This window comes from Chaetodon auriga, chromosome 13, assembly GCF_051107435.1.
Source record: "Chaetodon auriga isolate fChaAug3 chromosome 13, fChaAug3.hap1, whole genome shotgun sequence".
NCBI lineage: Eukaryota > Metazoa > Chordata > Actinopteri > Chaetodontiformes > Chaetodontidae > Chaetodon > Chaetodon auriga.
The window spans coordinates 19,319,598-19,391,077 of NC_135086.1; the positions used below are offsets into that span (position 1 = coordinate 19,319,598).

The 71,480-nt window shown below is 42.7% G+C and overlaps 4 protein-coding genes across 8 annotated transcripts in view; 3 read left to right on the forward strand and 1 right to left on the reverse strand.

The window, feature by feature from the left end:
• neurod1 (neuronal differentiation 1) overlaps positions 1–1,089 on the reverse strand; it is a 5,213-nt gene extending 4,124 nt beyond the window's left edge. The window contains exon 1 of the mRNA XM_076747082.1: positions 975–1,089. The gene's annotated coding sequence lies outside the window, so the exon portion shown is untranslated. The remainder of the gene's footprint in view (positions 1–974) is intronic.
• A 4,988-nt stretch (positions 1,090–6,077) lies between these two features.
• On the forward strand, positions 6,078–44,722 carry itprid2 (ITPR interacting domain containing 2). 2 transcript variants are annotated; one of them, XM_076747161.1, is made up of 23 exons: positions 6,078–6,167; positions 12,317–12,448; positions 12,981–13,145; positions 13,977–14,019; positions 16,085–16,137; positions 16,425–16,478; positions 21,768–21,807; positions 21,919–22,014; positions 24,133–24,280; positions 25,405–25,465; positions 31,554–31,661; positions 32,840–33,200; positions 33,727–33,946; positions 34,305–34,356; positions 35,967–36,049; positions 37,362–39,087; positions 39,163–39,269; positions 39,446–39,505; positions 39,799–39,923; positions 40,024–40,138; positions 40,307–40,372; positions 40,484–40,846; positions 41,216–44,722. In XM_076747161.1, exons 2-23 carry the CDS (start codon positions 12,406–12,408, stop codon positions 41,321–41,323), a joined length of 4,197 nt encoding a protein of 1,398 aa, XP_076603276.1. In that variant the 5' UTR covers positions 6,078–6,167; positions 12,317–12,405; the 3' UTR covers positions 41,324–44,722. The 2 variants fall into 2 exon arrangements, with proteins under 2 accessions (XP_076603276.1, XP_076603275.1); XM_076747160.1 differs by having other exon boundaries at positions 37,362–39,269.
• Positions 44,723–45,421: 699 nt separating this feature from the next.
• Positions 45,422–57,815, forward strand: cwc22 (CWC22 spliceosome associated protein). 2 transcript variants are annotated; one of them, XM_076747424.1, is made up of 20 exons: positions 45,422–45,486; positions 46,630–46,686; positions 46,795–47,021; positions 47,742–48,121; positions 48,835–49,089; positions 49,443–49,571; positions 49,740–49,908; positions 50,046–50,099; positions 50,217–50,352; positions 50,475–50,681; positions 50,785–50,847; positions 50,936–51,031; positions 51,261–51,342; positions 51,750–51,810; positions 54,218–54,295; positions 54,441–54,593; positions 54,766–54,893; positions 55,292–55,393; positions 56,144–56,340; positions 57,041–57,815. In XM_076747424.1, the coding sequence occupies exons 2-20, from the start codon at positions 46,632–46,634 to the stop codon at positions 57,559–57,561; spliced, it is 3,093 nt and encodes a 1,030-aa protein (XP_076603539.1). In that variant the 5' UTR covers positions 45,422–45,486; positions 46,630–46,631; the 3' UTR covers positions 57,562–57,815. The 2 variants fall into 2 exon arrangements, with proteins under 2 accessions (XP_076603539.1, XP_076603540.1); XM_076747425.1 differs by having other exon boundaries at positions 45,448–45,517.
• A 6,578-nt stretch (positions 57,816–64,393) lies between these two features.
• The window catches only part of znf385b (zinc finger protein 385B), a 52,960-nt gene continuing 45,873 nt past the window's right edge, over positions 64,394–71,480 (forward strand). For 2 of the 3 annotated variants that reach the window (XM_076746645.1, XM_076746644.1), the window contains exon 1: positions 64,462–64,601. The gene's annotated coding sequence lies outside the window, so the exon portion shown is untranslated. Of the gene's footprint in view, positions 64,602–71,480 lie in introns of all 3 variants that reach the window. The other variant, XM_076746643.1, reaches the window with a different exon arrangement.

The following is a 71,480-nucleotide window of genomic DNA, read 5'->3' on the forward strand; positions in this document are numbered from 1 at the left end:
AGTTTTGTCTGTATGAAGCTGCAACTACAATAACATCCCGCAAAGTCACGGCCATTTTAGTTTTAGTTTTAGATTTAACTGTTAGAAAATACCAACTTTTCAGTTTGTCCGCAGAGAAACGGAATCAGCTCTTCACTCAGTAATTGATGAACGGCTCAAATATCCACATTAAATCACTGAAAAATATAAATATCTTTTTGTGTTTAAATACGTCCGGTAGCAAAATCCCGTGTTTTTATTGGAAAAACAAAACAAAACAAAACAAAAAAAAAAAAAAAACAAAAAAAAAAGAGGGAGAGAAATGATTTACCCGCAGAGAAAATATTAAAAACTGAAGCTGAGGATTTAAAAACGTGTCAAAACGCAAAGATAAATTCAGCGTTGATCAAAAGTGGTGGGCTGGAAATAGATGCTTTTGAATAATAATGATAACCTAATAATAACAATAATAATAATTAACCCAATCAAATAGTCCCGCTGACCGGCCCCGTTCAGGCCACAGACAGACAGACAGACAGACAGACAGACAGACAGGTGAGCGGAGTTACGGGACGAACTACATGAATGTGATATTTAAAATCCAGAGAAGAAGAAAGATGATCGGCAGGAAAAAAAATTTGCTGTGAAACGGCAAACAGGTAACAACCAATAGAATTATAGAATTAAAAGATTGCAAATTATATATATAAAAAACGGAATAATTAGACTATCATGAATTAAACAACTCAATAACTAATCAGAATTCAACAAATAAGGAATCTTATGTTATTATTGACGCATGCTGATTTATCCTATTTTTGTAATTATTCCGTGAGGCTGTTAAGATAAACTGTTAATGATTCTCTGTTATTTCAGCATTAATAGATTATTAATTTGCTATAAATTAACAATCAGAAAAGAAATCACATTTACCACCCTGGAGGTTATCACAGACATCTGAGGAACCAGCCAGATATGAATCTGTAAAAACTTACCTATTGTAACAAGCCGATGTCCGTCAGATCGCACGCATCCCGCGCGCCCTATGTGCGTGTCCGTGCGCGGCTGTGCGTGAACTGCTCAGAGCTGTCTGAGGTGTGTGTGTGTGAGATGATGCTGCTTTTATATACAGCGCACACACACACAAGGGGTTCTGGGCAATTAGCATATGAGGCCACGCCTTCCCGGCACGCGCCATATGGTGCGCACGTCATTAAAACGGCCCCGGGGATCACGTGACAAATCGTCCATTTGTATCAGCGGAAGAGTCTCTCTCTCTCTCTCTCTCTCTCTCTCTCTCTCTCTCTCTCTCTCTTTGTGAGGAAAGTTGACCATCTGTCGCCACATACACGCACGCATGCGCACACACAATCATCATACTCATCATGGAAGGTGTGTGTTGCAGCTATGTGATATTTATCTGATATTTGAAAAAGTTTATCGTTATTGTTGTTGAAGAAGGAGAAGAAGAAGACCACCTCCAGATGTGTTCTGGCCGATCTTGTAGCATTCTGTGTGCATTAATGTGATCCAGATCAGATATCAGGATACAGATTACACACTAACATCAGGAGGAGATGGGGTTCAAACGGTCATCTGTGCGAAGTGGTTGGTGCTAGTTGAGGCCTGTGATTCACCTCAGAGCCAGTGTGGTGAGGAAGCCATTCTCCCTCTTGATATATCACGCTATTAGGGGCTGGACGGCAGGACATTTCTAAGAGCACAATCCTGATAAGATGGAGGTTCTGATACCTGCTCCAGAAGAGGCAGCGCTGGGCCAACTGTGCTCAAACCTGCGTGATTTCAGGATGAAATCTGATCAGTCCTTGTTGTTTGACACCCATGTTGATCATGATCGTGACCAGATCTTTGTGATTTTGTCATTTTATTTTACTTAAGAAATACTCATAACTACTTCTCCCATACTCATCAGCCTGCTCTCTTAGGTCAGATAAGCTGAAATTACTGTCTCTCCCGCACACCTGCCTCAAGACCTGTGGTGATCGAGCATTTGAGGCTGTTGCATCTAAACTATTCAAGGCCTGCACGCTTACCGTCTGCTGATTCTGTGGAGGGCATCTGGGTAACCTGCATGCACCAAGTCTGCATTTTATGTGTTCACTGTGTATTAATGAGTGTATATGTGTGTGTATGTGTCCTTTATTGGTGTATTGTTTCTTCATCATGCCTGAGGGTCATGTGGTCAGCTCGCCTTGGATGATTATTTTTTTTAGAATATCAGTCCTTGTTAAGCACTTTGTAACTTATGTCTATGAAAAGTATGTCCATTCATTTTACTCACTCACTTATATTTTTCCTCTCACCTTAATATGCACTCAGCCTTATTACTAACCTCAGCCGGTTATCTCACCTGTGCCCATCCATGACCTATCCTCAGCACTATCCACAACCACACCAGGAAACACTATACAAAGTGGGCACAGATTTGGCTGACAGACTGAAACATTTTGATAATTATTGGATGGATTGTCATGAAATCTTTTGAAAATGTTCAGGTTTCTCAAAGGAAGAATTCTTCCGACTTTGGTGGCCCCCTGACTTTTACTGTAGAGCCACCAGCAACATTTTTGGTTTTTAGGGAAATATATTAGCAACTACTCTACGGATTGCCATGACATTTGGTTCACACACTCACGTTCCTGTTACCATCACTCGTGATAACTTCGTTGATCATCTGACTTTTAATTTAACATCATTGTCAGGCCAAAATTCTAGCGTGTCCATGACGTTGGTTAGTGACCAAATACAGGAAAAACAAAATCAAATCAGCCACAGTTGTGCTTTGTGTTCAGTGCTAATGAGCAAACATTAGCATGCTAGCACACTAAAGATGCTGAACATGGTGTTCATTAGCCTGATAAACATCACCATGTGAGCAATGTCATTGTGATCATTTCAGCATGCTGATATTAGCATGTAGCTCAACCAGCACTGTGTTTGGCCTCACAGAGTAACTGGAATGGTTGCAGACTCTCAAAGGTTTGTTTATGCCCACGTGAGATACCACGGCAAAGCAGGCACCAGTTTACTCCACGAGGAGTGCTTAATGATGGCTCGGTGAACAGCTTTGGAAGCAGCATCCACCCACACCTTTCTGATGTCAGATGGCGGGGAGGAGGGGGGCGTGTGGCCATTTTGGACTCCAAGTCTTCAAGTGTGGCCAGACAGAAAAAACTATAAACCTTTTATAGCATGGTCTGACAACACGTTGAATGAATTAGCTCTTTTCCAGCTTAACGTCTTATTTAGTCGTTAGCATGTAGCCTGTTAGCCACATGTTTAGAAAATCAGTAGACTCTGGTTTGGTGGTTGATAGTTTATGTCAGCGGTCCACATCCACCGTCTCAGACTGGCTGCATCAGCTCTGACCAATAGGAAATAAGGAGTGGACTTTGGACCAGGTTTTTCTCCAGGGAAGAGGTTGCTATGGAGATGTTGGACCAGTTGCTAGAAGGTTACCGGGCAACTTCAGAGGACCTGTGTGTCTGTCCATCAGCGTGAACCCGCTGACAGCTAATGTTTAACACCGTCTTTACTGACTCTCTGCTGTTCAGTTAAGGATTTCTGAATATAAAACTTGTATCAAGTCAGATTTATCTCTGAGGTTCAAGTACTTGGATACAAGTAGTATCCAGAAATGATATCATTTTATAGACATTTACCAAGAGAAAGACAGAAGGATGAGGAAGAAACTGAAAATGCAGAATTTGAGCAGTGAAGTGAAAAGAAATCAGAGGAGAAAAAAAATGTTCTTTTGTTATTTAAAGCAAAGTGAACAAACAGTGCAGCAAATCACTGTTGAATAAGAACTGTTATTCTATACTGCAGGTGTGTGTGTGTGTGCGTGTGTGTGTGTGTGTGTGTGTGTGTGTGTGTGTGTGTGTGTGGTTGTGCATTGCGTTTTCATTGGTAGCCTCCTTCTTTGTATGAATAGGGTGATCTGATCTTCTCCACTCACTCACACACGCACGCACGCACGCACACACACACACACACACACACACACACACACACACACACACACACACACACACACGGACACATTAATAGAACCAAAATAGTTGGGACGCTGTGTAAAACTGAAATAAAAGAATGTGATAACTTTCTAATCCTTTTTGACATAAACTCAATTAAAAACAGTCCAAAAACAATCTATTTAATGTTTGACCTCTTCAGCTTCACTGAATTTTGTAAATATCTGCTTATTCTGAATTTGACGCAGCCGCACGTTTCAAACAAGTTGGGACAGGAGCAACTAAAGGAAATTACTACATGAACTCAGGAACACTTTGGAAAACCGTTGTTTCCTAATTGCGATTAATGTTTGATCATTTAGATTAAAGTAAATTCATTCAATTAGTAAATTTTTACAAATTTCTTGGTCACACTTTAATCCCCTATCCATCATTTATAAGCAATATATCAACATTTGATAAATCTAGTATAATTCTAATGATATTGTGAGCGTCATTCATTATCTATCTATACACCAGCATCCACTTTCGTCTGTGTACATCTTATATAGTGTGTTTTCTACCATGTTTATATGCTGCTTCTACATGCTGTTGTCACTGTCAAAAGAAAAATAATAATTAATGAATATAACAGACGAATTGTTTTAATCAAGATTAAGACGTGATAATAGTGAAAACAGGACAGCGTAATACAAATCTGCAGAGCCATTATAAGTGACACTAAGAGGATGACGACAGGTTTCAGAGATATTTTGATAAACATTGTCAGTGTTTTGTTAAAATAAGTTGAGAAGTGAGTCCAGTTCTGACATTAAATATGAAGTGATATGTGGAATAATTCGGAACACCAATACTAAAGCAGAGTCAGTCCATCATATTTAATTGATCACCTCTCTGGAATTACCTGAAATAAAGATAAAGAAAGAATTTTTTTTTTCCTACACAGGTGATTCTGTTTTCCTGTTAACTAGCATGACTAATTAGAGCAAACGTTTTAAAAGCGTCAACAAATGAATCATCCAAGTTAAAAAGAACTTAGACCTTTCTACAGTTTGATCAATGTGTTTGGCAAATCCTGTATCACCTGCAATTCAACGGATTATCAGCAGATCCAACAGCAGCAGTGAATCGATCATCAATTTAATGGTGTTTGGTTTCCATCTAGTGGTTATATGTATGCACTGCAGGCAAGAGCAGCGGTCCACCACTTTCTTTCTTTCTTTCTTTCTTTCTTTCTTTCTTTCTTTCTTTCTTTTCTTTCTTTCTTTCTTTCTTTCTTTCTTTCGTACAGCGTTGCATGTTTCATTGCACAATAATGCTTTATCTAAGAGTATATGTGTCTGTTGAGTTGCATTGAGGTGGTTTTTCGTTCCTTTCTTTTTTTTTGCAGCCTGTTTTTATACGGTATTGGTCACAAGCCTCCAATAAATGGTCCTAAGAATGGTCTTAAATTTGACCTTGTAAGTCAAAAAAAGTCTTGGTAAAAAGTACGAACAGCAAAAGTACTTGTTGCAAAAATTCCACCTGTGACTAATACATTTTTAGGACAGCTTTAGCACAGCCCTTGAGTGAATGTACTTTACTTTTGTGTTACTTTTCACCACTAAAATTGTTAACATGTCTGTAGTGGGAATGTCTTATGTAAGCTGTCTTATTGCGTTAAATGATATTTGAATCATATTGAATGCTGGATACAGGTAATCTTGATTTATGCTTCTACTCAACCGCATTTCATCGAGAAATATTGAACTTTTTAGTCCACCACATCTATCTGACAGTGTTAGATATTCTACAGGTTAAGATCAGTGCTTTAGTTTTAAACCAAACAATACTCTTTAAAGTACCTAAAATTGGTTACACATTGACAGATGACAATCATGAGTAATAATATCCACTAACAGTGTATGATTCACACTCTGAAGCATGATGAGTGCTTTGATTTGAACGTCATTCCGGCCTGTGCTGCATGTACTGAAGCGGCCCAGCAGGGGTCGCTGTTTCTCCGCTGCAGCCTGCTGCGGACACGCCTCCCCCCGCCTGCTCCTCCTTCTCCTTCTCCTCCTCCTCGTCCTCCTCCGCCTCCATGCTGCTGGTTTCAGGAAGCGGAAGCAGGAATGTTGGAGTGTTTTCAGAAAAGTTTGGCCAAGTTTGACAGTTTAGTAGCAGAGACACGAGCAGCGGAGCGACATGACGGTGAGTTTGAGAAGCGCTCGTTTGTACTGCTGATTGTACTGCTCAGTACCCCGCTGAAGGCGGTGGTACCGCAGTACTGCTGCTGGTAGAAGTTCTGAGGACACGCAGAGTTTTTACTACGACTGCTGTCAGCGCTGTCCTCCGTGTGAGACAGCAGGAACAGGACAAACTAGTTAGTCTCGTGTAGAAAAGAAAAGGAAAGTTTAGTGACACTCTCCAAAAAAAATAATGGTGGACGGTTTTTAACAAGAATCAGGAAGAGTGACTGAATGATGTTCATCCAGTAGATATTTAAAGTGACAGATTCAGTGTGTGTGTGTGTGTGTGTGTGTGTGTGTGTGTGTGTGTGTGTGTGTGTGTTGACAAACACGCTTTGGCTCTTGACAGAAATATTTGGGAGGAAACAGCAGCTGCGGTAGAAACAGTGAAGCTGGTGACTCAGTTACTGCACTGAAGTACACTTTGCAGTACTGGTCTGCTGCGTTATACTTCAGCTCCACTGCAGCTCGCAGATGAGACCGGCCAGCAGCGTATGAAGTGGTTAAAACGAGAACTGCTTCCATGTTAATGCATCAGTGATCACAGGCTCACAGCAGTCGCAGTGGTTATTCTGCATAATGACTCCTTCAAGTACATTTTGTTCTTTTGAACGCAGCGCTTCTGCTCGCGATGGAGTATAATGTGGTTTTAGAGTCTGGATATGATCTGGATGTTTTCTCGGTTGTGCAGTTCAGGCTCGCTTCACCCTGCTCGTAACACTGTGTACCGCTGGTGGCTGTAGGAAGGGCTGCGGCTGATATCCATTACTCTGCAGATCATTTCCAGATGATTGTCACCGTACAGTGATCGTTTAAGCAGCATTTTAATGTCGTAGAAGCTTAAAATGAATTCTAGCTGCTGCACATCATGTTGGCAACTTTCATGCATCATATTTTTTATGTTTTTAATGTAAAAGCTGAATCCACAAAGTGACCACTAAGTGCAGCTTTTAGCTAAATGCAGAGAACCACAGGCTTTTTCTTGCTGTGAATAGTCAATGAATGTGTTACTTGTGGTATTTTATTAATATTTTGGAGTAGCTTTTGGTCCTCTAATACAACTGGGGCTGCAGCTAATGGTTATTTTCATGATTTTCTTGAGTCAATGAAATGCCAGAAAGTAACGAAAAATGTGTTTTATAATTTCTCCAAGTTAATAATTGGCCAAACTCAAATATGTGACATACAAACCTTGACATTTGAGGAAGCTGGAAACTTTTGCTTGAGGAGTGACAGAAACAACTAATAGAGCTTCCTGTGAATTGACCCATCGATTAGTCATTTAAACGTGTCAGCTCTTGGACTGACGCCGCTGGGGTTGTTCTCCTTTTTTTAGCAGCAAGACCTCAACTTCTTCTTTGCTCTCTTTGATAACATTTTTATGAATGAAACTTAACCCCCAGACCAAACAGGACAGGCAGCCTTAAGGCAACTCAGAGGCATAGATCGTGAATCTGATTTGAAGCACTCGTACGAGCAGGCGTCAAATGGAAACACATAACTACATAAGTGCAAAGACCTCCACATTAGTTTCAGTGTGTCATGTTCGTTTGCTGCAGCAGGGATGCAAACAGGCTCCGTCACACTGCTGGTTAACTGTTTGCGGCGATGGCTGTCACTGACATGAAGGTTCAGGTGTGTGCCGTGTGCAGGAAACAGACTGTAAATGTGATTTTCACTCACACGGTCGTGACATCAGGGTCTGGTTTCTGTCAGAGTCGGCGAGTTATCTCAGAGACAGGCTGTATATTCGTACGGCCAGTCAGTAGGTCACCTTCACTCAGAGACGTTCAGTTTATGATGATGAAGAGCAGAGAAAAGCACAGTTTTTATACTTTGTTGCAAGGTTGCATAACAGAGATTTATACTTGCTTAAATGTGGTAGTATTCACAGGAACACAGGAAGGAAAATGATCAATAATCTCTTGGCTTTTGCTGCACAAACACAAACACTTTTACAAGGGAGAAGTCACCATTAAAGAGATCATAATAAATCTATACGTGTCATGTTAGACTGTGTATTATTATTATTCTCTCTTAAATTTAGACTTTTAGACCTCCAGAGTTTTGATGGACAGAAGCAGGAAGATGCTCACACCTCGGTGCCGTTCAAAGTTTCCTTGACATCGGGATGATTGGCCCAACGGTTTCTGATGAGCTGTCGAAAATAGGATTTGGAGAAATTTGAGAAAAAGTCGCCAAATTTGACATTGTTAGTGCAGAAGAGTAGTGGGTGGGATTTGCGAACCCACCTGCCTGTTTTGATGACTTTAGGAAGAAGAATTGCCAGAAACTCACCTGACTGTCTGTATGAAATCATCACTTCAGCCGTCAGTTTAACGTTGGATTGATTCTTCTGATCGTCTGCCTCCTTCTAGTAACAAGTTTCACTTCATTATTTAGTGGTGGGCCTCATACGTAAACCCATTTACTCCGCTGTCTTGAAGATCCCAGTTCTCCATTTCTGACTCTTGAGGAGAAACTTCATTTACTTTTGACTTCAGTTTTTCTTGTTATCTGTGCAGAGCTAAATATCTCGTAGAGGTGTCTGCGTGTCTCTAGAGGAAGCTCAGATGGTCGTATACTGACAATAATAACAAGGTCTCATCAGAAAAGCCTTATATGAACTTTGACTGAGTGAAATGCAGTCTGTGATTTGCTAAATGATCATTTGAATGATCAAATCAAAGAAGTAAACAAAGCAAAGAATCTGGCTAGACATCACACACCGACTGTCAGTGCTTGACAGGTGGAGACTCTGTGCCACAGACACATGTCACTCAGTACTAAAGAACACAAGGTTCGAGACCCAGTCCTTTTTTTCCACTGTGAGAGCATGTCACCATTCAATCCAAACTAAACAGAGCCGCTTTGCAAAGAGCGGCGCTGCTCTTTATAGGCGGCTTCAAGGCCACAGGAGCTGAGTGTTTGATGCTCAGAGACAGGAAGAGAGAAAGGTGGTGGTGAGGGACGCCTCCAGAGGACTGTGATGAGGGTGAAGGCCCGGCTCGTCAGTCGCGCTGATGGCTGTGAGGGTGCGCTCTGCGCATCGTACGTGTTGTTGTTCCCTGACATTCCTGTTTGTTTTGCATTTACAAGAGAGATCTAAAAATACACCCATCCCTTCCTCAACCCCCGTCTCTCTCTCAGTCCTTCTCTCGGACAGGAAGCCGTTCTGTTATTCATTCTAAACACTTGTTTCCTGTTTCACACGTTCTCATTTAGATTTGCCTCCGTGTTCCTCTTTTTTTTCCCCCTCCATCCCTCTCTCCGGTCAGTGGCTCCAGTCATGGATTTTTCTATATTTACCTCCATGCTTTGGTTTTTCTCCTTCTGTTGACTCATTGTCACTTATAGCTTTGCTGATCTCATTTTCATATTGTAATCTTGGGTTTTAGTTTACTGAGCTGTTGTTGGCAACCCTGTAACCAAATGACCTATTATTACATTTGTGTTGTGGCTGTCCATCAAACCAGGTTACCCAAGAGGCCCTGCAACAAAGTCCCAACTTCTCTAGTGCAACATAAGTAAAAGTAAATGATTAATCGACACAGTTGATAATGAAAATGATCATTAGTTGCATCTAAAGTTCTCCATTAACGAGCACATTTCCTGCACTCAGTCTCCTTCTTGAATAAAAGTACAGATGTATTCAACTGGTGGTTTGTACATTTTTAAGAGGGAGCGGCGGCCCCTACCTCCACACCAGCAACCAACACACACACCTCCCAGGCTGGGTCTGCAGCTGTACGGAGGGATCGTGGTGATCACAGCAGTATCATAGGAATACAACAGGCAGCAGTGCGTCTCCATGTTCCTCTCACTCTTCTGCGGCTACTCGTTGACCCTTTGATCATGACAGTGATATTACAGAGTATATAGGCGACAATATGGTATAGAACTGAGCATTTATTGTATGTAGTTGAGAGAATATTACATATCCAAGACAAGACTGACAGAAGGGACTGACGCCCAATTCTAAATCCGTCTGCCTCTTCAGCACCACGGACAGCACCATGGGTTTATCAATACGCAGCACAGCTAGGCTACTGGTGTTTCAGAGCCGTGGTCGGGGTCTTTTCTTCTAACTTGCACGACCCTCGGACAGGTAAGGATCAGTGAGTCGGCAGACTTGAGTACCGTTTTCATCTAGACAACTGCCCCACCCTCTCTGCTATGAGGGCGTGGAGAGGGAGGATGGCGGGTTAACAAGGGGGGTGGCGTCCACCCTCATGCTGGATGTATTATCAGTATTTTGAGTCTTGTATTATTCTATGTAGTAAGCACGTTGATTATTGTTGCTGTTGCCTAAATGTGTAAGAAGCAGTTAAATGTTCCAGTTGGTCCAGATTGAGCAAATTGAATCATTTATGTTACTGTTAGGCGGTTTTACCGATGGCATTGCCTCATTATTTTACATGTTTTGTCAGAAAAAATCGTAATCAAAGTTGTAATCTGCAATCCTTTTATAACTCCAGATGTGGAATAAATTGGTGTGGAGTAAAAAGCAGTTAGAGATATCTTGAACAAGGTTTTTTGTCCTCGATCCAACACCTTTAATATTGAGTATCTGCTCATACTGAGACTGTTGTGATACTCTGAAAAGCTACAACCTGAAAATGAGATGAGATAGAACTTAATTCATCTCAAAATAAGTGTTTGTGCCAAGTATGCTCTCATTAAATAGGTAAAAATAAACATATACATCAGCAGTAGAGGATATGACATGTTAGCCGTGTGTCTGACACACTGACATAACTAAACCTGGCACGCCTCGTTTATCAGGAGCTACTTAATCCAAATACTGAAGCTGGTGGTTCTGAACTATTAGATTGGCGTGACAAGATCAGTTTATTGTTTTAAGAGAGAAGGCGTATCACCCTGCTGACACACAAACCCGACAACAGCCAGGTTTACTTTTTAGGTTACTCACTGGTGGAAGCAGTCAGCACCATCTTAAAATGAGAAGCTGCTATCTGAGTGTTTGTACGGCTTTGCGAATGACAGAGAGAGATTTGGTCAGACATTTTTTAGGAGCTTATTGAATCTGTAGCCAATCCAGGTGTCTGAGGGCAGGTACAGTGAACTGCAGTACTGTGGAGCTGCGTGCTGTGGTAAAGAGGAGCCGTGCTGCAACACCGGCAGGTTGAGGTGAACATAGCAGAGTACAGTAAAGGTTCATTTTAGCCAATAATGCCGTATTAAATTGAGCCCAGGTGACTCTATGATGTCGCACAGAGTCAAAACAGTCAAGTAAAGGACTGCAGGAAATACACATAGTCACTTTACAGAGTTTTCACAGCGTCCATGTCTCCTCACTGTTTGTTTCTGGGTTTGATTTGAACAGAGCTGAATTTTGTGTTTGGCTGCTGTGCATGAATGTGTATGTGTGTTTGTTTCCTGTGTGAATGTAATCTCAGCTGGACTCAGTGTGGGTAGCCTGGTCATCAATAATAAAGGCCACCTCACCACAACACATCTTTGGTCTGTTTCGTCCCTCCAGGATGGAACCACAGGAGCTTTGGAGCTCATTTAAAGAAACGGTTGATCAGAAGCTTGTCAGCAGTGAAAACAAGTCACTCTTTGCTGTTTTCTGTTTGCCTTTGCTGTGAACTTGCCTTGCTATCTTCAATCACCATCTTGTCCTCGCCAGACTGCCCTCATGCACCTGCACTTATTCTGTTGATATTTCGTTGTCCCTGAGTAATTTAAGTAGTGTTTGTGCAGGTTTTTATGATTATGTATTGTATACCTCTGCTTTGCATGATTCAAGTATGGCCTAATAATGCTGCACGACGTACATACTACTCGCATTGTATTGCTTTGCATGTCGTGTTGTGCTCTTTTACCCTGAGGTACCATCGAGGAGGTGTCGTCATTTGCGGCGGTGTTAACATGTAAAACAGTGCTTACAAACAAAACAGCTAATAATAAAAACAACAATGAACGACAGCTAAAAGTTTCAACTACTACTACCTAAAGAAATAAATACAATTAAATGTAAAGTAGAATGAAATAAGAAGATACAAAATTAATAAAAAGCTCAAATAAATGTTTATTAATGTAGACTGCCCCCCCCCCCCCTCACTCCCTCCCCCACCCTCTCTCTAGGTGTGTTACCTGTTGCTGATGTTGCTGTAGAGTTGTCGGTCTTCTCCGTCTGACTGACTGACCCCAAACAGACACACAGACAGGCAGATATGGAGAGTGGAGCTCTGGGAATGGACGCCCGCACTCCTCCAGGTGGGTCGTCTTACTTAAACAGTTGAAATGGTTCGCTAAAAATGATGAATAATCTGCAAACTCAGGCTTGATGAAACTGATCAAAAATGAACAGTTCAGTTGTTTGAAGAAACAGTTACATATGTTTGTGGTGTTGCGTGACATCTGCTTTAAAATCAGTTGAAATGAATACATGTGGAACATGACGGGTGGTGTAGGTGAAGGGGTGCTCGAGGTCATCTGATCAGGGCGTGGGCGCACATCAAAACATGCTGTGAACCACTGCTTTTGATGGCTTGCTGTTAGAGATGCTGGGCCGTCAGTCCTGTCTTTATTTTCTCTTATCAAGCTGGTGGTTGTAAAGAACAGTGAGGTGGCCTAGATATACAAGGTGAAGACTGATGTGTGTGATCACTCTACTCGACCCACCCGCTGTGTGTGTTTTGTATTCATTCAGTTGTAGTTTCTGTTTGTCAGGCTCAATACCTGCCAAACCTGATCGATGACTTCATAGGCGTCAGGCCGTCAGATTTTTTGCTTGATTGATCCTCAGGTCACGGAGTGCAGTCAGACTGCAACGTAGCCTGTCTGCGGCGTCGGGCTTGGGCCCAGAGCAGAGACTCCATCTGGCAAGAACCAGAAGCGGTCCACTGTGACCCCCAGGGGCCCCAGCAGAACCAGAGGGACAAGGAAGGACAGAGACCCTCAGAAGAATCAGGTTGGACTGAGCTCATCTCTCACCAAAGCAACGCTGTGTCTGGGGATACTTTAACAATCTGATATGTTAACTGTATTTTTTTAAATACAGGATTAAAACATGAAACTTCACATTAACATATCTCGAAGATTGGCATTGTATGGCCTCAGAAACCCAGCTCTAATGCTGACAAGTGTCAAGCTTCAGTTCCTATAATGTCCACTAGAAGTTGTTCTAAGAAAACTCTGACTGTATTGAAGTGAATGGGAAAAACCACAACTTCTCTCCAGCAGTACTTTTGTTCTGTTCAAGATATTATCAGTTGTACTTTATGTTGTTATGTTATGACATTAGCATATAGCTCAAAGTACAACTGTGCGTCAGTCTGTCCTCACAGAGTCACGAGCATGGCTGTTGAGTCTCAGTATTGTTTAAATGTGCACAGTCCTCTCACGTCATATTTGCTTCCTTCAATTAGAAACAATGTTTGGATTCTTGGACTTTGCTGTTCCAGCTGAGAGGATTTGCTGCCTTCCTGTTTTAAGACAAAACAAAAAATTTGCAGACGTCACCTCGGGCTCTGGGAAATTTTGATGGGCATTTTCCACTGAACGGCTAAATTGAGAAATAATTAACAGATTGAATGATAATGGAAAATATCTGCATATGGTGAAAATGTCGCTCCTTTAGATGTTAACATTGGTGGAATTGGAACCTGCTGTCACCATTAGCTGAGATGTTATATCCTGATGTCCAGCACCACATTAATGCTTTTATAGCGTGTCGTAACTACTGTTCCACACGACATCTGCTGGCTTATTGCTTCAATGTGCTCATCTGTCTCTCTGTCAGGGCAAGTTCCGAACAAGATAACCAGCTGGCTGATTGAATGCAGGTACAGTATCCATTCACCACCTGACCACCAGACACCACACCAGTGTTTTTTAATGTCCTGTTTTTCTGTGTTTGCTTCATGTCATATGTGCAGTGCAGGCTTTCAATCTGCACTTGATAATACCTTAAGATAAAGCTAACCGAATGCTGGCTGTGATGGATTATTTCACAGCAGCCAGTTACAAGTTGCTGCAAGTTGATTTTCTGAGCAATGAACTGAAACCACTGACTGCCAAGAAGGAGAAACACCAATCACAAATTTGATGGATGAGTAGAAAATGGTCAGCAGCAAACTACAGTAAACAGACTTAGTAGTCTTTTAAATCCCCCCGACTGGTTTAGTGACAGACTGGCTAACTGTTTTTCTTGTTTACTGATATGTCTGGAGGTCTGTGTATTTAGCAGCTGTGTTATCAGCTGACGATGTAGAACGGACACACAGCCAACGCCTAGACGTACAACACACAGAACTTGCACACACAAAGGGAGCAGAGCAACGCCCAGAGATAGGGTACGTTGACCTGATCAGGCGAGAGACGAAAAGAAGGATGCAGGAAGAAGGTGACAGAGGACGGAAAGAAAGGCAGAAAAAATAAAGGAGAGTAAACAGAGGAGGGGTTCCTTCTGCAGAGTCAACACTGTTATCACACATACACAGTATTAGCTGCCGCTACTCACAGCCCTCTGACTCTATGGCGCTGTCACGTGTCCTCTGTAACGTAACATCACTGTAGTAACATGACCAACAGAATCAGGATCACTGGTTACTATAACAACAGCCACAAGGCAGGGGCCTGAGGCCAACATGGCTGCCGGTGGAAAGTGGGAGGAACAGCAAACACTGCTGCTGCACACTGTTATACAACGGTGTGTGTGTGTGTGTGTGTGTGTGTGTGTGTGTGTGTGTGTGTGTGTGTGTTTGTTGAATGGTGGCATAAAGTTTGTCCCATTGATAAGAGCCACAGGTTGTGTAACAGCTCAATGTTTCAAGCGTCCGGCTGCAGACATCAGCTCAGACCCGCTGCCTTACTGCTGCTGTCAACTAGTCTGATCTGTCAGCTAGTTAGCTTGGGACAACTGGTCTGGTCAGTAGAACAGCTAGGATATCAATAAGTAGCCTGGACTGACCAGAAGTTAGCTTGGGATAGTTAGTCTTCATCTGACAGGCACTTTGCGTGGTGGACAGTTAGTTTCGGGATAGTTAGCCCGCGTTACTTCGCCTTCACTTGACATGCAGTTAAGTGCTGGGATGGTTGGCCCTCAGTTGACAGGCAGATACTTTTAATGTTGAGATAGTTAGCCATAGTCTGACAGGCAGTTAGCCTGGGACAGTTATCCTTTACCTGACCGGCACCTAACATTGGGATAGTTAGCCTCAGCCTGACAGGCAGTTAGATTGAAGCAGTTGAGTCTGACAGGTAATTAGTATGGGATAATTAACTTAAGCCAGACAAGGACTCAGCCTGGTATCTTTGGCCATATCCTGTTCAGTAGATAACCTGGGGTACTTTGCCTTAGTCAGATAGGCAGTTGGCCTAGTATAGGTAGCCTCAGCCTGACAGGTTTTGATAGTCCGTGTAGCCTGGTCAGTACTTAGCGTGGGCTAATGAGCGTTGCACGACCAGGATTTAGCCTGACTTGGTGTTGTCTTTGGATAGTTATATGCATATATGTATGGCTTAGTTTGCTGGTATTGTTTGCTTTTATCATCCAAGGGGTTCGCATGAGGTTGTTACCCCCACGTTGAGCAGGAATCGGGCTGGAATTAGCCTGGCCTACAGTAGATGGTGTTGCCTGGTTTGCTTTTAACAAGCCTAGTCTGGTAAGGACTGTACCTTTAAGATAGCTGGATGTAGCAGTAACAGTAGATAAGCATTAAAAGCTAAACTCACCAGCATTGAATATTTTTGATCTAAGACCAGATGTGGCTACCGGAAGACGCAGAAGACACATCCTGCCAACTGTGTATCCTTGACTTCTTCTGTGTGGTGCATCTGGTGTGTGCTACAGGCGTCATATGGTATGGGCTGGTATATAACTCTCTCTCTGTCTCTATGTCTTAATAGGACTCCCCTTGGAGCTTCTCTGGATGATCAGAGTGTTTCTCCCAACAACAGAGGTAATGGACATTTTCAGCGTGTGTCGATTGTATATTACATTGCGAGGATCCCAACCTGTTTGGACGCTGACACCACCTTCATTCTGTTGTCTTTGACTAAATACTTCAAGCCAGTCAACACACCTTGTTTTTTAATTTGGTTTTGGTTATTGTGAGCTGTTATGTGTCGGAATCAGCAGAGAAACTTCTCTTACCCTCTATAACTATGGATAAGTTGCTGAAAGGGTTTCACAACTTTGAATGTACTGTGTGTGTGTGTGTGTGTGTGTGTGTGTGTGTGAGAACAGGAGCGCTGAGGAACGGCTGCAGCTTTGAAGATGACCTTTCACTGGGAGCAGAAGGTCAGTACAGAGAAAAACTCACAATACAAACATGATTGCAGTTTTCTGCTCATTGTTAACAGTTTCCCCTCATGGTCCGCTAATTCTGTATTTTAACTGATGCCACCAACTAAAGGAACACTTTGACATTTTGGTAAATCCTCATGTTCTCCATCTTGCTCAGTCAGATGAGAAGGGGGATATTGTTAGGGCACTGATGATTATTGTATTTGTAAAGCACTTTTAAAGACATGGCTTTGCAGCCCATGGCTTTGAGGTTGAAGTGGGGTTGGTGGAGAAGGTGAGGATATTCGAGCGAAGTGGGAGGAGGAGCGTAAATGATATAAAATATGTTGTGAACATATTGAAGTTCTAACTTTCGCTCAGGTTTTAGTGATGTAATTGATATGTGATACAAATGAGACCTTGCTGTCAAACATGACATCAAGGTTTCGGACGAGAGAGGAATGAGATGCTGTGTTGTCAGTGGAAAGATTTAAGTTGCTTGCTTTATTTATATCTGAGATAATCACAGTAATTTTTGAAAAGCTGAGTTTTAAGAAGTTGTGCAGCCTGGGTCAGGGAGGGTTAGTCATATTGGGTTTGGTATATAAATTTGTGTGTCATCTGCATAGCAGTGAAATCCTCGCCCATATTTTCTAATGATGTATCCTAGATGCAGCATGTAAAGAGAGGATAAAAGTCATCCCTTAAACAGGACCTTGTGAGCAGGCACTCAGTAGGTCAAGTTCTGAAGCTTGACTGAAAGGGCTGTAACAGTTGGTGAGTGGAGAGGTGGTTACTGAGCTGCTTGGAGATTGTGTGTTCCAAGAATTTGTTCCAGCAAGGGCAGGTTGGAGTTGACAAGGTATTCAGAATCCACTCCCATATTTTGGAGGGGTGGGAGTGATGACAGCAGTTTTCAGTTCGGAAGGAGCAATACCAGTTAACAGGTTGTTGTTGTTGAGAGTGCTAATGCGTGGGCAGACCGCAAATAGGCATCAGGTTATGTGCCTCATGGTTTAGACATGTTATTAACAGTGATTGTGAACTTGAAATTGGAGTCCAGAAATCCCTGAGTCTTATGTTGTCAGCTGAATCATCAACTGCTTACCTAACTGTAATGGAAATAGAAAAGTGTGACTGAAATGGAGGGCAGACAGGCGCGACACATGCTCTTTGTCTGCAGCCTCATGTCTGCTTGCGTCCTCAAAGCTTTCAGCTCCAGTGCTGAATACTTGTAAAGTCAGCCACACTTTCTCTCTTTATTCCAGCGTCATTGTCACCTGCACTGTCTGCACTCACTCAAGAGAGGAGCTCTGTAGTGCTCTAGGATTATTACATAATACTACGCAAATGACCCATACATCTCCATAAGTAAATGATATATTAATACATATGTTAAGGCACAGATGAGCAAAAGCCTGTTAAATGCATAAACAAGTGCTAACAGTATCCAGCGGGTAAATAGACTTTATCACTGCCTACGTTGACAGAGGGAGTTTTATCAGACAAGAGCACTGAGTACACATGTTGAGTGACATAAAGTTCATAGTCATAACCCATTAATGTGGTCTAACAATTTGCGTCATGTTTTCAAGAAGAGTGACTTATGACAGCTCTGGTAAGGATTTTATTACTGAACTATGACCAGGAGTGAATCCTGAACACTTACTTTCTTGGAATGTGTGCAGTTTGGAGGTTTTTACATCACAGAAGATCATAAAAGACACTAAAACTCAAGTCTTAAAGGTGAAACATGAGACTTCGGATGTAGGCTGTTGACGGAGTTAAGTCTTGAACGGCAGCTCTGTGTGTGTGATGGACAGTAGTGTGACTGTCTAGAGCCCATGAATAATTTTGTACTTGTCATAATTTCAGGTAAGGTGTATTGATGAATAAGAATCAGTAATGATGTTGAATATTTTTGAAAATTAAAAAAATGTTGTTATTTAACAACCAGTGTCACCTAATATACATAACAACGTTTAAGCGTGTGTTTCATGTGTATGCATGGTCTCAGCTGTGGGGTTGGGGGTTGGGGGCGAGTGTGATGCCAGCCTACCTGGACTGGCTTGCAGATTTTACTTCATGCAAAAATTGTAGCTCAAGTAATTTATAAACTGTAATTAGTTGTTCAGCGCTATGTGTTTTGTACAAAAATCCCTTTAATATAATGAGAATGCAGCTCGATCACATGGTTGTAATTGAAGGAGACATGTCTAACAAGCATAACAGTGTAGAATCAACAGAGCATACGTGCAATGTGTAACAGTAATACATTGCTCCATCTTCATTCCTTAGTCCTGTTTTTTCATGGGGAAAAAGCCAACAGTCACACAGGTGTGGAAACACACCGCATGCATGACTGACTGTCCGTTGAATGTGTCTGTGTGTGTGTGCCTGTGTGTGTACATTCATCGTACCTCTGATCTGCTGTGAATACATCAGTAATGGCTGCGACAGTGAGGGTGTACATATGTGTTACTGAGTGAACAATAGACTGTAATGACTTTATGTTTAAGCACTGAACACTGACATCAGGGAATGCTCTGTGTGTCTGTTTGTGCGTACATGTGTGGCCTGAGAGTCAGCTGTGGAATCTACGACTGAATAGATGCTAATGAGTCGATTCTGAGAGGTCAGAGGTTGTGTAGATTTGATCAGACATCAGGTTCAGGAACAGCGGTCTCTAATAGAGTTTAGTTTCAATAGGTAGCTCCAACCCAGTGCTGAAAAGACACATTTATTAACATTTTAGCATTAGCAATTCACAAGTTAATGTTATCTTTCGGTAAAAATGTGTCCTTTAGCTTTATTACCCAAACCTGGTTGAGCTGTTCAGCCACTTAATGTCGTGCTTACATTGAAATGCCTCACTCACTGGAAAAGTTTGTTCAGTCATCAGGATTTCATCATTTTTCTCTCATGTACTGGAAAGTGCAATCATTGTTACAAAGCTTTGTTGTGCTCCACACCAAACCTCTGGGAACTATTCGGCATTTAGACATCAGTTTGCAAAAGCCGGTGGAGAAACAAATTCTTAACTAAAAAGCTGCAAGACAAACACGCACCTATTCTCCTGAGGTGCTGGTTTGCAGGCAGACATCAAAGAAAATACGACAACAACATTTCATTGACATATGAAATGTTCATTAAATATATCTGACACATTTACTTAACCATTGTAGCCTAATGTACTTCAACTATTTGTGCCAAATATTGAAAGTTCCCATTCACAAATACGAAGTTGATCAGATTAAAATGTTGATATGAATTAAAACCGAACTGGCAGATTTTTAAATTGACTCAAGAGTATCCGCAATAAATGGTTTCATAAGAAAATTCTTTACAACAAATCTGAGTATTTTGCCAAATGGGAACTGGATCCAAAATTAAAGTGAAGCGTTCCCTAGAGAGGCCATTTATAGCCAAGAAAAAACCTCCAGCATCATCATATCCACAGTCTAAAGAATAGCAAGAGGAACTGTAAAAATCACAGTAGCAATAGGTACAAAACAAAACATTTAAAGTAAGCATGAAGTCATGAAACGACTGTATTTCTTAAGGAAACTTAAGAAGGCCAAATTCCTGTGGCAAGTTCTTTTTAAGTTTTACGGAGGAGCAATAAAAAGCATCCTGCCTGGAAACATTACAAACTGACATGGGATGTGCACGGCCCAGCACAGGAGGGCTCTGCAGCTCGGGTAATTAAGACCCCCCAGAACATCAGTACTCATCTACTGGGCATCAATTATCCTGGTGAGGTGAGGTACCTGCACAGAGCCCAAAGGATACTAAAAGTCTGTACCCACCACAGCAACAGCCTGTCCACCCTGCTGCCCTCTGGCCAGCGATAGCATACACACATAGTAGACACAAGTATCCACTGTTGTATATACAGAGCAGATTCTTTTGTCAGGGTTTTGGACTTCTCCTCTGTTAGTGTCATCAGGATTCAACCTGCCTGTGATGGCCTGTATTTGAGTTTCTATACATTCCTACTGCCTGTTGTGTGTGTCACGTTTTATCATCACACACCGCATCCTTTCAGTACTCGCAGCCTCTCCATTCGAATTGGTTGAAAACCTAAACAGCCTCTTTAGTAAAGTGGCTGTCTGCTTCTTTTTGTCAGCCTAAATCTCACCTCACATTATGTCCTGACAGTTAGCGCTTTAATCATGTCGAGAATGACATCTGTCAGAAGTAGCTTATGCCCTCAGTGATGCAGAGGACTTGAGAGATGTCATGTATGAACAGATCCTAATGGGCTGTAATGATGTCAAATGCTATCTGGACAGGATGGGAGGGGATTAAAGTGTTAATGTGTGAATTAGGTGCAAGTGAATTAGTTGATTGAAGGATTCAGGGTGAATAGGATGGAAGTGAGTTAGTGAATTAGTAGAAGGAGGCTTGTTTGGCTCCTTAATCCTGGTTTCCATCAGAGAAGAAAACACTGCAGACTCAAAGAAAGAAGAAGAAACTGATCTGAAATGAAGTGGAACAGAGAGAGAGGCACTTGGACTGACAGCGGCAGGACGGCAGGTCCTAACAGGTTACTCTGAACAGAAAAACAGTCACACCTCCAGCTGCTGATGACTGTCTTCCATTGTGTCAGCTCTCTGACACAATGGAAGTTAACCTCCAGGTTTAACACTCAAGACTTAGAAATGTTTGAAACAGTTTTTCTTTGATTTCAGACAGAGGGAGACAGAAGCAGCCTTTTTAGCTGATGAATGTCGATCATACTCACTGAAATGACAGTTTTTGCTCAGAGTTTTTATTGCCAAAGCGACTCGGCTGATGAACCTAACACTAACCTCGTGAGTTGGTTGAAAACACTGTTTTCTGACTTTTCAGTGTTTCCAGCTGACTTATTAGATGTTAAAGCCAGTCTACAATATATCTCGAAGACGTGTAAATAAAGAAACAGCGTGTGTTTGGCAAATGTAGATCTATATGTGGTAGCACGAGTTTCAACTCCCCAGAATCCTTTAAAGAGCAGGACAGAGCCACTTACTGCACGTTAGCCTAAGCTGCTAAAATATGACTGGACAATCACTTTATTGATGAGCGGTCAGTTCAATGTGGTTATCAGGACAGTCTTTGATGAAGGTAGCTTGAGCTCTGGGGGGAAATTGTGATCTGCATTTTTCACTGTTTTCTGACTTGTATTGACTAAGTGCGTCCTCAATCTATCAGAAAAAAATATTGACAGATTAAGTAATGATAAAAATAAGCATTAGTTGCAGGCTAATATGCTTTTATTGATATATAAATAATCTGAAGTTCCTTATTTTTTCTCTCCAGCCAACCACCTTCAGTCCAGTAACAATAAACCTGAATCCCGGTGAGTTTGCTTTTAATTTATCCTCAACATTCAGCTGGTTGATAGCTCAGCTTCTTTTGTCTCTGCCCTGTGTTAATGTGTCTGTGTGTTTGTGTCATTGCATGTGTGTAGCTTTGGTCTTGCGGCAGATCAGAAGAGGAGTCGGTATAAAGAAGGAGGAAGAAGTATGAACTCCACAGGATCAGGGAAGAGCAGCACAGTGTCCAGGTCAGTTCACCTCGCCAGCCTTCAGTCAGACTCATGGAGGTTTCTGCATGAAGTAACGCAGTGGTCTCAGGTAGAGAGGAGAGGAGGCACAGAGGGCTGTTATTAAACTTCATTTCAGAGCAATTAAATGATGCTAAGAGAAGTCGTTTGTACCCAAACAGAGGGTTTGAGGCACAGACATGTAGAGCAGTGGTTCCTAACCAAGGAGTCCCATATTTAAATCTGATGATCAAAGAAAGAAAGTAAAACTAACAATTCAGCCACGCGAACTTGCAGTTGTTTTTCTGAATTTCTTAATAGCCCAGTCCTTTAAATAAAAAGTGATTATTACTCTAACTAGAATCCATAAGATTTCCATGAAGTCAAAACACATTCTTGATATTATTTTTGTATTTACATTCTGTATGTAGAGGTTTTTATTTTTAGTGGCGGAGTCAACCATTGCCATGCTTTTTAAATTCTCTTGATATGCACTAGTGATTGACAGGAAACAACACATGTAATCCAGAGTTACTGTTTGTAATTTGATCTCATAGATGTCAGCCTCACTGTTAACTGTTCATTCTGCGATGTCGTATCAGAGCTGCATTAATTTACTTTTAATGCAAACACAACATTTCCTACTGCTAAGGCATCACAATAATTTGTCACCAAGGTAGCAGTGACTGCAATCGTAATAATATGTTGTGCCTCAAAAGTCGGACTATCGTCATAGACAGCCTCATTTAAAAGGTCAAAAGTAACATTGGGAACCACCGATATAGGACTATGTCAGATTTGTAGATTCAATTATTAATAATCTATAAATAGTATTTTAAGATAGAAAAAGACTAACACGGTTGGTTTGAGCCATCGTGGTTAGTTTCTAGCCAAAGGATTTTGTTTTCTCTCTGTAGCTAACTGAAGCTTTTTTCTTGTATTGCCTACAAAAGTAGACGTGAACCGGGTTTTTCTCAGAGCTCCTCTCAGTGACATTTGACTGGTTTGAATAATAACAGCCCACAGTGTCACTGCTCTGTCAATTTTGGGTTGAAACTTTTACAGAGCACCGTCATTGAAGCAGGCGTAGTCAACAAACTAAGTAAATAAATGGCTTATTGTCTGCAGTGCATGATGAGATGTGTGTTTGGAGGATTTACTGTTGAACTAATTGTCTGTGGTGGATATCGGCTGTTTGGAAGGCTGATTTGGTGGTGGTGGGTGAGTGGGGCAAGGTTATGAGGTTGGAGCAGGGAGTGGAGTTAATGGTGCCAGGGTTTGTGCAGCGCTCCAGTTGGAGGTGGATGGTGTGTTGAATAGTTCGTAATGGGCTGTGGGTGGTGCATCAGGGATAGCCTATCCTGTTGTTGATGAAGGTTTAAGAGACTTTTGGGATGTGTTCAGTGTGACAAATTGTGCAGCAGATTCAAGGATTGATCAGGTTGTGTCAAAAAAAAAAAAAACCCAGTCAATTCATGGTGAAAAGCTGACAGCAGTGATGTATTGAAACACGACTGAAATAGTTACTGCTTGCTGTCATCATTCTTCCTCATCTTAATGCCAATTAAAAGATCCCTCATGCTTCCTATAATCTTCAGAGCTTTTAAATAGATTTTTACATGGAGGGAAGGCTGTGGATTCACATTGGAAATTCATTGGGGTGGCATCTTTTAATGGCCAGTGGGTGAGACAAAATAACCAACAATGGCTGCAGGTGTTTTGAAAAGCTGCTTCCAATTGAACTCTAATTTGGTCATTTTGGACAACATCCTTGGTGGGCTGATCCCCTGCTGCTGGTCAGTTTTCTTCTGGTCCCTGCCTCCTCTAGGTGGAGCTGTTGAGGAGCTGGGGATGGACAGAACCATCACACTAACTATTTGCCTCACTAAGTAAATAAGTAACTAACTACCTCTTTAACCCACTAAATTCAAGCTGAATGTGAGGAGTACTAACTGGCTGTCTGTGTCTTCATAGTGTTTCAGAGGTGTTGGAGCAGTCAGAGAAGCACCCAGAGGAGATCCTCCATGCCCTGCGGTTAGACTGACTAAACTAACCAGCAGACTAACTCACCAGCTAACTGACTGACGGGCTGACTGACTCACTAACTAAGTGGCTGACAGCCTGTGTGTGTGTCCACAGTGTGTCAGAGCTGCTGGACCTATACGAGGAAGACCCGGAGGAAATCCTCTTAAATCTTGGTTTTGGTCGAGAAGAACCGGACCTAGCCTCGAGGGTACCCTCCAGGTTCATCAACAACTCCTCTTCAGCCCGAGGCATCGACATCAAGGTACTGATGATGGCGGCAGTGTGGACACGGCAAACATATTCTGAATGAAAACTAGTGTGGCCTGTGTCAACAAAAAAGCACAATACAAGCCAAATACAGAGATCTGAAAACAAGTGAACCGACTTTACACATGAAACTGCAAACAGTAGCAACCTACGGTGTATCAGCAATGCATCATATACCAGTAACAAAAACCAGTGTGTGCTAGCTGATCTCTAAAGAAGTGTTGTGTGCCGTTCCACATGACAAGCTGCATATTTAGCAGGTATTTACCAGGTTTATCTGTCGTAGTTTAACGTGATGTTAGCATGCTAACATTTGCTTATTAGCATTAAACACAAAATACAGTTCAGGCTGATGAACCCATGGATGAACAGTCAGGGGAGTCATTACAGTTCAAGCGGAGGAGGACTTTGTTGTTTTAACCAAATTTCATTGCAGCCCATCCCAAATGTGAACTGTAGGAAAATTCAGGGGACCAGCAAAGTCACAAGGATTAATCCTCTGGGAACCATGAATATTTTGTGCCAATCCATCACTTGATAAGTGAAAGCTTTGACCCTTCACATGGCACCGGAAAAGTCAGGGGATCATGAAATTCATTAGGATGAATTCTCTCGGGACCATGAATGTCTCAACAAAGTTTCATGGCAATCCATTCAGTAGGGGTTGAGTTATTTTCATTTTGGACCAAAGTTGTGGACTACTGTTTGAATGGCTAAACACCAAACTCCGTCAAAAGTCTGCCTGTCATTTTAACCTGGGGCTGATCAGTTAATCAGAATATTACTGAAGTAACATGATGTGCAAATGCAACATCCCAATTGCAGGACCTGCAATTCTTTGAGGTAAAATGTGCTGTTACATAAATGAGACCTTGTGGTGCTACAGAGATGCTCCAGCCTGACAGTCATTTTTTCCAGGTGTAAGGGAACATGCTTAAAAAAATCAGCAAAAATCACATCATCATTTGTAGGTTTTTTTCAGTGACAATGAAATGCAAAAATTACCGTTCCCACTAAAATTGTGACTCATATTGTAACATACCAGATGGCTTTCTTGGAGCCTCTCTTATAGCATTATACCATTTTGTAATGACATCACTTCCTGTGGTTCACCTGCAGGTCTACCTGGGAGCTCAGCTGCAGCGCTTGGAACTGGAAAACCCCAACTACGCCCTGACTAGTACGTTGCTCCAAACGGTGCTTTTGCATCTGATCTACTTCTTATGAGTATACTCTCTACATCCTCACCAGTGTGTTGAGTAGTCAGTTAAAGAGCTGCAACACTATCCGAACACCTCAGTCCTGCAGATGGAGGGTTAGCCATAGCAATGAGAAGCTCAGAGGTTCACGTCCTGAAACTGTAGACAGAGGAAGTGAAGCTGAAAGACTCACACTGTGTGTGTCCTGTTCCCAGTATTATTGTGGTGTTTTGTGGGGTCCATCAGATCTTTTAGCCGCTCTGCCAACTGCCTGGACAACGCCGCCAGCAAGGACAAAGATCTGTTTGTCCCAGACATCCATACACAGACACACACACACACACAGACACACACACAGACCTGTTCTGCTAACATTGTGGCCTCTTTTTGTTTGCAAACTCGTGCTTGCATGAAGGTACTGGCCCCCTAATGAAACACACACACACACACACCACACACACACACACACACACACACACACACACGCCCCCACATACAGCTGATTCTCTTCTTCTTGACAGCTTGATGGTCTTGGTGCTGTAAAAACAGCTTAGCCAAAGATCCTCTGCGTGCGATGAGATGAATCCCTCCATAGCTGGAAGTTCTTCAGCTAAGGAATCTGTCAGTGTTTAATTTTACACCTCGATCTCATCAGTGGCCCCAGTTTGTTTGAGGCAAAGGAAACTGTTTTGTTTAGCCGAGCGGTATAAACATTTGCACTTCAACGTGGAATGAATAGGGTTTCATTAGAATTTGTATTGCTGCTCTTTTGTTCTGTTTTTTATGTTGTTCAGTACAGCAGATTTATTTTTCTGCCGGTATGCTTTCCAAGTCTTCCAGACCTTATGCAGTCCGTCCATTGTTAGTAAAAAGTCACGTACAATGACGCAGGTTATTAAGTTAGTCAGACTGTTTGCATTCTTCACAGCCCAGATTATTTTTTCATTGTTAGGGAACAATCTGATTTGTGCGTCTTGACTGGCAGAAAAAAAAAAACTTCATGATGACAAACAAACTAGTGAACGAGTACACATGAAGTAAGGACAACACACCACAGTCTTAGCTGCTTTTGACTGATCGATGTCTGATTGATCATGTGCGGATGTGTTACCATGGTAACCAAATGATTTGCATAATCATAAAGATCGCTTTTGCAGATGGCTTATTATAGGATTGCCTCCTGAGCTGCTGACAATCAGCAGATGGATTTAAAAGTAGTTTGGTTTAGTTTTTGCACACAGTGTGATTGACAGTTGAACTAAACAGGTCGGGTTTGAAGCACCTGTAGACTGCACCGGGTTTCACCTGCATTGTTTGGTTTTCTTTAACAGTGGCTTGTTAGGTTAGCTTCTGACATCGCAGAGCTCTCTAATTGGATGCAGCTTTGTTACTAATGTACAGTGTATATTACTAAAGGTGTCACTATGCTCAAAAGGAATTGGGTAGCATTCAGCCACACTTGAGGGCAGAGGGGTTAATAGATGTTCAGAACGGCCAGCCTTGAAGGTAGGGTTGGTCACAGAGAGGGATGAGACGTGATAATCTTTCAAGTCTCTCCCAGAGGTAATTCTCAGTGTTGCACTTGGTTGTATAATGAAAAGGGATGAAAGTGAAAAGAATTTGAGAGAGACGTTTAATCCCTGATTACCTTCTCACCTCAATGCACCTCCATCACTGCATAAAGTGGGTGTGAAGACTTAGACTTTATTGATCACAGTTTTTGAAATAGAAGAATAAATCTAAGAGAAAAAGAATGTTCTCAAAAAATATAACTGAGCATATAAACATGAAATAACAGCAATTCTTAAAATATAACAAAGTATATAAACATAGGATAATAGCAGTTGTTAAAAATATAATTAAGTATATCTAAATACATAGGTATATACATGTATTATAATATATAAGATATGTTATATAATACTATAATAATACAATAAAAATACAATGTAACTAAGTACATAAACATGTATTAACTGCAGTTCTTAAGAGAGAGAGTGAGCCAGCGCTACAAACTATATACCAGAAGAAATATGTGCAGGTTGCAGATGATAAATAATTCTAAACAATAAACAGTATTGATGAACAGTATTAATGTTGAATTGTCTGTTTTGGAATGTTATAGGAATGATAGGAGATGTGTAGGAGTTATAGGAATTGGATGCAGCCCAATCCTACCTCTAGAAAGTGTCAAGGGATGAGCTTCGAGATGCTGTTTGGCAAACTGACAAGCACTTCTTTTGATGCATGCTGACATTAATACAGTGTCTAAGGCTCCGCGCTTGAGCAGCGGAACCTGGTGGAGTGAATATTTGGTGTAACTTTAGGAGAAGCTGCGGTGGCTCGGACGATAGCTGAATCTGTTGATTTAAGTGAACTGCTCCTTTAACAGTCTCTGGTCTGTCTGTGGTTCCTGGAAGCTTTCTTCTTTTCCAGAACATTCTCATACTGTTCCATCGGTTCCCTGGATCCCAGACACGTGTGTGTGTGTTGTTGTTTGTTATGTAAGCTCTGTTCTCACCATCAGAAAGAATCTCTTGGGAAGAAGAGAGAAAAAAGAGGGAGGACGTGTCGTTTTCTCTTATTCCTCACTTCCTGTTTTAGGATCCTCAGAATGAGCATTAGTGCCGAGTCAGCAGTCAGCAGGAAACAGACCCACACAGTATTACTATCATCATAGGCGGCTGCTGAAATACGAGGTTCGTGTTCTGTATTCATGTCCAGATGTGACTGAAATAACTGAGCTGGATGACTGGCTGGTCTGTAGCTTGGACACATTCATTTGGTTATCATATGCTTTTAATTTGAAGGTTTTCTTATTCATTCGTAGCTTCTTTCAGAATATTTGCAGCTTCTTTTAAAGATATATTCATAACTTTTTGTTTTGTTTTGTTTTGTTTTTTTGGCCACTTTTTGGCAGCATAACAAATAACTGCTTACTTGCACATCCAATAGACCTAGAGAAACATAATCATCCCTTTGGAGTTGTCTTTATGTCTGTCTGAAGAATGTTAACATTCATTATCTCCAGTTTGGTCTCCTGACACAAATATCTGGCTCCTTAGCTGCTAAATGTTCCACTTTCTGCACCCGTTAGTCTCCAGCTTTGTCTGTCTGCTGTTTGATACTGAGCATGGAGCGCACAGCGGGTTCATCAGAGCTGCCTGCTGCTGGAAACAAGGTTAATGAGCCATACAGCTAAAAAGCTAAAAGAAGCTCAGAAGCTACATAGTTGCCATAGATTAGTTCCGCTGTGGGCAACATCTTGAATTGGCACCGTGGAAAGTATGTTGAATAAGGTGTTATTCAGCTCCTGTCTGAAATTTTCCCATGGATTTACAGACAACTTTTACTAAATGCCTTCCTTGTTGTAATTACCTACACTACTTGCACCTACCTCATACTTCTTATACCTCATGCCAATTGCACTACCTGTATGTATTTATATTTAGGATATTTTGACTGTTTGCACTTCTAGTTAGATGCTAAACTTTTGTTGTCTATGTGCTGCACTCTGATGATGACAATAAAGCTGAATCTAATCAAATCTAAATGTTCACACTGAAGAAAACGTGATGATTCTCAGGCAAGTTCTGCAGCTGTAAGGAGGGTCTTTTTTATCAGATTTCTGGTTGAATTTATAGGCAGTTTTTTCATGACCGACAACAAAGATAATGATATGAGCTACATGGGTTGCTGTGGCTCAGGAGGCTGAGTGGTTGTCCACCTATCAAGGCGGGTAGTTCAATCCCCAGGTATCCTTGGACAAGATACTGAACCCCTAAATTGCCCCCGATGCTGTGCCATTGGGGTGAGTGTGTTCGAATGGGTAACACTCGAAATGAATGTGTGTGCAAATGGGTGAATGCAGAATGCAGAGCAAATACAAATACAGTCCAGTTACAATCAGGTCAAAGTGTAAGTCACACTGAATCTGAACATATGTGCATCATGTCTGTGTGTTCAGATTCGACTGAGAACGACTGATTTTTGACACAGCTTGTAGCAGTGAGGTGTTTTCGAGTACCTTCATTGCCTCAGTGAGCTGTGCGTCACAGTTGCTGCTGCTCCGACTGCAAATTGGCCTTCTCTGTAGCCTAACGTTCATGCTCAATGGCATCTGTCAGTGTTTACAAAAATTCACTGAAGTGCAACAGCAAGGATAAACTTACTGCAGCAGTAATTACAGTAGTTTTCTTCTTCCAACCAGAGAAGACACTTTGGTCTTTCATCTAAGATTTAATGAGGTTCAAAATCACCCAAATTGGAGCCGGGAGATTTTTACATGGCAACAGTGATGTAACTGAATGCAACCAATGAAATTTGACAACCACCAGTCTGTTCCTTAGTAGTTAGAGGTCAGGATGGGGTCAGAGATGAGAGCATAAGCGAGAGCAGGCTGTATTTCAGGTAATGACATCAGAATGAGTTGTGTGGTTTTCACAGAACAACGGACAAAAGACAGAAGTCAGTGTTTCATAACAGACTGACAAGTATTTAGAGAGCAAGGGATGGAGAGATGGAGGGGTGGAGGGACAAGTACGGAAGGAAGGCATGTATGCAAGTCATCATCCTGTTACAGATGAGACTGACAGCTCGACTTACATAAGTTGATAAGCCACAGAAGATGAAGAAATGAGAAGAAGAAAGAGGATGATGGGAGGAGTGGCTCTTACATCTGTGTTCACTCCCAACATGAAGCTTTTTGCTAATCAGTCTTTTTCTGCACATAGTTTTCGAATGCCTAACTCTTATTTTTGTAAAACAAAGGTAAGGTCCAACAATCACAGACTCAGAGACTTTGAGGTACCCTCCCGCTAAGTCTCAAGGCCGTTCCGCTGTCAGATCAGCTCCATCGCAACCATTTAATTGATTTTTCTTAATATCTGCTTATTCTGAATTTGATGCAGCATCACATTTCAAACCAGTTGGGACAGGAGCAACAACAGACTGGGAAAGATGTGGAATGCTCCAAAAACACCTGTTTGGAACATTCCACAGGTAAACAGGTTGATTGGTAACAGGTGATAGTATCATGACTGGGTATGAAAGGAGCATCCTGGAAAGACTCAGTTGTTCACAAGCGAGGATGGAGAGAGGTTCACCACTTCGTGAACACATGATTGTATAAAGGAGATTAATACATGAGCTCAGAAACACTTCGTAAAACTGCTGGCACTAAACGCAGTTTGTTTGCAAATCATTACATTCAGTTTGTGTATGTTTTACACAGTGTCACAACTTTTTCGGACTGTAAGTCCGTGACGGTTCAGGGTTTAAGGCATCTGGTGGGCGTTTGGATTGAGCTTGAAATCTGCCAGTGGGATGGATAATATGATTATACTGCTCATTTTGACAGGTATAAGATTGTATGACTTTTTTTGTTCTATTGGGGACGGCTTTGAGGACACTATGAAGTGAGTGAGTCAAAAAAATATACTATCACAATCATTATAGTGCATTAATCATTATACAGAGGGTCCTTTTTGAAGTCGCTCATGCCGCTTCTTGAAGCTTCTTTAAACAGGACAAACTGTGCTGGAGCTTCACGGGTGGAGTTTGTTCTGTTTTGAAGAAAAATAAGATTTCATCTTCAAAAGGCTGAAGATGAGACTGGATGACCTTGTAAGAGGGATGTTTTTGGGGGAGTGCTTTAAAAACAAACTCAGAGACCAGGAAAAGGATATTTGAACTGGCTCGGGCGAGGAGGAGCGCTGCCTCGCTGCTACATGTTGACGCGTTCATGTTCAGACTATTTTGCCTCCTGATTTACCGACTGACAGTTATTACACTTAAAGGAACAGGGCACTCAATATTAAATTTTCACAGGAAATTTCATTTGCTTCCATCAGGACGGAGGTTCTGCCTCACTAGAGTTGGCTCAAACGATGATGCTGATTGGTCTGTTCCAGCTGTGGGTGTGACAGAGTGCCTTCTGATTTCTGGCTGTGTCTTTGTGTTGACATTGCCATCTATGCATGTACTTGTGTTCTGTTTGCATTTTGTTTTTATCTGTTGGACCTTTCTGTTACTGACCGCTGACTTTGGTTTTGTTTCTGTCTCCCTCAGGTCGTTTCAGACAGATCGAGGTCTTGACCACAGTTGCTAACGAGTTCTTCCAGCTCTACAGTCAGGTGTCTGGACAGCCTGTCCAACGCATCAGCTCCAGGGACCAAGGTAACCATGCAACCGCACCAAATCCACTGAAGGACAGCTTTTCTCTAATTTGGATTTTAAGAGAACCACAGAGCACTCCGGGGGCCTTTTTTCCCCCCCATACGATTAATTTGCATGTGTGTGTGTGTGTGTGTGTGTGTGTGTGTGTGTGTGTGTATATATATATATATATATATATATATAGACATGAAAGTTGTCGTTACATGCCAAAAAAGACATAATTTTTTTTTTTTTTTTTTTTGAGTACAGGCATCAGCCTTTCACATCATGTGGAAGAAACGTCAGGACACAAGTCCTAATGACAATTGCTGACCCGTTGGTTGTTTGTGTTTCTCATCACCCCGAATTATATGAGAAACGACATGAGTTATTAGCAGTTATTCCTTATGTTTCTTCTGTTTTCCCTTTCCCTCGTCTCTCCTGTCGTCTTCTGTCTGTCTCTGTCTCTGTGTTCTGTGATGTGGACGTGGTGCTCCTCTCACTCTCAAGCCACAAATGGGATGAACCTAAAATCTCCTCTTGTTGAGTGAAGAGGGACAGCACAAAATCGCTGAATGATGTTGAATCTATTGTTTTGTCTGAAGAATGAGCAGACATGAACATTTTATTGAACCTCAACTGTCACAGATTTGCATCGCTGCCGAATACTGCTGAATAGTTTAGATATGACGTATTGGCGTGTGAGCATTTGGCAAAAAAATGTGTTTTTTTCATTGTGTCCCTGATGTGTAAAGGCCTTTACTTTGCGTCAGTTTTGAATCAAAGAAAACTCTGTACATTTAAGTTTTGTCTCATAGAGACTTTATCAATCCCTCCAGGCATGTTTTAAGATGTATAGAAAAATACTTTACTTGAACAATAATTTGTGTCTGATACTTTTATTCCACAAAAACGTTCAATTATCTTGTTAAAATCCTTCAAATCACATCTCCTCCTTCTCCCACATTTGTGATTATGTAATTATTTTTCGCTGAAAAGTCAATTCTCGGTGTTTGTGCACTGGAGGCTTCAGGTTTCCACATCACATCTCAGCTTTAATTGATGATGGAACAGCATTTTGTGTTCACCGTGGACAGAAAATGAGTTGCTCAGTTAATGTTCACAGTGGATTAGCCCTACATTTGACTGATTGCCTGAGTGTGTTTTATTCTGATCTGTTCGTCCTCTGTCCCTCTCAGGGGGAGAAGTGGGAGAAGGAGGGGGAGGTGAGCCTTCTCCTATGCTGAAGAAGAGCAACTCGGCTCTGAACGTCGCCAAGCTCCTCAAGAAAACCATCAGCAGACACAACCTGCATGCGGCCGCCTCTGAGTCGCCTGAAGCACACACGCCTAACCAGCACACACAACTGAATGGACACACCCCCCCTGATCACACAAACACCAACGGTCACACGCACACCGGTGCAGAACAGGATGGCTGCACTCTTGACCCTGACCGCCAGGCGGAGGCAGTCAACCAGAAACACAACCGCAAGAAAGACAGCCGTTCCCTGGCAACGGTTACTGAGGAATCCAACGGGGATGGAGAAACAGATGACAGGTACAGTTACAGTAGCTGATGCAAGCTAGCTAATCATTAAACCAGCTTGCAGTATGAAAGCAATACAAGTAGAAGTCCTTCATTGAAAATCCAACTTAAAAATCAGAAGTATCATCAGCAAAATGTTGTTAAGAAATAAATTAAAGTTTGTTATTGTGTAGAAAACTTGCCCCTCTGACAAATATACTATATTATTAATTAATCATTACATTCTTAGCACTGATGCATCAGTGTGTAGTAGGCTGATACGAAGCTAGTTTTAACCATTTCTTTTTTGGGTGGAACTTTTCAGTGAATCTTTTCATGATAAGCTGGTTAAGTTGTTCCCTTTGGGCCTTTTGATAAGGGTTGAAACCACTGGTTACATTTTCAGCAGTACATTGTTTTTTAATGTTTGAACCTAATAAAATCTTAACTTGTGAAGTAACTAGTTACTCGCAAGCTGTTAGAGAAATGCAGTGACGTAAAACATCCACATAGAAGTGAATGGGAAGTGACTGCATCATAACATCTCACCTCCTATCAGCCCTGAACAGAGCAGCACCAGACCAAGCTCCAATGGAGAGCTCCAGCTGACAGCTGACATTCATTCAATCAATCAGAGGACAAGTGCGGAAACTCAGGTGGTCAAAGAGGAGGGGAAGGAGAACCTGACCTCAACCCCAGAGAAAGCCCCTCCCACCCTGGCCCCGCTCCAACTGGCCCAGCTTCGCACTGAAAACGCAGACTCTTTCGACATGGAGGAGGTATGGCTGTCTCCTGGATTCTCTTGGGTCCTTTATACTTGTATTTGCTGATGTCAGGACTCTTCCAACACAGGCTTCTCCACCCTCCTCCCACACAGAGGAAGCTTAATGTTCTCCTGGGTCACAGTGGCCTTTCTAGTCATTTCTGACTGGATCAGGAGCTTGTGATGATCTGCAGGGTGGATCATCTTGGCGGAGGCTAGTTCAGTATGCCTTTATTCAAACCACAAAGTTGAAAACTGTGGCCTTGATTAATCTTTATGGTTATCATTTATTAGCTGCCAACATATAGACAGCAGGAGAATTGTTCTTTTGTTCCTTCTTTGTCTTAAAATTCGATCTGCTGTTTGTCATTCAGATTCAGAGTAACGAAGATGAGGCTCTGCCAAACAGAACTTCTAGAGCCATCGGTGAGTCCAGCTTAACCTCTGCCCTGTGGAGTTTTCTTGTAAACAAAGAAAAGTTACATTCAGTGTTGTCCACTAAGATACATTGTGTGAATCCTTGAGATATAACCAATGTGATGAATGCATTTCCTTCCTCATTTTTATTAACATTTTGAAATGAGCATTGTTTACATCTGTGTTGACTGAGAGACATCGCTCTGTACAACCCCTGCAGCTCGAGCGGCTGCAGTCACAGACCCAGACTTTTAAACGTATTCTCCATGAGTCTAAACGACAGTCGGTGACAGTGTTACACCCATAGCCATGTAGAGAGAGGGTTGGGTTAACCCTGCCTTTTCATGCTGCTGGTTATCCCTGATGAGATGGAAGCTAATTTGAGTTTTAATGTTAATGATTTCAAAACCTCACACTGTGGATAACTTAAGGTTATTAACATAGTGTTTGCTAGCTACCTGCAGTGATTGTCAGCCTATCCTTTGTAACGCACTGGGAACCAGCTATAACCTTCACCATGACTTCATGAAATTAGTTAATAATAATGATAAAGCGGTATTGATTTCATTCATTCACTGTGATGGATGAAAATTTTTTCAGAGTTAGATTTCAATGGTTACCAAGACCAATGATTATCTTAGTTGTCAATAGACATTTCTCTTCTTTAGTAATCCATTCATTGTTTCATGTATAAAATGTCAGAAAATGTGATTATTCCATGAGAAGTCAACATATTCATGTTATGTGTTCAATTTATATTGTTCAGTGAATCATAAGAACAACAGCAATAAAACCAACAAGCAAAAAGCTAAACTGAAAACAAGAACCAAAATTAAAAATTTTAAATTAAAAGACACATTCAAAGAATGAATTTCTTTTCAACAATACCGAGGGAGTTTACTTTTCCATGGTCCAGAGGGAGGATATTCCACAGTCGCCTTAACAAATTTCTTGTGGGAAACATTAGGAGCTTCTAAAAGAAAGGCACTGGAGCGTCTGAGAGTTCTTGTTGGAGCATAAAATGAAAGGCCGTTGCTTATATGTGACTGTGCTAGGTTATGTAAGGCTTTATAAACAATAAAGGGACTTTAAAAGAAACTGTGAAGGCAAAGACCCACTGAGCGCGGTGTGGGATGAAGGTCGCCTCTCTTCATTTTCTGTGGGATGCGAGCTGACCAGCGATGTGAAAAACTTGATTTGCATAAAGTTGAAACAGTGGAAAAGTTGAAAACTTTATGCACATGAGGGGCTAAATTTTTTGCATTTACTGCGGTGGATGAGTATCTGTGGAGGAGAAGATCTTTCCTTTACTTTCTCTTCTAGATCCCTGACTTCCAGGATTACAGATAAAATGCACATATGCATGTGATCACGCCATTGACTTTGTCTGCATAAAAGCCACATCACTTTCCATTCAGTCTGAACTGAATTTGCAACTCATAATACAGCAGCATTTGTGCATATATGCAAGCCTGTTTCTGCTTGTGTCTTCACTCAGTGAGGACAGACTGTCCTGTGTCTATATGCTTATGCATAATGCTCTGTATAAATGATTGTACTCTGCCACTAGCTGGACAGAGGGGGTACTGCAATAATCATAATGTCTGTGTCCCTGTCAGACCTGTTGAGGACAGTCAGTCAGCAGTCAGACAGCAGTGGTTTTGCTGAGGAGCCATCCGCCGACTCCAGCAGCTACCTCAAGGTCTGTTTGTGTGTTTTGTTTTGTTTTGTTTGATGTCATTTCCTCCTGTATCTCATTTTAGATCACCAACCTTCACCTTTAAGTTGTTTGAAGTGACTCATATGATCCCAGTCAGAGCCTTATTTCACCAGGAGGGAAAACATCCCAGCAGATTAATCACATGTGAACTAGAAAAAGACTGCATGGTGTGTAGTGAAACCTTGTAAGGCAATGTAAAACATTTATCTCTTTGAAAAAAAACAACAAAACATTGAGAGTCACGTTAGCTGCTGCAGACTCCCATATCTCTACAAAAAGAATTGTTCAGCTAATGAAAGCTTTCAGATACACATCAGATTCGATGATGTAGAATCAAAGCACATACAGTGATGTACGTAACATCTGGTGGGGTCGATATTTACTCTTAAACAAAAAGGACCTGCGTTTAAATCCCCTCCATGTTTTAAATGAATCCATGTGACAAGATTATCAAATACTCTGCATTGTTAAAGATTCAGGCAGTGGTTCCTAACCTTTTTGGCTTTTACCTCCTGCAAAAAAGCAGTGGGCCCATGGTATGTCTTGTGAGCAGTAAACTCCTCAGACGTTTACATTTAAATAATGGTTTAAGATACAACCTCAGTTCCAGAAAAGTTGGGATGCAGTGTGAAGCATAAATAGCAGCATACAACATGTTTACACACAATAGTTTTACAAAATGTTCATGAGCTCATGTAGTAATATCTTTCATACAATCTTGTGTTCACAAAATGGTGATCCTCACTCCATCCATGCTTGTGAACGACTGAGTCTTTCCAGGATGCTCCTTTCACACACAATCATGATACTATCACCTGTTACCAATGAACCTGTTTACCTGTGGAATGTTCCAGACAGGTGTTTTTGGAGCATTCCACATCTTTCCCAGTCTTTAGTTGCTGCATCAAATTCAGAATAAGCAGATAGTTACAAAGACCCATTGACCTGTTGGTTGGTCTTGGACCCTTAGGTGGGGAACCACTGGACTAAATCTTGAAACTGAATATAAAACAGTTAAAACCAGCTCCACCTCGACTGCCTACAGCACTAAAATGCCACTCACATATTCATACATAAGTAACTGCCTACTTATATCAATCACATTGACCCTTTTTCTACAAAATAAGTGCATTTACTTTGGTACTTAAAATACACTTTGCAGATAATATATGTTTTGACTGAAGTGGGAGTTTGAATGCAGGATTTCTGTTGTTTTATTGGTACTTTTACTTAATATAAGGACCTGAGTATTTGCTCTAGCATTGGTAATAAATTGTTGATTAATTGTAATTAGGTGCAGGATAGTAGTGACAGCTGCGACAGTGAGACCACTGTGACATCACACCCTTCACAAGATGTGGCCACGCCCCTTGCGCTGGATCAACCAGCTTTCACTCTACCAGATGGCACAGAGAAAGAGGTGGGACCTGATGGTGCTGCTGGGGCTGATGGGAGGAATGGTTCCAGGGGAGATGACGAGCATGATGGGAGCTTGGAGCACATTCCTCAGTACACAGCCCACCAGCTCCCCTTGAACAGACCAGTGGGAATGCAGGATAAGACCCAGGATGAGGAGCGAGTTGGCAGTGGAGACCGGACTGATCCAGAACCAGAACCAGAGATTACCCAGAGTGTGTCTGCTGCAGAACAAGAACCACAACCAGAGTTAGAACACACCCAGAATCAGTCTGCTTCGGATCAAGAACCACAGCACACTCAGAACCAGACCGAAACCCCCACAGACACAAAACCACCAACAGGGGGAGTGGATGTTAAGGATGGGACCCAAGAACATGAATTGTTGTGTGTTTCTGGTTCACTTCGCCCCCCTGCTCCATCTTCTCCAGTTCTCAGCGCTCTGAAACGAGCCAAACAGAACCAACTGACCAGGGAATGGAAGTTGGCTGATCCCCAGTCTGGCAATACGCCCCAAATCCCAGGGAGAGGACGAGGACGGGGACGACGAGGTGTCCCCCTGCAAAGGTCCTCCTCACTGCCCACCTCGCTCCTCTCGCCGTCCAGGGTCGTGTCTTCTGTCAGAATCCAGTTTGGACGAGGCCAGGCTTCCTGCTCCCAGCCCAGGTTCTCCTTCAAATACACCCAGGAGGATGGAGGGGACAAGGAAGAGGAGGCGGAGGAGGAGAAGGACGAGGAGGAAGGACAAACCAACTGTCTGTCAACTTTGATCATAAACCCTGCCTCCTTGCCTGACTCTAACAACAAACCAAGGCTTCCCACAGAAGCTCCCATCCAACCTAAACCCATCCCACGATACCTGATGCGCTCATCGTATTCCCTGCAGAGCTCTAGCCCTCCTCCTGATTGGTCACCAGGAGGCCATGCCCACTCATGGAGCACCCAGAGCGTTCCTGATCTCTCCTCCAGTCAGCAGCAGCTGGGCCAGTTCCAACAGAACATGAGCGGCAACCAGAACCAGCAAAGTTGGCATCCAGGGCAGATGATGTTCCCTTATCCTAACCCTAATCCTAACCACACAGCTCAGTGCTTAAACCCAAGTCCCAGTCCTAGTCCCGGTCGTAACCCCAGCCCGTACCCTTACACTATGTATCCTCCTCTGCAGTGTCCCTCCCCTCTCCATCCATACACCAGTCTTCCTAACCTCCTTCAACACAATCCCTCCTTGATTCACCATTCTAGTCTAACCAGTCTCCACCAGCCTACAACTCCCACAGTCCCCCAGCACGGCAGCCTCTTCAACTTACATCAGCCCTCACCTTCCGCCGCCAGTCCGGGAAACCTGCATCCCGGAGCTCCATTAATGCACTACCAGGGCTACAACCATCTAAATAGTCATCAGTCACCTTACCATGCCACTCCTCACGGCCCACAGTTTGCTTCACCCTACCTCGGTTTCCATGGGTACAACATGAACCCACACCTAGCATCCCCCCACCCCGTCACCCAGTGTCAGCCGTTGGCTCCAGAGCACAACCTCCACCCGGGGCTCGCTCCTTCTGCTCCAGGCTTCCTCCCAGGCCTGTCCTCAACCCTCAGCCCAGGTCAGGGCCTCCACCCGGGGCTCACTCCTCCTGCTCCAAGCTTCTTCCCAAGCCTGTCCTCAACCCTCAGCCCAGGTCAGGGCCTCCACCAGGGGCACACTCCCCCTGCTCCGTCCACTACTGAGATGCAGCTGAGGAAAGTTCTGCATGACATCAAAGGAACGGTTCAGAGTCTGAGCCAGGTTAGTCCTCTTCAGTCCCAGTCTCTTAAGCTCTTATTACTTAAGCAGTTTATTTTCATTGTCTTGATATGTGGTCTCATGAGTTTCCATATATTCTTAAGCGTTGAAGAAATATATATTTTGGCAGCTTGTTGTGTTCCAGTTCCTCTCCTGACATCTCTTTCTTCTCCATCTAGAACCAAGCCAACACTCCGGACGTATTCAGTGAGCACAGAGCAGCTCTGCCCAGCCACCAGGTACTGTCATCCCTTATCAATCCTTCAGTTTCCTTCTTCAGCTTCCATTTATGGCTTTTACTGGACTTCAATAACACAATGAAGGAAGATATGTTGACTGACAGGGTCATTACTGACGAGAGACAGTGAAGACTGTGTTGCTCGTACTTACATATTTCCCACCTCTGCATATACATATAAAAATTGTCATACCATCTTTGCATAACCTAATATTTACAAACTGTTAGTTTGCAGTGTGATGTATTGTAGGTGTTTCCATTCATCCATTTCTCTTGCTCTCTGTTTATTTTCAGTCTTTGGCAGAGCTTCAGCATAAGAGGCGAAGTTTAAACTTGTTCCGCAGTCAGATGATGGACCTGGAGCTGTCAATCATCCGACAGCAGGCTCTGGTCTACAAACACCTGAGCCCTGCTGACAGGTGACTCATAACAGCAAACAGATACATGTTTCACAGTTATGATATGTGATTCTATGGTACAAAACAAACCCTTTGCATGTGCGTGCGTGTGTGTGCGCAGGATGGAGATGGAACATCTTCAGGCTTTAAGGTCAGCAGTCAGAGAGGAGCTGCAGGAGCTGGAACAACAGCTGGAAGACAGACTGATGGGGCTGACACATCACACACAGTACAGGGTATATACCTAAAACACACAAGACACACACGACATACAACGCACCACCCACACTGCAGGGTATATGCACACGACTTCTTGTGTGAAAACATGTCATATGTTATTTCAGGCTAAACAGACATGATGTGAACTTGTAGTAATGCTTTCAGTCCTGTCCTCTCTTGCTCAGGGTCTCCATAGGGACAGCAGTATTGACAGTCTGTCCACTGCCTCTGCACTGAGGGCCATGGAGCCGGTCAGCACACACACATAAACACTCACCCACATTTTTTACACAAAGCTAATAATACTCAACATTGTCTTAATGTACAGCCTTTTCTCCTTTTCTATCCTTGTGTCTGTCCAGGTGTCAGACCTCCTCAGAGAGCAGCTCACCCTCCAATCAGAGATCAGCTATAGCGGTCATGCGCCCTCCACCAACCCCTCCTCCCGATCCTCCAGTCCAGTCCGAGGAGAAGGTGGAGATCGTGGAGATCGTGAGCAGAGACAAGGCGTGTACCGGGCGTCAATTAACATAACCCCTGCCCCCCCTCCTCGACCCAACACACACACTGAGGAAGAGGGGGAGGAGGAGGAGGAGGGAGAGAGGGACAGAGAAGGAGGGAGGGGTGGAGGAGGAGGAGGCGGCGGCGGAGGAGGAGAAATATCAGAGGTGGAGGAAGTAGCAGGAGGAATCAGAGTGGAGAACCTGCAGCAGCTCATCAGAGAGGTAACAGGCTGTCAGCACTTTTAAAATAAATTTACTGGTATGTTACTGATTCGGTTGTTACACTTACTGCCATCATGTAAATGTTTAATGTAAACTATGTGCACAGATGAAAAATAAGTCCAAATACAGCCAATGAGAAAACACTGTCCATTTTTCACATTATTGTAAATTATTTAACACATTCTGTCCTAGTTTTTGTTCTTCAAAGTTTCTTTTTGTCGTGAAAAAATATGATCATCAACAAATATGTTTAGCCATAGCTTTTAGACAAAATCAGCTCATTTTACATTTTACATTGCTGCTCATACCGAGAATGAAGAAAAAGGAAAAAGGAACCGTTAAACCAGTTCTGTCTCCGTTATTTTCCAGATTCGAGAGAGTGTGGCGCAGGAGATCCGACGGGAGATCTACAGCGAGCTGCTGGCTACCATGTCGCCACGGCAATCGCCGCTGCCCAGAAGGCAACAACACCTGTAGCCATGGCAACAGCAGAGCACCGCCCCTTTCACCTTCATCCTTTGTAACCACGGCCTGAGCAGCAACACTGTCTGTCTGCAACACTGTATAGCTGAGTAACACTGTATGTCTGTAACACTGATGATGAAATGTACACGTCACCCACACGTGATGACCCTCGCCCTCCACACCTGAGGGCCGACTGCTGTTAACGAGCATGCTCATTAACGAGATGTGGAGGGCGCAGCCTCAGACAGGACGCAGTGCGTGATGAGGACGTTGTCTGGTTGGTTCTATTGTGCTGGTGTGATGCATGCTGGGAACACCAGTGTGGAACAGCCTGTCCCTGTGAACTATCAGTGATGATGTGTTGTCTCTCCCTCACATCTCCTGTTTCCTTTTCCTAACAAAGCCAGCCCTAAAACTACTACCACTACCACTAATACTACTAGTACTACATCTAGTACGCCTAACAGTACTTTACCAGTACCACCACTACTCGTGATCCGGTCAGGACAGTAGCAGAAGTCGTGTTCTGATGATAACAGTAATAATAAATACTCAGTGGCTTCTAACTTAAAACAAACTGTGGATAAATATATTTAGGACACTGTTGTGAAAAATTCATTCAGTGATGAGGGTTAAATGTAAAATAGAAACAATCAATAGAAACTGTTGACAAATTAAACCCAAATGAGGAAAAAGAAAATATTTCCATATTTCCTCTCTTCTTACTGGTTTTTAGTTGCAAGTTTTGTCTGTGAGATTTCTGCCCACATGCCGATACAGCGAAGGTGAATTGGATTTGCTGCTCACAGCAATGACAGATGTCAAAAATGACCATGCCTTCATTTGTAGACACATTTCTGATGAGCTATGGCAGTCAATGCTGACATAATTGACAAATTCATTGTGTGTCCTAAACGCCTGGTGTTTGACCAGGTGAATGCTTTCAGTGTAAATCAGCAGCAGTAGGAAATGTTGTGTTAGCATTAGCAGTTACTTAGTCAAGCTCTGATACGCCTGTAAGAGAGTGAACAGTAAACAGTGAGGCTGATATCGCCGCCATTAACAGTGAAAACTGTCACATCGAGAGGTAGTCACATAATGTAAATACACCACAGCTGAAGTTCTTTTCATCTTTCATGGCATTGGGATGGAGACAGAAATGTCAGAGATCGATATCTCAAAACATTGACAGATATAACCAAAACTCTGCAAGGAGAAAGCAGTAGAGAGAAGTGTAACAAGGCTGAATCGAGCCTTTAACATGCTATCAGAGTGACACACGGAGGACCAACTTCCCTTAACAATACTGTAAATGCCTTAATAATGTTTTAATCCATGCTCTCATGCCTTTTATGATGGGGTTACATTCCTTAGTCTTCAATAAGAGCGTGCAGAGGGTCAAACTGAGCTTTTACTGCCTGAAGTTACTCATTCCATGCACATTTCACATGCACCTTAATGTAAAAGGATCGAAGAGGCCTTTGAGGGTTTTTGATACAATTAAGGGATCGTAATCCTGCAGCTGTCAGCATTCCTTCATCCTCATCGTCATCATCATCGTCATCATCATTGTCATTGTGTAGAGTATTCCTCTGGCCTGCTTCACTGTTGAATCTGTCAGTTTCTGTTTTCTCTGGTGTGATGTTGCCCCCTGCTGGTCAGTTCACCAGACAGCTGCATCATGGATGACAGTCATGACCCCATGCAAACACATTTGCATCACAATTAACTTTTTCATCATTTTAAAATAAGATTGAATTAAATTTTATGGCTAAAGGCCCTGGTCTACCAGAGGTTCATTCACACAAGAGCTTTCAAAGGTCTTAGCTGATGAGCAGTTTAGTTCTCATTGAATCCGAGCTCTGGAAGCTTCAGCAAATGTATCAGAAACTCGGGGTGAACTGGACTGTAAGTAGGACTATAGGACAGGGCCTCTGAGATGCTCAACAAGTAGCTCCAACGCTAATGGCTAAAACCAAAATGTCCTCTTTCAGGACACCTATTTCTAGACCTGCTCAATAAACAAGATACGAGACATTTATATCCGACAGCTTTGGAGTTGTAAGGTGAGATGTTTTCTGTCTTGATTGAGCTAGGCTAGCAGTTTCCCCTTGGTGCCACTCTTGTGCCTTTAACCCGCACAGGTTTTGCTTTGTGTGTGTGCTGGTTGTTACTGAGCAGGTGATGAGGTTAGTGTGTGATGTGGGGAGGTCAGGCTCAGAGGTCAAAGGTTACTCTGCAGCAGCAGGTTTCAGTAAGTTGCCACATGACAGTGATGATGATGTTGATAACGATGTGGTCAGAGGGAGGAGGTTAGCCATGATGGGAGAGAGGACAGTGTAGCATAAACCCTAGCTGCATTAGCATGTTACTTGCATTAGCATGTTAGCTTCACAATGTCTGATGACAGGTCTGTGTGCAATAATATGAACATACGTACCAATTACTGAGATTATTGTCAATAAATCAGTAAATCACTGCTAGCATTTCAGATGTGATCAGTCATCCTGCACCACTTCAGCACAAACTGACTGATGCAAATTAATCTGCAGCCTGATGGTTTTATTTAGTGAAACTTTGATTTTCTTCGTCTTGACATGTAATCTGATCCAAACAGATTGATCACCGAACTTTTAAATACTAGTGACCAATTGCTGAGCTTCTGTTCTCTTCAGCATTCGCCTGTGTGTAGTGTCTGTGTGGTCCCTCGCAGGTTACCGCCAGTTATTGATGACAAAAAATCCGAAACGTGGGAGAAGCTGAGGTGAAACAAGCACTCAGCACATCATAGCTGAGTGTGATTGGGAAATAGGCCTGTCAATAAACACAAACACACTCCTAAATACCTCTTTTTAGTCTTTAATCCATCTTCATGGAGCAATGATTATGAAAATGTCCACACAGACTCACATTAGAATTGAAATTATCTGCTGAAAGGTGAACTTTTGGAAGAAAATGTGCTGACTTTGTGATCTTTGGGAGCAATATGGTGAAGCGATTCTCAGCTCAAAGGTCCACTTATTAATGGTTCCGAGCTAAATGTGAACATTCAATAATGTGAACGCTCTAAATCATCCCTCATTATTAACTGGACCTTTGGCCTTTGATTCTCTGCACCATATATTGACTTTGTGTTTTTAGAAAACCTTTTTTTTTTTCAAGCTCACTGATCCCAAACTGAGTTTTGGACCGACACTCACTGTGTGCTCTGAGGCTCTATGTGCCTTTTTTATTGATCAAGAATCCTTCACACACTTCTAATTACACATCACTGTCTGACTGTTGGTGTTTATTAATTTCTGTTGATGTGTGTTAATGATGATGTGTATTTTTTATTGATGTCTTGTGATGCAGGGGAGGGATCACTCTATAGAGATAAAAATAATAAAGATGTATTTATTTTCAGTACAAGTAAGTGCTTCCTCACTTCTTATACTGCGTGTGTGTGTGTGTGTGTGTGTGTTTTGTGGATCACCTGTTTCCAGTCTTAGACATACACACAAGAATAAAGAAAGATGCCACTGGTGGAAAACAGTAAAGAAAACAGTAAAGAACATTTACTCAAGTGCTGTACTTAATCACAGTTTTGAAGTACTTCTACTTTACTTGCATACTTAAACTTAATGCTATATTATAGTTGTACTCCTCTACTTCTCAGATGGACATTTTTAAATAGTGAATAGGGTGCACTTACTGTATATATCTATGTAATTAGCTATGACAGCTAATTAGCAATTAGCAGCAAAGGGTCTGGGCTGGAATTGAACCCAGGCCAGTGCACTAATTAATACATATGTAGTGCATGCTGTATCAAGTGATCTGTACTTCAACTGCCACTTCAACAGTGACTCCCACATTTTCAGTATATAACTTAAATTCAAACTACAAAATGCATGCGCTGAGCAGTCATACATGTTCTTAATTTTCCAACACAACAACTACAAGTTCACCTCTCCTAACATAAGGGACTAAGACACATGCTTGGGGGATGTAATTGTTATCACCGCAGGGGGGCGATCCGAAAACCAGCCTGTTCAAGCCTGGAAAGTTTTATTGTGAAACCCGGAAACTGTTCTTGTTTTGACCTGGAAGTGTTTTTTGTTCATTGAAGGAAGTTTTCCGTTGGAAAAGCGACACTGATTTAACGGAGGGACGAGAAGTCGGAAACCAGAACGGTAAGAGGATATTAAAGCTCTAGAAAACAAAGTAAGAAGACGGATTTTGTACTCAAAGTCTGAAGAGAAAGAATCTGGAGGTCTTAGCGACAGAATAGCAAATAGCTAGCGGCTTAGCTAACTAGCTGGAGCCAAAATAGGATTAGCATACGAGCTAACTTTAGCTCATCCACACACGCATGGCGATAAAACTGAAACGTTCGTTGGGAATACATTTGTAGTTGCAGATGATATAAGATAGTTTTTGTATTAACCTGCCCAAAGTAACCTTAAATTACTCATCTAAACCGTACTTATTTATTTTGCGATGTTCAGTCGAAGATATGGCCACCTCACATAGTGTTAACCATTCCTGTGTGTCAGATAAGTACATATCTAAACTATCTAAAAGTGATAAATATGAGCTTGTTTCATCTATTTTCAGCAGCGTATATTATTTCCTTTCTGTCTGCTTTGGTTTGGAAATATCCATCATTGAGATAGCGTAGTTAAGTTCATATACAGTAAATACATCGTTGCTTTGATAATTTTTTAAGTCATACTCGGTTTTTGGAAATTGTTATGGGCATTTCCCATTTTCAGTGCTCTCCAGTGTTTTGTAGATCAAATGATAGTGAAAATAATTGTTACTTGGAGCCCTTCTTTCCACAGTCAGTGTCCTGTGCTGAACTAGAGTTGGCCTTGTTTGATCGATCCGATGATGCGTTTAAGTCTATCTGGAGCAGATTGTTGTCAGAGCAGCAAATATGAAAACTTCTTTCAAGATGAAGATGAAAATATACTCTTAAGATCGCCAAATGAGTATTAAATCTGTGCAGAAAATAGTTTGACAGTGTCTATCTGTTTTAGGAATTTGTACTTGTGAGCCATTTTTTAAAAATTTATATGTTCAGTAGGAACTGGTGAGTTTTTGACAGAGACAGAAGAGAAGAGGAAAGTCAGAAAGTGTTGACTGACAAACACATTTTTAGTTTTGGTCTTGTGGAATTAGATGATGCAAAGAAAAATGTGGAGTATTGCTGATAAAAAGGCCTTTTTATTCATCAACAGAATCTTTATTCTTTTCGTTAGGGATTAGTTTTTCAGTGAAGGCTGAAGCAATTCTTTGTCATTATACTCTGAATGTGATTTTCTGTTTTTCAGGTATGGACTCTCGTGACAGAAGTCGAAGTCCCAGTCCTGCACCGAGAGAGCACAGCGGTGAGTAAAACCTGCTGTTACTGTATGTTGTTGTGGTGTCAGTACGAGTGGATGTCATAGTTGTAGCTGTAGTTTTGATACTCATCACTTCTTTGTCTCTGTCTTCAGGACCTTCTGAAGACGGCTCTAGCCCAGCAGCAGAGAGGCCCCAACAGGCTGGCTCGGCTGAGAGAAGCCCCAAAGAGAGGCCGTCCCTTCGAGCCAGTCCTGCAGGCAGCCCCCCCTCCAGGAGCCCTGCCTCCAGCAGCTCAGACAGCAGCAGCAGCAACAGTGATGATGAGGATGAACATCATGGGGCACTGAGGAAGATTAGGAGCAGCGTGGCTCAGATCAAAGTAAGCAAGGACTAATGTGGATGTTGCTGGCATTTCATATGTCTACATACATTGATTGCTGCTGACTGTTGGGCTGGAGATCGCTGCTGATCCCCCTGCATTGAGAAACACCAGTGTTGCATAAAGTGCTTCTCAGAATCCATCCATTCGTTTTCTGCCACTTAACATCTCACCTTCTGTAAGAAAGCAACTTGTATAGTGTAAAATGTAATTCCCAAAATGTCAAACTATTCTCTTTAGACTGGATGATGTCGAGGTTGTGTTGAATTGTGCAGGTAGAAAAGATGACAAGCATATTCAGTTTTTATATTCTGGATAACTGACCTTGCAAACTTTGGCAAGGGTTAAAGTTAGCTCACCTGCTTCATGACACAGACCAGTGACCAGTGAGAACACCTCAACTGAATAAAGACGTAGCTTGTTGAGGGACAGAATCACAAATAGAAAAGAACTGTGTGCCCATTACTGCCGTCTTAGATATGAACTCAAGGCTTTTGCTTAATGTAGAAACTAATCTAGACTGACTCTGTGTTGAACCAGCGCTGCTCTTATTCAACTGCACTCAGACTTTTAAAATGCTAGCATGTTTTTCTGTTGGTTCAGTTTTCTCTGAGGAGTTCATGTCCACGTCCATCCTGCATTCAGGGACAATCCAGATCTTTTTAACGCGTGAAGACTGAAGGAAACACTGCTGACTCGCTTCATTTATATTTTGTCCAGAGATCAAGGTCCAAGTCTAGGTCCAGGGAGCGAGACGGATCCAGGTCCAGGGAGCGAGATGGATCCAGGTCCAAGGAGCGAGACGGATCCAGGTCCAGGGAGCGAGACAGATCCGGGTCCAGAGAGAGAGACAGATCAGGGTCCAGAGAGAGAGACAGATCAGGGTCCAGAGGGCGAGACAGGTCCGGATCCAGAGAGGGAGACAGATCCAGGTCCAGAGAGAGAGACAGATCCAGGTCCAGAGGACGAGACAGGTCCGGGTCCAGAGGACGAGACGGTTACAGGTCCAGAGGGCGAGACAGATCCAGGTCCAGAGGACGAGACAGATCCAGGTCCAGAGAAAGAGACCGGGAGCGCTACAACAGAGGACGCTATACTCGGTAACAGACAAACACACACATCTTTTGATTTGCTTGTAATAATTTTGCAAACAAATTTTTTTTGTTTTAGTAGTTTAAAAGTTCGGTGCTCAATGTGTTCGATATTTTTTGAAACCAGGTCATAAACCACCAAACACATTACACACTAGTTCAAGTATTTACTAAATATATAAGTGTATATATGAGGCTATTCATAGTTATTTACATAGATAGATAGATAGATAGATAGATAGATAGATAGATAAACAACTGAACAATATAGAAAATAAAGTGTTTAAGCATGACACAGGATAAAAACACTTAGAAAGTTAAAATAACTGCCCCCCCTCCAGATCATGATATCAACCAAGACTGCCTCTGCTACATTACTGACATACTGATTTAATTCGAGTAGCTACAGTATTGCTCATTATGCCCATTACCAAGTACATGTACTAAAATACTAAGTACATTCACCCATCATCTTTTTTACACCTGTGTTTAAAAGCAGTGTCTCTTGAATGTGTCATTGTGCTGAATTAGACACAAACATACTCCAACCGTTAAAACCACCTGACATTTTAAAGCCACGCCAGACCGGCCTAAGTTGACACGGCCAAACAACGGCACATTTTAACAACAAATACCTGTTGTTCAAATAAATTATCCCTTGTGAAAAACATAATTTTAGTTTTTAAAGATTTGTTTTGCCTCATTCTCTCTGCTCTGCCCAGGGATCGCTATGATGATCGCCGTGACGATAGAGGTGGGCGATTTGATCGACGGACCAATCGGGATGCTGAGTCAGACCACAGGAGGCGGGGCCGCTCGGCCACCCCTCCAACAGACAGGGAGCCAGCGGTGGCTGAAGAGCCGCCGGTCAAGAAGAAGAAGGAGGAGCTCGACCCGATCCTCACGAGGACCGGCGGCGCTTACATCCCCCCCGCCAAGCTACGCATGATGCAGCAGCAAATCAGTGACAAGAGCAGGTGTGTTTCATCGCTCATGGTGCTAAGATCAGACAGGAACCTTTTAGTTTTAGACCTGAGCTTTGACTGGGATGAACTAAAGTAAAACCTGGACAGCTAACATGAAGCAAACATGAACATTGTCAAAATCAAACAGTGAATATGATCATTAAATGTTACTTGAATGCATCACAAACAGTCCCTGCACCCAGCTGTATGAAACACAACAGTAATGTAACCTCGAGCGGCAGTTTTAATTGAACTTGCAGTTGGAATCAACTCGAGACCTGAGACATGTTACTGCGATATTCAATCTTTATTTAAACGACTCCATTAAACCTGTTGTTTTAACCGATGCCCCACCCCCTGTGCAGCCTGGCCTATCAGAGGATGAGCTGGGAGGCTCTGAAGAAGTCCATAAATGGTCTGATCAACAAAGTCAACGTGTCAAACATCATTAACATCATCCAGGAGCTGCTGCAGGAGAACATCGTCAGGGGGAGGTGAACACCAACACACACAACAAACAGCTTTACTCAATATTCGAATAATAGCAAACCCACTAAAAATCATATCACAAACACACGAGGGTGTAGTGTCTGGAGGCTCTGTGCCGTCGTCTTGCCGTCTACCTGACTTGCCCTCTAACTGTCTCCTTGTCTGTCTGTCAGGGGTCTGCTGGCTCGCTCGGTGCTGCAGGCTCAGGGAGCGTCTCCCATCTTCACTCATGTTTATGCCGCCGTTGTCGCTATCATCAACTCCAAGTTCCCTCAGATTGGAGAGCTGATCCTCAAGCGCCTCATCCTGACCTTCAGGAGGAGCTACCGCCGTAACCTCAAGGTACCCGTCTGTCTGTCTGTCTGTCTGTAGCTGTTGATGAGGGGATCAACAGAAATTGAGATGTCCTGTCATAAATATGGGCAGTATAGTATTAGTGTTAGTGATGTACTAAAACCAGTGTGTGTTTTGTCTTGCAGCAACAGTGCCTGACAGCCTCAAAGTTTGTGGCACACCTCATCAACCAGAATGTGGTAGGTCCTGCTGTCCGACTTAAATTTTGATGGAGAATGTGAGTGGCAACATTCAGCTCTAATGAATCGTGTTTACGTCTCACTCTCTCTGTCTTCTCTGATGTCCCTCGCCCTCAGGCCCACGAGGTTTTGTGTCTGGAGATGCTCACTCTGCTGCTGGAGCGTCCGACTGACGACAGCGTGGAGGTGGCCATCTCCTTCCTGAAGGAGTGTGGACTCAAACTGACCGAGGTGTCCCCACGAGGAATCAACGGTACACTGTTGCTACAACTGTAAACTCTGTTCACCTGCTAATGCTCTGTTAAACAAAACAGATTCCAAGATATCAACATAATTCATCAAGTGCCTACAAGTTCTTCCCATCTCTTTCTTCAGCCATATTTGAGCGCCTCAGGAACGTCCTCCATGAGTCGGCCATTGATAAGAGGGTTCAGTATATGATCGAGGTGATGTTTGCCATCAGGAAGGATGGTTTCAAAGATCATCCAGTGATCCCAGAAGGCCTGGACCTGGTGGATGAGGAAGACCAGTTCACCCACATGCTGCCACTGGACGACGAATACAACCCTGAGGACATCCTCAGTAAGCCCCAGAGAGGGAGGGGAGGGGGGCTCTACTTGCTCACAGCACTCATTAATAAGTATGTATATGTAGCCCTAATGTGTGTTTGTGTGTGTTTGCTCAGATGTGTTTAAGCTGGACCCAGACTTCCTGGAGAACGAGGAGAAATACAAAACCATTAAAAGAGGTGAGAATGTGCACAAACATCGCACACAGTCTGTCCAGTCAGCTCTTACTTCCTGCACGTTAACCAATCTGCTGTCACCTCCTCACAGATATCCTGGATGAGGGCAGCAGCGACTCAGGGGAGGAGGGAGATGGCAGCGAGGATGATGATGACGATGAAGATGAGAACGAGGAGGAGGGAACAGGTGAGGCATCAAGTTTGTTTAAATCATTTTTCTAAAGAAAATCCAAAAATGACGCCGTTCAATGGAGCTATGTCGTCAGCTGCAGAGTGAAAGGACGCACCACTGATTATGTTTACTGTTCAATATTCTGGTACGAACCAGATTTTAACATCATGAACGACAGCCAAACAGAGTCCTTCATGACCTTAAAGATGTCCTCTCTGTCTGTCTGTCTGTCTGTCTCTCTCAGATGAGAAGGTCACCATCTTTGATCAGACTGAAGTCAACCTGGTTGCTTTCAGAAGAACCATCTACCTCGCTATACAATCCAGGTACACACAGGCACACACATACACACACAGGTGGTAACACACACACTTGAAAAGTCTCACACAGTCGGTGATTCAGTTGTCTCTCAGGGTGTTGGCAGTTAGCCCCATCTGTTTGATGGACTTGGACTAATATTTAAAGCTGTCTTTAAAGCTGTGTGTGCGTGTGCGTGTGCGTGTGTGTGTGTGTGTGTGTACGTGCGTGCGTGCGTGCGTGCGTGTGTGCGTGCATGTGCAGCCTAGTTTACACGGTTTCATTGAAGCACAGTTCACTGGTTTGGAGAACCAATGATACAGCTTGAGTAAATAACACACATACAGAAACAAAGAGTAACACACACACACACACGCAGTTTCACACAAGTTCACTGATGTACATTTATTGATTGATATATTGATTGTTTCTGTAGTTTGGACTTTGAGGAGTGCGCTCACAAACTGATCAAGATGGACTTTCCTGACAGCCAGACGGTGAGTCCACACACACGCACACAGACACACACACGCACACACACACACGCACACACTTGGCCAATGTAAAATAGACAAACACACATGAATGAGGGTAAATATGAAAACTCGAGTGGACTGTGTTCCTCCACTGAGGATAAATCTGAAATACCGGTGTCTCTGAAGTGTGGACGAACAGAACAAGTGAATGCACCGTGTACGGTCATTGTTAACTGGAAGGGTTGGAGTAACGGGAGCTGGACATAAAATGTAGAGTCAGCAGCAATTCTGACAATCATTTAATCATTTATTAAGCAAAAATGCTAAACTGGTTCCAGCTTTTGGAATGTGAGGATTTATTGCACACAACCGGGCAGACGGTGGCGCTGAGATAGAAGTTCACTGTTTGATAACATTCGGATGAAAATGAGATTTTATTTGGTTGTGTGGATGGTGTGGAACCATAATTCCCACATCGGTGTAGATCCGCTGCTGGTGTGTCTGTTGCTCGTTAATATCTTAGTGTGCGTGCGTGCATGCATGTGTAGTCCTGAGGCCAGGATGTGTAACAGTTAAGATGCTTTCAGACATTCACAATTGCTGGTCAGCTGTGTGTGTGTGCGTGCGTGTGTGTGTGCGTGAGAGATGGAAAGCACTGTGAGTAACAGCATGTGTCAGAGGACAATCAGCTCGGCGTGTGTTGTTCTTGTATGTATCTTTGTGAGTGTGTGTGTTTGACCTTCACACCGATGACGTGTGGCTCCTCGACACCTCTTCAGACAGGGATGGACAAAAGCAGCGTCTCAGTTCTAACCAGCGATCCAAATCCTGCAAAAAGCACCACAGGGCTGCTAACATTAGCCTGAGCGCTGCTAGCATCCAGGACCAGCGTCCTCACAGTGGACGTACGAGGTGACGTGAGGTTCATCTGCACTGATCTCCACGTGTGTGTGTTCTTATTGCGATACTGAAATGATTGACAGGACAGAACATTCACTGGTTCCAGCTTCCATATTGGTTGTCGTGTGTCTTCGGGGTTTGGACAGATTGGACAAAACTGATCTCAGCTGGGATTGAACTGGTGATTGCCAACTTTCACAATTTTAGTTAGTTTTAGTTGATTAACTGACTGAAAACCAACTGGTGAACTAATTGTCGATCGTGTCGGGGTGTTTTGGGAGGCGTCGCATATCCTATACCATGACATCATCATGCAGAGGACAAATGTTTTTTTTAGTGATTCGTGGTGCTGAATCTGAAGCCACAGAGGACGTGAGAGGAAACAGCTGCAGTGGAAGGCGGTGTGTAAAAGTATAGGTATACTGAAGTCATCTGTGTCTGTGTGTGAGAGGTCAGAGTGATGACCTTGTCAGGCAGACTTTCATCAGCATCAGGACTGAATCACTCAACACAACAGCTGGAACACACACACACACACGCACACACACACACACACACACACACAAAGATGTTTGTCCTTAGGCAGACTCTTCTCACGGCCTGTCTCACACACGCTCTTTAAAGCCTCGCTGACTGAGGTGTTTTTTTTTTTTAAAGAAAACAAAACATTTTCAATGAATCACTAAATGTTGCATCAGATTCAAGAAGTCTGAAAACATCTCATTTTAAGTGATCAGAAGAAAAAGACAGCTGGGGTCTTTTGGACCGAGCTGGGCCCTGTTTCCTAACAGTCAATCAGCTCTGGAAGGTTTAAGCACACTTCCCATCGTACCGCTGAAGAGCGAGAGCACGAGCACCGTGTGAGAAGATTCTTAGCGTCTGCTTTCTGTAGACAGACTGAGCGACGTTCCCAGTCCTAGAGCCACCGTGCCAGCATGGCTAAAAATCAAGTGGAGATGTTGTAAATGACACACATAGACTTGCTTTGTACTTGAATTTGTGAAGAATGAAAAAAAATGTTATTATTAAATTACTTTAAACCTTAAAACAACAACAACAACATGCACAACAATAAAAAAGAGGTGATAACTGAAGAGAAAACAAGGCATTTTAACAAGAAGAGATTCATGTTAGTCGAGAAGTCCAAAAGGGGACTCTGTACAACAGAAGCATCACTTGTTTTACGTGAAACGTCCCTGAGCAGACAGCGTCAGTGGTCATCACAGCTGCTCTCCACACATCACACACACGGTCAAAACAAATGTGCTCACGTCGATGTGTTCCCTCAGACGCCGAGCCTCCTCACCTTGGCACCACTTCGATGTCACTCACCGCTGGGATTTTACACCTCGCTGCTGCCGTCAAATTCACATAATTCACATATTTAATTCATCAATCTGCTTTGTAACGCTGAGCTTTGGGAGAGCGCCCGGTCAGGTGACAGCTGATCCACAGAATGGGAACTTCATGTGAGGTGTTTGCAGAAACGTGTTCCCTCTAATGGCATGTTGTGTGTTTGTGTGAACAGAAGGAGCTGTGTAACATGATCCTGGACTGCTGCGCTCAACAGAGGACCTACGAGAAGTTCTTTGGGCTGCTGGCCGGGGTGAGACACACACACACACACACACACACACACACACACACACACACACACACAAACACACACAAACATACATCTGTTGGTATTACCGTACTTGTGAGCATATTGTATTGAATTGAGGAGGCTTACTTTGTGTGTGTGTGTTTAGAGGTTCTGTCTGCTGAAGAAGGAGTACATGGAGAGTTTTGAGGGGATTTTTTCGGAGCAGTATGAAACAATTCACCGACTGGAGACCAACAAACTGAGAAACGTGGCTCGACTGTTCGCTCACCTGCTCTACACAGACTCTGTGCCCTGGAGTGTAAGGATGGACACACATGCACACACACACTCCCACATATGGAGCCATGAAGTCCATTCCAGCCTGAGAGACTTCAGATTTAACACACATGAAGCTATTTGTTCTTTCTAGATGAGTTTCCTCATGGTACCTTCCTCCCCGTGTGCTGTGTCTTTGAACGTCTCTTGATCAGGTGTTGGAGTCGATCAGGATGAGTGAAGAGACGACGACGTCGTCCAGCAGGATCTTTGTGAAGATCCTTTTCCAGGAGCTCTGTGCCTACATGGGCCTCCCCAGACTCAACCAGAGGCTCAAAGACCAGTACGAACACACACACACTTGTTGCTGAGGTTTAGTGTCTATCTTCAGAGATAAATGAGTCTTTCATACTATAATGTACTGAAAAATATCACCACTTTTAACAAAGATAGAGTTACATATTTTGTTGGCCACAAGTTGTAAAAATTAACAACATGAATTTAACATGAACAACATCAATGAAACAAGTTGAATTCATTAAGAAAATGTGTGATTGGCTCCTGGTTTTAGCTGTCTGTCCTCGCACTGGTTGGAGGTGTAAACCTACTTTAATGATAACGTTGACAAACAGCCACAACATCATTAACGTTTAAAGAGCCAAAACATGAAGACACAAACACAGAAAAAACACACAAAGATCATATCAAGCAGCTAACTGTGTGTGTGTGTGTGTGTTTCAGGACTCTGCAGCCATTCTTTGAAGGTCTGTTTCCTCGCGATAATCCCAGAAACACTCGCTTCGCCATCAACTTCTTCACCTCTATCGGACTGGGAGGATTGACGTAAGTGACACGTGCAAACATATATACACACACACTGCATGCACAGTGTTAGAACAGAGTATCTGCAGGTCTGGAAAAGAATTTAGTTTCTTCCAAAAATCCTCTAATAAATGGCTTTAGAGAGGATTTTTGCGACAGTGGATTTGCTGAACACTGTTTTTACTGCTAGCTGCAGTAGCTTGGACGCTCAATATCTCCTAATGGACAAGGGTTGTTTTTAGCCAAAGCTTAAATGAACCCGGTCATTCAGGTCCAGATCACATTGATTTAATTAATTATATCATTAGGAATTCTGGAGATATACGACTGGGAAAATGTCATCTATTATTCTGTCATACTTTGGTCAGTGTGATCATGAAATACACGAAATTTACAGGAAGAATGTCTGAAGTTCAACATATAACGAGGTTCCGTTTGGAATAAACAGAAGAGGCTCATTATGTGAATGTCATGTTGGGTGTTTTGATAACATTGCTGTGTTTCTCGGGTAATTTGATTGTCGTCTTTAAATAGAAGACCATAGCCTCTGTAACAGGGACCAAAACATTCTACTTCACTGTGATTTGATAAAGCAACTCGAGTCCCAGTGTTAATTGAAATAGTACAAAAATAAAATAAATGAGATATTGCAAAAAGAACATAAAGGTGAGACTAAAGCAGTTTGTGAATTCATGCACATGATCATGACGTCGGTGTAAAACTTTAAAATGAATTTCTTTAATTCGATTGTCTCATGATTCTCTCTTTCAGGGACGAGCTGAGGGAACATTTGAAGAACGCTCCCAAGATGATCATGACGCAGAACCAGGAAGTGGAATCCTCTGATTCCTCCTCATCCTCTTCATCCTCTTCTTCCTCGTCTGACTCCTCCTCCTCGGACTCCTCCAGCGAATCAGATTCAGACTCCTCAGACTCTGACTCCTCCTCTAGCAGCAGCAGCAGCTCAGGTACATCCATATTTTTTTTATTTAAAGTCCCAGCTGACAGTAAATGACATTGTTTTGTTTTTACATCTTACACATATGATCTGTAAACCATGTCCTGTGTTCTACTATGAGGAAATAATTGGGAACCAAAAGGGAGAAAAAACTGTTTGATTGATTCTATATTGGTGAAGGGAGGACAGCGTTGAGGTCTATCTTCTGGTCCTGATGCATTTTGAATTCGGAGAGTTCAGGCAAACTAGAAAAGACTGTCTGACTGAATCCCACATGAGGAGAACTGCAGTGGTCAAGATGTCAAAGCATGTTAAGATCTCCAAAATAAAGGAAAGGCTTTATTCTTGGTATGAACCTAATGGGAAAAAGCTACTGCTAATAACAGAATTGAATTGTTTGTGAAATTTTAACGCAGTCAAAAATGGCCCCCAGATTTCTGGCATGTGTTCAGAGCTTTAAAGACAGAGGCCTACGACAATTGGCTGCACCCCAAAATTACGCTCATTTGCTGGAATACAGTTCTCAGTGTACACAGCCGAAGAACTTGTTTCCATACCGTCAATAAAAACACTCAATTTGAAACAGTATTCACATGAATAATGTCACCGTTCTGTCATAGAGAGACAGCAGTCTGCTACACAAGAGCCACAGGCTGGACCAGAAGTGTGATTTTTAGTTGGAATTCGATTTATATTTTCTTCTTCTTCAGACTCAGACACCAAACACAAGAAGAAGAAGAAGAGAAAAGAACAGAGTAAGAAGAAGAAGAAGGAGAAGGACCACAAGAAGAAGGACAAACCCTCAGACAAGAAGCGAGCCAGACGCAAGAAGGACGACGAGGATGAGGACAGCGATGACGACAGGCAAGCGAGGAAGGACAGGAAAGGCCGTGCACGTGAGGTGGAGGAGCGTGAGCACACACGTGTGGCCGCGGAGCGCGAGCGTGCACGTGAGGGCGCCCGCCGGAGCAGACGAGACGAGAGATCAGAAGAAAAGGAGCTGCAGGAGGAGGAGAGGAGACGAAAAGTGGACGTTCAGGACAAACAACGAGATGGAGAGAGGGACAGAGACAGAGACAGAGACAGAGGGAGGGAAAGAGAGAGAGCGAGAGAGAGGGATAACGAGGAGAAGAGAGAGAGGGAGAGAGAGCGAGAGAAGCAGAGGGATAGAGAGAGGAATAAAGAGAACAGAGACAGGAACAGAGAGAGAGAGGAGAGGAGGAGACGATAAACCTCCTCATCCCTCCGTCCCTAAGCAGCAGTGATGGACTGATGACTGACAGACAAGTGAAGTCTCCATCTTTTCCTTCAGTCATCCCTCTCTTCTTTCCTCATCCTGTCACTCTCTGGTGTTTTGGATTTGGGGACCCCCCCCGCCTCCCCCATCTGTCTGTATTTTCTATTCTTGATTTTTGATGTCGATGAAATGTGCAAAAAAAAAAAAAAACACAAAAACATTAAAGTTGTTTCAGATGTTTTTTTTTTAATCTGTTTCTGTTTCAACTGTTTCCTGCTCCCAACCAATCACACACAGTCACAGGAAGCTGCATCAGTGAGCGGCCGTCCTCGTCATTGTACGCATCATTGTCAAACACTTAAAGGAATAGTTTGTCCTTTTGGAAAATTGAGCTTTTTCACTATTTGTTGAGAGCTAGTTAGATTGTTAACTGCTATCATCTGTATAAGTATGAACTGGAGCCAGTAACCAGTTAGCTTAGCATAAAGACAGGAAACTGTTAGCCTGGCTCTGTCCCAGGCTCAGGCTGTCAGCTACCGGCCAGCATTTTTAAACATTGTGAATTAACATGTTATCTCATTTATTCATTTTACCTTTTTATGTATTAGACTAAAACAGAAGGCTAAGAGTGATTTGTGGTTTTATGGGGTTTTTCTTGACTCTTTGTTGTCTGTTTGCACAGTCAGATTTTAGTTACAGGAAGCCAGTTTGCTTAAAAACATGTAATAATGGCTTTGACCTTAATTATTACTGACATGAGGTGCAGCTACTGTGAAAATTACCCCCCCCGTCTCAGTCACTCCATCTCAGCTGCTGTCACTCCTAATGCACGAATAATGGGATTAGTGGCTGCTGTGACTCCACCTATGGCAGCACACGCAATTTTTGGCTTGAAGAAAATGTTTGATTCAAAGGGCTTTGTCTTCAGCTCTGCCCTCTGCACCAACCCCTCACAAACACCCAGAATCACCACAGTAGATACCCTAAACACTCAAGCAGGCTGATGATGTTGACCTGTCCAAAGGTAGCAGTCCACCCCCCAGCACCTCTAAAACACTGACAAGTTAGCACGCCATATCTCATTTGCTTGATGCATGCTATTTTTTATGGACAGGGCCTGGTGAAATGTTTCCAGTCTGTATGCTTTGCTGAGCTAACTGTTGGCTCCAGGTTCATATTTAATGTTCATGCACAAGAGTCAATCAATCAGGGGACAACAGGAAGAACAGCCCTAAAACCAAGAGCGCCAACGGTCCACAGGTGAGACCAGCAGGACCTCTGGGTAACACAGGTATGAACAGGATGTGAACACGTGCTCTGTGTCACACAGGCTCGCCAGTTTCACTTTTAACTCCTTCAAACTTGTTGGAAGCAGTATTTATGTTGACAGTAAACATCTCGTCTGGTGGTGTCAGCTCCCAATCTGCTGATGTCTGCACTTCATTGACTCATTTCTCCAACAGGAACCACAGCGTTAACCCATCACACACCTGCCTGCTTACCCCACACAGCCAGCTGTGTCTCACACACACACACTCAGCTGTTGACGGCACTTCACATTGAGGAGAAGGAGGAGCTACCTCACAGGTAAGCTGTGAGACACACCTGCCTCTCCACCATTAGCAGGAAAACATCCACCTGTGTGGAGGCTGGCAGATCTCTGGCTCTCTCAGCTGTTGTGTCATGTGCTTTTTTCCCTGTAAAGCTGTAATATCCCTCAAAATGAGCTCTAAGACAGCCGATCTTTTTTTGTAATGGAGATGTGCAAACATTTTAACAAGCATGAAGAATAGATTCATTATTATAAGCTTTATTTTTGGGACACATTATCACCTCGTGCTGTTACTAATTATGCTCCCCAACTACTACCTGCAGCTGCTACTGAGCCTTTTGTTTGATTAAGAATGACCTTCTGCTTCCTCTCGACTGAGCTTCTCGGTCTCCTCGGGGCTGCTTAAGTCCAGAAGAAGAAGATTCATCTCTGTCCTCAGAAACCCACCAGAAACCATTTACTGAGGGTAGTATGAGCCAGTGAGGTGAAACATGCTGCTGCACACTCACAGTGACGTTACAGTTAGCACTGATTTGGTCATTTTGGGTCAGAACACCTTCAGGTGTCAGGGCTGAATCTGGGCTTTGTTTGGTTGCAGAGTGGAGGAGCAAACACTAAATAGATCAGTAAATAACTGAAAATGCCAACAGCACCTCTATAACTCACTAATGAATAAAAATACATCACGCTTGTTTAATCCATATATAATAACTTTAACATACAAGAGCATATGCGCAGGACTGTTTCTTGGCCCGGCATAGGGACTTTCTGGAGTCTCTGCTGGTTGCTTAGCATCCTCAAGGTTAGCACAGCATAAACAAATGAAGTGAACCATGTTCATTAGTGAGTTTAAGGCGCGCTGGTTTTCACCATTGGACAGAGCCAGGCGAGCTGTTTCCCCTTGTTTCCGGTCTTTTTGTTAAGCTTAAGCTGAAGTGTCCTGGCTGTGTCTTCATATTTGATGAGCAAAGAGGAGAGCAGTATCAATCTTCACACAGCGAATACACATTTTTCCCAAAATGTCCAAGTATTCATTTTAGAAGAGGGATTTCAGATCGATACGCCACTCAGCAAGTGGCTCTTAAAGTTTCATCTATCAGTCATGAAATCTGTCTGCTTTTTATCATTTGTGTGTGTCTTTCTACTGGTTTCTACTGTCTCCCAGATCCCAGCACTCTCTCTCTCTCTCTCTTCACCCTCCCTCCCCTCTTTCCTCTCTCTCTCTCTCTCTCTCTCTCTCTCTCTCTCTCTCTCTCTCTCTGTCACACACACACACACACACACACACACACACTCTGCTGTATCCTTGTGCAACCTTGATGTGATATTCAAGGTGAGAGGGGGAGATGCCTCCGTGCATGTGTGCGTGCTCGCATGCATGTGTGTGTAAGTGGGTCGTTGCAGTGCTGATTGTGATTGGCTGGATGTCCTGAGGAGTAGAAGAACTGGAGTGGTTTGCTGCGGCAGCAAATAGAGGAACAGATCCACTGGGACCTGAGAGCTGCAAGGAACTCTGGGTAACCACACCAAGGCCGTCTGTGGAGAGAGAGAGGGGTGGGGGGTGGGGGGTGGGGGTGGTGGAGGTGAGAACACACACAGAGTAAAGAGCGAGAGCTGTGGAGGATCGCTGAGGAGAGGAGAGAAGGACTCCTGTCTTCATCTTTTAAATTTGAAATTTGACTGTACATCCCAAAGTTTCCATAGATGTCAAACACGTCAGGCTGGATTTTTGGGAAAAGGATGCAAGATATCTTTCATTTGAGTCTTTGGATTGGACATTTCACTCAGTGTTGACCTCATATCGCTTCAGTGAAGATAACCAACACTGTACATGTGCAGGAGGAAGTAGAGCACTTACTGGGGGCTGTTTTAGTAGCACATTAATTCACATTTGGGACTCTAGTTTTTTACCTCTGGAAGAGAACATGTCACCTACTGCAAAAGTGTGGCTCACTGTTATGTTTTTAACAGTTTTTGTACAACTATGGAGATCGCTGGCGCATATTGAATAAAATATAACAAGCTTGGATAATCAAACAACACTTGTTAGAAGATTAATTGATCGGTCATTGTTGGCTTTGGTCCGGTCGTGGGTTGACCTGCTGAGTGTAAGTAACCACCATGATAAGCCTGGTAGACGTTAACAAAGCTAAACGTGGTCTTTGAGAGAATTAGCTCAGCTCCAGTCTCCCAGAGTCTCCCATCATGCTTTGGGTTGGTTGGGAAGCCGACAACATTTCGGAGCTTCAGGGGGAGACAGACAGGCAGAAGAGTCTCTCTCAGAGCGGGAGTGTGGAATGTCTCAGCTCTCTGGCATCATGTTACCTGTCTGTCTGTCTGTCTGTCTGTCTGTCTGTCTGCCTGAACTCTGCAACTGAAGAATCTGTGAGTTAAGTTCATTACGCTCAGAGGGGCTCTCATACACAGGGGTGCAATTACACTGTGGTTGCGGGACATGTCCCCTCATTCTTTTAAGTCCTGCTTCGTCCCCCTCACTTTTAAGGTTTCAGTTTAATTTACTCACTGCAGAGAAGACAGAGATGATGATCAAAATGTTGATTATGTGCAGACTTTTTGGCACCAGGTTTCACCACTCAGGCTACGTAGAGGTTACTGCTCCAGCTGCTGATTGGTGGAGGGGATACCTGCAGACACCTGACTGTCTGCACAGGCGTGTGAGCGCTGTATTAATTATAGAACTTATATATTATAGAAAGGTCGTTATATTATTGACCCGCACTACAACTACTTCTGTTCGAGATGTCACTGATTTTAACAAACACCTGCCAGCCAATCAGAGAGCTGGATTTACTGTGGCTGTTGAATAATCTCTGGATTGAACTTCACATCCTTTGTCAAGAGGAACAGGAAACGTTTTTGTCTCAGATGGTGGACAGCGTCCATTGAATCGTCAGCGACTGGTGATTTAGATCGACTGAGCTGAAAACTTTCTGCTTCTCTGTTCAAAAGGTCAAAGTTCAGAAGGTTTATTGAATCTCTGTTCAGATTCTGTTTGAAGTCGCAGCTCAGCTGTGTGCGCTCATCACTCAGTCTGATTATTAATGCCTGGCCTCATCAGCATTTTAAACAGTGAAATCTGGTTCATTTCAGAGGAATCGCTGTGATCAGTGGATTCATAAGTCGGTGCAATTTTTTTATTTAAGTTCAACACTGATCAACTCTGACATGCAAATTCACACTTTTGGCCAATAACAAGCTGTCTAGATAGTGCTGACCTTGCTGGGGAAGGGACAGTCCAAAATGGAGGAGGCTATAGTGGCTTATTAGCTGAGTCGCACCATCCACTTTTATTCACTGCTCCACTAAAGAGGAATGGTTTAAAGAGCTCTTTTTCCTCTCCAGTAACTACTGAAGTAAATGACTTACAAACTGAAAACAAAAACGCCAGGGGGAAGCAAACGCCCAGAGAAAGTACAAAGAAGCTGTTGTGACTGAGTGCTGGTGATGGTAGTTTAACAACTGACCCCGTGACTAGATCAGAGAGTGAACTATTACAATGATTTCTGTTTTTGGAGCTTCACTTGTTTAAGATTTAAAACAGTTTTATTTGTTTTTTTGCAGTTTAGGGGTGTTGAAGAATTTCCAACAGTTTTTCAGATTTTAACTTTGTGACTTTCAAGAACAATAAGAATTGAACCTGAAAAAAATCTTTAAAAGGCTTGATGAGACTTTTGCGATGAGCACTGGGGTCCAGGGTGGACAAGGCTAGAACAGCTTTGGTTAGGGTTTCCCTTGTGCGTTTGTAGCCACGAGAAAACAGAAGAGGACATAATCTCCACACAGCCACACTGTTTCTGTTTCTTTTCCTCTTCTGCAGCACATACGAATACAAGTGGATCCAATCCTGCGGGTGTGTCGGTGCACGCGTGGAGCTCAGTTAGAGAGGACAGCCTTTACATCGTGGAGGTATTCACATTATTCTATATCTGTGGGTGAAAGGGACAAGAACACCACAGTGAAATGAAATGCAAATTGTGGCTGGGTGGTAAGTGTCTGTCAGCCGCCAAGAGCACCACTTCAGATTTGAAGAAGCACCTGCAAGCTAGGCTCTGCTGCACAACATTAATAATTCAACTGTACATGTTGTATGAACTTGTTAGGCTGTGTGCATTGAGCCCTGGTACCATCTTGGTTGTATGTTTACTTGGAATCAAAAGTAACTGTTACAAAGAGCTGTAAAGGGGATATTACATGCGCAGTCCCTGTTATTAGCCTGCAGAGTGAGCCTAGCCTGTGGACTGCTCTATGCAATGATGGTAGAGTCAATGTATTCAGATGTGCGGGAGGCTGGACAATATAACCAGCATGCACAAGGAACTGCAAAGGGGTTGTCATTATTAGTAGCACAAAAGTACTCTAGCAAGTGGCTTTTCTCAGTAGGTAGTGCAATAATGTCGTTACTTGTTAATGGCAGTAATCTTTTGCCAGCAGTCTGTTGACACAGAAGTGTGAGACATTATCACTGTCAGAGCAGTCTCCAACTTGGACTGACATCTATGAGGCTGACATGAAGGTTGTTTCTGACTTGAGCTGCGTCTAATTACAGTATGATTTATATAATGTGAACGTAATGTTGGTGTGAGCCAAATCTGATCAAACCACAGGCCCGATGATGCAGACGAGCTGAATGAGCGTAAACTCTTAATGAACAACCTCCAGATGAATGAAGGTTGTTTTTTAGTTGTGGATGTTAGAGAGAAACGTCTTCAGGGGCTTTAAGGCCTTCAGTCTCAGTTCTGCCTGGAGGAAAAACTGAAATGACGCTTTAACCTGACACCTCCGGACTTCATGAACAGGTGAGTTGACAGTAAATACAGAGAGGCAGACAATGCTGAACACTGCTGAGAACAACGTGTGTGTGTGTGTGTGTGTGTGTGTGTGTGTGTGTGTGTGTGTGTGTGTGTGTGTGTGTGTGTGTGTGTGTGTGTGTTGCAGCCAGTATTTACTGTTTGAAAATAGACTTTATCTGCTTTTTTGCCAACAAAAAACCTGGACACAAGTCAACCAGAACCTGCTGTCCACTCACACACACACACACACACACACACACACACACACACACACACACAGAGGTAACAAGCTTTGTTCTTTAAAAATCCATCCAATTCTTTGTATTTTTTAATCTCTCTCTCTCTCTCTCTCTCTCTCTCTCTCTCTCTCTCTCTCTCTCTCTCGGGTCTGGCGTGGCGCATGCGCAGCTCCCCGCTCTGCTCTCTGTGCGGCGCAGAGCGCGCGGCTCTCCGCTGCTCCGACAGAGTTGATCAGTGTCCGGATACCTGATGGATGGATGATCGATGTCTGATCAGTGAAACCCCGCGCGGCCTCGCAGTCAGGAGACACAGAGCCGTTCGGTATTGATTATTGAGTAATGATCGGCAGCTGATAGTGTGTGTGAAGGGACTTGAGCGCTTCCAACCCACGGGACTCTACTTTCTTCATCCATCCATCACCTCTTCCTCCGGTAAATCACCTTCCTCCTCCTCTTCTTTCTCTTCTCCCTCTGTCTCTTTCCCTCCTTCTCTTCCTTTTCCTCCTCCTCTTCTTTCTTTTCTCTTGTCTTAGTTGGTTGAAGGTTATGAAACAGACCGAACAGCAGCAGCAGAGGATCTGAGCCCCGCATGAAGGTGTCTGTCCGCTGCTTTTGGTCCGGATCACTTTCAGGCTGCTTCTGTTAGTCAGAAAAATTCAGTCTCACTTTTCAGAAGTCCGTGTTCCTGTCCGTCGGTCTGCTCTAATATTAGAGGACCCGTCTATCTGTATTTCCACTGTCAGTTTAACTTAGAAAATGTTCAGACAGATATATTAATCTGGACACCAGCGGCGGAAGAAGTCTATCCAGATCTTTTACTTGAGTGAAAACAGTAAAATGTCCAGGAAAATGTTACAGATCTTAAGGGTTGATTTGTATGTGGAATATTCATCTATACCCAGCTGTCAGGTAAATGTGGAGGAGTGAAAAGCACAATATCTCCTTCTGACATGTGATCAGGAGAGATGGAAATATTCCAGTAAAGAACCTCTAAATTATAAAAGACCACCATTCATCTTCACTAAAGTATCAAAGTAAAAGTACTCATTCTGTGGTTTAACATTACTTGATAATGAGTAGCAGTGATGTGTAGTTGAGTTGAGTCAGTCAAAGTGAACTCACTTACCAGCTAATAACTGCATTATATACTGTTATAGTTAAATCCGTGAGCTCATTACATGTTTTGTATGTTAAATCTTTTGAAAAGTAACCAGGAATGAAAATGACTTATTTACTAATATATCTGAAATGTAGCGGAGAAGCAACATAAAGTATAGTGAAAATACTTAGCTAAACTTAATCAGCTCAAAATCAAACTTAAGTACAGTACTTGAGTTAATGTACTTAGTTACTGCTCACTATGGACAGTTACTACATCTGTCCATGGTGGACAGTGATCCCATTAACTCAAGACTGCTGTACTACTACAGTGATGAAATGTAACCAAGTAGCCATTATTGTACTTTTTATTCCACAACATTTCTGAGAGCTATAGTTACTGTGTAAATTAAGATTACATACAAAAAAATCAATGTTGAGTTTCTGAATTATGATGCATTGATATACATTAAACTATTCAATACGCTATAAAATACTTGAACTCCTCTTTCAGGAGCTACAACAGCTGCTTAAACGTTAATGCATCAGTGATGATAATCCAATAGATTATTAATAGATAATAATTAATCAATTCAAAGGTCGCAAATGTAAAATCTAAAATGCCTGAATGCACCTCTAAAAGCTCACTGGTTAACACTTCTCTGTTAAAGTCAGTGTGGTCTTACCAACATTAAAATGGTGCTTGCATCAATAATATAATAGTATTTTTCAGGATATGTAATAAAATAAAAGAACTGCATCCAGTATTTTTACATTTAATACTTAAGTGCATATTGCTGTCAATACTCATGTACGTTTACTTTGAATGCTGGACTTCACCTGTGATGACTGTAAGCGCTTCCATTCCTGCAGCTGCATCTCGGATTTTTTCATTCTGTTTCTTTCGGTTTATTCTTAGTTGCATTTTTGCTGTGCTTACTCACTTTGTGATGGCTCATTTTTCACTGTTTTCTGTTGTTTTATGAACCAAAACAATCAGTTGATTGAGAAAATAATCATTCTCTGCAGACTGGACTGAGTTACATAATTTATATTTTATTTAAACTGAAACATTTACAAAACATTGAACTGTAATCAAATATGAAAACTATATTTCTTTAATTCTTTGAGTTGAAGGAGAGAGCAGACAGGTATACTCGTGTGTATTGAACATGCTGCATTATTGTTCATTACTTAATTATCCTGTGCAAAAGACATGCACACACACACACACATACACACACACACACACACATACATCTTTTGTCATGTCTCTCTCTGTCACAGAGATGTTATTCATTTTCACATAGGTGACAGTATGTGTGTGCACATGTGTGCGTGCGTACATGAGTGTGTGTGTGTGTGTGTGTGTGTGTGTGTGTGTGTGTGTGTGTGTGTGTGTGTTTGTATGTGGGCCCATGTATTACTCATGTAATGTCCCCCATGTGGGGACATAAATCTGTTTAAACAGTCACATTGTGGGGACTCGACTTACTTGTGGGGACAAAATGCAGGTTCCCATAACAGTACAATAAGGGTTAGGGTGAGGCAAGTAGTGGCTATGGTTATGTCTACGTAATGTCCCGAAAAGTGATGAAAACCAAACGTGTGTGTATGTGTGTGCGTGTGCACATGTGTGTTGAGCAGTCTGATAATGACACCTGATGAACTGGACTGTGGCGCCACCTCATTTACCTCCTGTTCATCAATCCTTTTCCTTTTTGAACAGAAAACTGATTTGTCCCCTAAAATACCTCCTCTTCTCCCTCCTTTCCTTGCCCTTCCTTCCTTACTGCCTCCATTGCTTTCTCACCTCTACCTTTCCTCATTTACCTCCTTCATTTCTTCCCCACCTTCATTTTTCCTTTGTGACCTGGAAACTGATTTCAGTGCTGCCGTCTCTCCAGCCGTCGCATATGAAATGAGCAACACCTCCATGCTTTTGTCCTCTATGTCCTTTCTTCCTTCCGTCTTTCCTAGCAGAAGAGATTTTCTCTCGGTGGGTTTCCTCCTGTTGAAGTGCTGCCTGCCGCTCTTTGTTTGGATGTTTGGACCTTCAGTCTGTGTGTCTCAGGCCTCTGTGAGTCTAATTAACACTAATCACCTTAATTAAAGCTGAAGTCTTCTGTTTAAGACAGGAGAGGGAGGCTGACAGTGAGAGGAGGAGCAGGAACACATTGATACTGAGCTCAACGTCCAATCAGAGGAACGAACCAGACACAGAGGAGAGACCCTCTTAACCTGCCGTCGGACTGTACTAACTAGTCGCTAGACCATGCTAACCAGCAATTAAGAGTGTATTCACCAGCATTAAACTGTACTAACTTGCTGGTAGACTGTATTAACAGGTTGTTAGACTGCACAAACCTGCGACCAGACTATATTAACTAGTTGCTAAACTATTTTTACTAGTTGTTATAACTAGTTGGTAAACCCTAAAAACCTGCTGTTTGTGCTGTTTGACTGCCATAACCTGCTGTTAGACTTGTTAGACTCCATGAACTAGTTGTTAGATCGCACTAATCCACTGTTAGATCATCTTAACCTGCTGTAAGACCATACTGACTAGTTGATGGGCCATGCAAACTGGTTATTATACCATACAAATCTGCAGTTAGAGTACAAACTAGCTGTTAGATTGTACTAACCTGCTGTCAGACTGTACTAACTTGTCAGCAGACTGGCCAAATGGTGGATAGGATGAGCCGTTAGACAGCACTGTAAGTCCATGTTAACAGCCTGCTAGTTTGCATTGTCCACTTGTACAGTAAAGGTAGATTTATCCGACTGTAACACACTCTGTCTTGTTCTCCTCCACACAAATCAATTTTACCTATTTATAGAACATGACAACATTACTAAACACTGCGTGTGTGTGTGTGCCAGGACTCCAGCAGTGGGCAGATTGAGAAGCAGCATGTTGTTACGTCAGGAAAGATTAGTTTGGAAACCTGCAGAGCGCGCACACACACAGACACACACACAGACACACTAGCATGGATGTAAGCACAAACGGTTGTTTCTGTACTAAATCTAACCTAGCTCTTTGTGCGCGCGCGTGTGTGTGTGTGTGTGTGTGTGTGGACTGACAGCAGGCAGGTGTAATGAGCTCATCGTAACAAATTTATTGTGGTTCTGTTAAAGGGGCAGACACATGAATGTTGCATTACTATTTTATTAAGACCAACATTACACGTCTTCTGTGAGTTCACAAGCAGTTGTTAAAATTTTAGGAAAATGCACTTTCTTACAGACAGATACTGGATTTAGACAAGAAGACTGACACCACGCTCATGTCTGTTTGCCTAATATGAAACTACAGCCATCAGCCGGTTAGCTTAGCTTAGCCTAAAGACTGATAACAGGGCGAAACAGCTAGCCTGGCTGTGTCCAAATTAAAAAAAAATCCACCAACCAACACCTCAAAAGCTCACTAATTAACGTGATCTTGTTGCAAAAACTTAAGTCTAAAAGCAAAATGTTGCAGTTTTACGAGGGCTTAAAGGTTGGCTGGGAGCATTGTTTCCAGTCTATGCTAAGCTAAGATAAGCTAAGCTAACCATATTTGATAGACGTGAGAGTGGTTTCAGTCTTCTCATCAAACACTCAGCAAGAAAATAGGAAATCGTATTTTCCAAAAACTATTCCTTTCAGAAAACCAACTAAAAACTTCTCCTGAGCTCATAAATCAGTGTCTGTAAAGTCTTGCCTCAGGCTGATCACTGCTCAAATTAGCTTTGTGCTCGCTCAGTAGTTTTGTTGTTGATGGTGCTCCACAAACGCACACTAATTGTGTTGAAAACAGTGTGTAACAAGTGTGTTTTCCTGTCACTGTAGCAGTAATACTGAGGGTACTGCGGTATGTGGAGTACTGTGTGTGCATGTCTACTGCCAACAGTGCAGAGCGCTAACAGCTAGCCACCTCATTACTCCCATTCTGTCTGTTGTGATTTATGGAGCTACCTGTGCGTGTGTGTGCGAGCGTGCACCTGCTCACTGTGTTGTCTCAGGAAGTTTTAATTAGTTTCCTGTCATGTGACAAAGAGGAAGTGATGACATTAATGAAATGTGATTGGATGATTATTACGATAAACACAATTTGTGGCCTAAAGGCGATCTGAGAGAGAGAGAGAGAGAGAGAGCGGTTAGGCAAGTGAATGAAAGAAAAGTTGTGTGTGTGTGTGTAAATAGGGCGGCAGTGATGAAGTGTTTCCTCACAACTTGTGTCTCTGAGGTATTATACACACACACACACAGACACACACAGTGAAGTTGTCAAGGTCATGCTGACACACATACACACATTTGCACAGTGTGTCATCAGTTGGGAGGCAGCAGGACGTTGTCAGAAGTTTAACCTTTGAGACAGACAGACAGTCAGACCACGTCCACAGTAATCCAGCTGAACCTGAACATGAGTTTTGCACATGGTCGTGTTCTCCGGTTGGTTCTGTGAAGATCTCAGCCCACACTGATTGACACTGACAATCTCCATCTTTAGGTCCGCGTTCATCACAGCCAACGTGTGGGACAGACAGTCTCGTCACTTTGTTGAGTCTCAGCTGGTTCATGAGAGAATTGGACATTATTCGTATAGAGATTCCACTCTCACACCTGCCTTTGATGTGCTGTCTGAAGGCACCAGCACCCCTTACGCTCCTTGATTATCATGCTGTGCCATGTTTGTTCCTGTAACAAACAAGTATAAAAATGGCAATTTGCCGTTTTACAGCAGGGTTATATGTCGGACTGCTTCTAAGATCCCAGCAGTTGCCAGGCAACCAGCGGAGACTCAATGGAGTCACCGTGTCTGGCAAAGAAATAGTCCCTGTAAAATGGTAAATTGTCATTTTTGCACTTTGTTCTTCGTACAGATGAATTTAGAGGTCTTTTCAACTAAAGCTCACAAGCCACAATATGAATAAGAGTATAAGAGTGAATGTCAAACTGTTTCTTTTAACCTCAGCCCCTCTCTTCGTTATAATACAGCTGATGTTGTGATTTCTTCTCATTTACATGTATTTGAATGTTCCTGCTGTTAGACAGCTGAATGAGCACAAAACAATGATTTGATCAAGTCACAAATGTCACCTGTTAACCATGTGAACAGTAACTCCTGCCCGACTGCACAGAGGCGACGGTCAAAGTATTTTATGCTTATGAAGCTGTCTGACAGAATCAGCAGTTCCTATAACGACATAAATCTTAAAAAATCGTTCACCAATATGTAGTTTAATTTCTTAAATTTGCCACAACAGCTGGGCACTTTAGTTGTTAGAAAAACAGGCGGAAATACTGCATTTATCCGGGACTATTTTCAGCAGTGGATTAATGCACCATGGTGCTCTAGTGACAGCAGGACGGTGTATATGGGATTTAGTCGAAGTAAACTAGTTTGTGTGTTCATGGTAATGAAGGAACATGTCGCTGTGCAGCAGTGTGGCTCGATAATGGAGCTCAACGGCACAGAGGAATAAGATATATCAGGCCTTGGATATGCATGTATTAGTAGAATTGTTGATTTTTGTCTTTTCATTGGATTTGTTGACAATATGAAAAATAAAGAATATCATCATTTATCCTTTAACTCCAGTGCCGCAGCAAAGCTCATTTTCCAAAAGCTCAGTTTTCCACGTCCTCTGTAAAACACGAGGCTTCAGTGGCTTGACTGTGAAGACTTTCCAACGAGCTCAGTTTTTCAGCTTGAAAAATGTAAAGTCCGTGATTTGTTTTCACATTGAGCGGGCTCGCTGTAGACATTACTCTCACAGTCACTCAGAAAGAGACAGCTTGCGTGTGTCAGCAGGAAAATTACCGTAAAGTTAATCTTGTCAAACACAAAGTCACAGTGTCCTTTATGTGAAGCTGATGGTTGCTCTTTATTTAGAAACTGATACAAGACTTCACTCTCTACGTCCTCCCCTCAGCTTTAAACTTCAGGTTATGGTCTTAAAACCCTAAGAGTAGAAACAAGTGAGTGTGTCCTAACCTAAACCACCTGCCTACCAAGGTGTGTGTTTCTGTGTTTTTGTCTCAAGTTTCTTCTTCCATTAGTTGAGTGGAGTAGCTGTTGAATGTTTGATGAATCAGCATGTTGAGAAGGAAGTGATGTCATGGCCGTCGTCTCGTCTTTCGGGCCGGGTTAATGTTTTCCGGCCGCAGCTTCGTCTTCAACTTCAACTGTGAATACTGCTGATACTCACCATGTTGAAG

What these genes read in the sequence shown, in the direction of transcription:
- itprid2 (XM_076747160.1), top strand. Translation starts at nt 12,406, where the DNA reads ATGGAGAGTGGAGCTCTGGGAATGGACGCCCGCACTCCTCCAG. An exon ending in TGTTTCTCCCAACAACAGAG is followed by an intron (nt 16,138 to 16,424) that starts GTAATGGACATT and finishes GTGTGAGAACAG; the next exon opens with GAGCGCTGAGGAACGGCTGC. An exon ending in CACCTGAGCCCTGCTGACAG is followed by an intron (nt 39,924 to 40,023) that starts GTGACTCATAAC and finishes GTGTGTGCGCAG; the next exon opens with GATGGAGATGGAACATCTTC.
- cwc22 (XM_076747424.1), top strand. Translation starts at nt 46,632, where the DNA reads ATGGACTCTCGTGACAGAAGTCGAAGTCCCAGTCCTGCACCGAGAGAG. An exon ending in ACCTCATCAACCAGAATGTG is followed by an intron (nt 50,100 to 50,216) that starts GTAGGTCCTGCT and finishes CCTCGCCCTCAG; the next exon opens with GCCCACGAGGTTTTGTGTCT. An exon ending in CAGACTCTGTGCCCTGGAGT is followed by an intron (nt 54,594 to 54,765) that starts GTAAGGATGGAC and finishes TCTCTTGATCAG; the next exon opens with GTGTTGGAGTCGATCAGGAT.